Source organism: Gossypium raimondii, chromosome 4 (assembly GCF_025698545.1).
Source record: "Gossypium raimondii isolate GPD5lz chromosome 4, ASM2569854v1, whole genome shotgun sequence".
Classification (NCBI taxonomy): domain Eukaryota; kingdom Viridiplantae; phylum Streptophyta; class Magnoliopsida; order Malvales; family Malvaceae; genus Gossypium; species Gossypium raimondii.
The window spans coordinates 46,298,568-46,370,224 of NC_068568.1; the positions used below are offsets into that span (position 1 = coordinate 46,298,568).

The 71,657-nt window shown below is 32.6% G+C and overlaps 6 protein-coding genes and 1 long non-coding RNA gene across 10 annotated transcripts; 2 read left to right on the top strand and 5 right to left on the bottom strand.

Moving 5' to 3' along the window:
* Positions 1-4,296: 4,296 nt before the first annotated feature.
* On the bottom strand, positions 4,297-5,775 carry LOC105780830 (uncharacterized). The gene is made up of 2 exons (XM_052629728.1): positions 4,704-5,775; positions 4,297-4,551 (listed from the first exon to the last, which is right to left on the bottom strand). Exons 1-2 carry the CDS (start codon positions 5,702-5,704, stop codon positions 4,542-4,544), a joined length of 1,011 nt encoding a protein of 336 aa, XP_052485688.1. The 5' UTR covers positions 5,705-5,775; the 3' UTR covers positions 4,297-4,541.
* A 12,663-nt stretch (positions 5,776-18,438) lies between these two features.
* Positions 18,439-22,599, top strand: LOC105779828 (probable polygalacturonase). The gene is made up of 5 exons (XM_012603771.2): positions 18,439-19,135; positions 19,977-20,097; positions 20,833-21,007; positions 21,386-21,456; positions 21,577-22,599. The coding sequence occupies exons 1-5, from the start codon at positions 18,683-18,685 to the stop codon at positions 22,203-22,205; spliced, it is 1,449 nt and encodes a 482-aa protein (XP_012459225.1). The 5' UTR covers positions 18,439-18,682; the 3' UTR covers positions 22,206-22,599.
* Positions 22,600-22,716: 117 nt separating this feature from the next.
* Positions 22,717-23,758, bottom strand: LOC105779830 (photosystem I reaction center subunit N, chloroplastic-like). 2 transcript variants are annotated; one of them, XM_052629729.1, is made up of 3 exons: positions 23,277-23,758; positions 23,046-23,186; positions 22,717-22,952 (listed from the first exon to the last, which is right to left on the bottom strand). In XM_052629729.1, exons 1-3 carry the CDS (start codon positions 23,574-23,576, stop codon positions 22,863-22,865), a joined length of 531 nt encoding a protein of 176 aa, XP_052485689.1. In that variant the 5' UTR covers positions 23,577-23,758; the 3' UTR covers positions 22,717-22,862. The 2 variants fall into 2 exon arrangements, with proteins under 2 accessions (XP_052485689.1, XP_012459226.1); XM_012603772.2 differs by having other exon boundaries at positions 23,046-23,171; positions 23,277-23,748.
* A 694-nt stretch (positions 23,759-24,452) lies between these two features.
* Positions 24,453-27,650, bottom strand: LOC105779831 (probable gamma-secretase subunit PEN-2). Its single transcript, XM_012603774.2, has 2 exons — positions 27,305-27,650; positions 24,453-24,813 (listed from the first exon to the last, which is right to left on the bottom strand). The coding sequence occupies exons 1-2, from the start codon at positions 27,582-27,584 to the stop codon at positions 24,653-24,655; spliced, it is 441 nt and encodes a 146-aa protein (XP_012459228.1). The 5' UTR covers positions 27,585-27,650; the 3' UTR covers positions 24,453-24,652.
* A 3,615-nt stretch (positions 27,651-31,265) lies between these two features.
* Positions 31,266-39,967, bottom strand: LOC105780192 (GDP-mannose transporter GONST1). 2 transcript variants are annotated; one of them, XM_012604383.2, is made up of 10 exons: positions 39,554-39,967; positions 38,263-38,421; positions 37,315-37,546; positions 37,031-37,170; positions 35,518-35,647; positions 34,880-34,978; positions 33,831-33,985; positions 32,370-32,486; positions 31,907-32,004; positions 31,266-31,793 (listed from the first exon to the last, which is right to left on the bottom strand). In XM_012604383.2, the coding sequence occupies exons 1-10, from the start codon at positions 39,562-39,564 to the stop codon at positions 31,735-31,737; spliced, it is 1,200 nt and encodes a 399-aa protein (XP_012459837.1). In that variant the 5' UTR covers positions 39,565-39,967; the 3' UTR covers positions 31,266-31,734. The 2 variants fall into 2 exon arrangements, with proteins under 2 accessions (XP_012459837.1, XP_012459838.1); XM_012604384.2 differs by having other exon boundaries at positions 38,263-38,407; positions 39,554-39,966.
* A 2,497-nt stretch (positions 39,968-42,464) lies between these two features.
* LOC105779576 (ABC transporter I family member 10) lies at positions 42,465-46,407 on the bottom strand. 2 transcript variants are annotated; one of them, XM_012603389.2, is made up of 6 exons: positions 46,166-46,407; positions 45,859-46,030; positions 45,435-45,521; positions 43,563-43,688; positions 43,347-43,469; positions 42,465-42,866 (listed from the first exon to the last, which is right to left on the bottom strand). In XM_012603389.2, the coding sequence occupies exons 1-6, from the start codon at positions 46,234-46,236 to the stop codon at positions 42,657-42,659; spliced, it is 789 nt and encodes a 262-aa protein (XP_012458843.1). In that variant the 5' UTR covers positions 46,237-46,407; the 3' UTR covers positions 42,465-42,656. The 2 variants fall into 2 exon arrangements, with proteins under 2 accessions (XP_012458843.1, XP_012458844.1); XM_012603390.2 differs by lacking the exon at positions 45,435-45,521.
* Positions 46,408-53,977: 7,570 nt separating this feature from the next.
* Positions 53,978-54,727, top strand: LOC128040598 (uncharacterized). Its single transcript, XR_008195389.1, has 2 exons — positions 53,978-54,155; positions 54,419-54,727. It is a non-coding gene; the product is annotated as an uncharacterized LOC128040598 (long non-coding RNA).
* The last annotated feature ends 16,930 nt before the right edge of the window (positions 54,728-71,657 follow it).

Consider the following 71,657-nt stretch of genomic DNA (forward strand, 5'->3'; position numbering starts at 1 on the left):
CTCGGCTTACGTCGCTTCTTAACTCGAACTGTCCTACTCGTTTGTACATTTTGATGACAAGAAGTTATGTCACTCTCTTGCCCACATTCTAACTTGACTCGAACAGAATCCTCTAGATTCACAACACTTGGCTTCACTTTACCCATAGTCTCTCGGCCTTTTTGCTCAAGAACTTCGAAAAGGCCCCTACATTTTTACCAAGTCAACAAGTTACACACTATCAAAGTGTTCGGAATGTACCTTTGCATTTACTCAGGTCAACTGTCCCACTTATATCACTTCTTTTCCCTTAAAGTCCAATGCACCACCCACCTCTCCCATAGGTGGAAGCCTTGTCGATGACTCTACTAACTCTGGCGCTTCACTCAATTTGAGCCTCATTGGTCCTAGCTTCACTGTTTTCATCAAAAATTTTCCCTCTAAGTCCGATGACAAACTTACCTCTTCCCTGGGTGGAAGCTTCTCTAATGACTCACCAAGCTCAGACGTTGCCTTTCCTTTGACTATGACTTACTTTGGACAATTTCATAACTCATGTGGACCACGACACAAGAAGCATTTTACTCGCTTCTTTTTACTCCTTTTTGCCCTCTTAGCTTCGGCTTTTCCCTTACTCGAATCAAGCTTTTTAGGCTCCTTATCTGCTCCATCGTTCCCTTCGATAACAGACTTCTTTGGACACTTTCGCAACCTATGTAGATCATGACACAAGAAGTACTCCATTGGCTTATTCTCACTTTTGACCTTCTCGACTTCGACACCCTTTGTGCTCGAACCAAGTACCAAGGTCTTACCCACCGGCTTCTCCTTAAGCACGAATTTTTTTAGACATTTCTTCAACATGTGTAGACCGTCGCAGAGAAAGCATTTCAACTTGTCCCTTTTCCTTTTGGGTTTCTTCTTCCTAACTCGTGGTTTCCCATTACCACTACTATCGCCGTTGCCATTGCCATCAACAACATCTTCCTTGTGATCCTTTTCACATACGCCCCTTTTCTCGGATTTAGATGACCCAAGCTTGTCTTTCCTTAGACCAAGCTTGATCAGGGACTCTATTACCGTCATGGCTTTCGATAGTTTTTGGACACCTCTTTATTCCACCTCTTATCTGACCCAAGGCTTCAATCCATTATGAAAAGTAAGTAATGCTTTTTTTCGATCATATCTGAAACTTGGAGCATGAGTTCCTTGAACTCTCAAACATACTCCCCCACTGTGCCCCGTTGCGTTATCCCTTACAACTTTGCCCGAACTTCTTCCTCGGTAAATTTTGGGTAAAACTATCCCTTCAACTCACATTGGAACTCTTGCCACGTCTCAATCTTACATTGTATTTTATCTGTGGTCCTGTCTCACCACCATAAGCGCGCAATATCAGTAAGAAATATTGAAACAGTGTTTACCTTAACTGCATCATCTATGATGCCTTTGCCACGAAAGTAGTTTTCTATCATCCACAAAAAATTATCCACATCGAATGCAAACCTTGTCCCTACAAACTCTTTCGGCTTCAAGATATCCCTGTAACTAAGTGTTGCATTTGCTACTCCTTTCCCCATGGCTGCTCGACACAAGGCCAACTCTCCCTCGAGCTCCTCTATTCTTATGCTCAAAGCCATCGTCGTGGCTATTGTTTCCTCCTTCAAAGCCTTTACCATGGCTTCGAGAGCATCATTCCTCTTCATCAGCTTCTTTCTTTGGAAATCTAGCAACTTTTGCACGCTATCCCTCTGGGAAATGAGACACATGGTCACAAAGTCCTTGGACTGCTCCCTCAAGTCCTCAATGCTTTCCCCAAGTGTATTTTCTAACTCTTTTGCGTTCTCCATAGACTCCTCAAGTTTACTCACGCGTTCCTCAATAGTCGACAGCATATCCCTTAAAGACTTTCTGGCCTACCTTTGTTCAAACTTTTCTTTTGACATTCTAAGGGTGTCTTCGAACCAATAGCTCAGATACCACTTTTTACGGGGTTAGATCTTTCGTCTCGCGATCTGTGTAACCTTAGGCGATCCGTTCGTCCAAACTCACCTAAGTTAGTCTTTACTCAAGTGAGGATTCCTTAAGAACTCCTCTAAGGCACCAAGTTGAAGAGTGGAAGCAGTTTATGCCAAAAGAAGCTACAAAGAACAACAGAAAGAGCTCACACAAAGTGTTTGAGTAAATGCTCTCAATATTCTCTTATTCACGAAGAATAATGAAACAATCAATAGAGTGAGTACAAATGAGGGGGAGACTTTCTATTTATAGTTGAACTCCCTCAAAACCAACGGTCGAGATACGTTTACATCGACGGACGAGATTAACCATATCCCTTGATTTTAGGGATTTACAAGATATGTCATATCAAATCTAATCTAATCTTTACAAGATATTATTCCCTCAATCTTCTAAGATTAGTTACCAAATTAGCCTAAGTCGTCATATCTTTATTATCGGGCCAACCAGGCTTCAATTTGATAGGCTTCTCCAACAGCTTCTTGAATCAGGCCAGTTCTTGCGGGCTAAATGATCCCTATCTAAACAATAGACCTCCATTGGATGCATTTGGTGAGATAGTCATGGGCTTTGAACTGCGCCCATGACACTAGCCATATGTTACAACCAGATGTAGATTGAAATGGGTTGTATGTAGGGTTATAGTTTTCAAACAGAGATGTATGCATTGTTGTCATTAAGCATTATAGCCTAAAGGTGTTGGTTGATTACAAGGTTTGGTTGATTACAAGGTCACCATATCCAATTTGACATTGTATATTGGCAAATGTTGGGATGCTGATGAAGGGTGTAAGTGGAAGGAGTATGCTTTGTGCTTATTTTATAAAGCACTCAGAACTTTGGGAGATTCGAAAGTGTGCAGGGCCACACACTTGTACTACTGTGTGATTGCCTCAAGACCACTGGAAGCTCGATGCTAAGTAATTATGCAAATGCATTAAATCGTTGGTCGAATCTAAGCCAACCATTCATGTTGTTGTCTTGGTTGACGAGTTGCAGGCAAGATATAGGTACAATGTTTCATATTGGAAAGCTTAGGATGGTTAACAACTAGCAATGAGAGAGCTCCACAGTGACTGGGACTATTCATACAATGAGTTATGGTTATGCAAAGGAAAATTTACAGAAATAAAAATATGCAATTAAGTCCATCTATAAATAATGAAATTTTAATTTAATATATGAAAAAATTAAATCCCCCCCAAAAAAAATTTATAAAAACATGATTAGTCCATTTAAAAATTATGAAACTATAAATTAATAAATGATAAAATTATTTTTGACTTAAAAAAGTTTATAATTCAATTTCACCCCACTAAAAAAGTTTTAGATTCGCCCATGCGATTATGGTTAGTTGCTATACATATATAATATATTTTTCCATTTATTAAAATTTAATATATAAACATCTTAGTTTTTTTTAATGTTTACATTATAGTATTATAAGTTATTATAGATTTAATATTAATATAAACTTAGAAAACTAATTGAACCGAGTTTAGACCTTAAGGCTTTGCTTGGTAGAGTGAAAAGAAAATAGGAATGATGAATAATTGAAGGGGTAGAAAATTAGAAGGATGGAAACATAATTTTTCTTTCCATAGGTGTGCTTGGTAGGAAGGATGGAAAAATGAAAAGAAAAACTAATTTTATTTTCATCCATTACTTGGTAGAGTTAAAAATGAAAGTAAAGAACATAAAGCATTTGAAAAATGCATAATTTTGAACTAACATGCACTTCTTTTTCATTTTCTCTCCTCTCATCATTTCAAATTGAAATGGTTGATTTTATGCATTAGGATGGAAAACGATCATCTCTCCTATATTATTTTCTCTCAATTTTCTTCCCAACCAAGCATACCCAATTTTTTTTTTTCATTTTTCCATTCCCTCCTCCATCCTTCCACTTTTTCATCCAACCAAGCATACCCTAAATGTTCAAGTTTGAGTCCAATCCATATTTTAAATGAATTTAATTTTTTATCTCAAGTTCATTTTTTGGACATTATTTTTGCCCGAAGTCTCCCAAATTTTAACAAACTTTTAAACTTGAATAAATAACCCGACTCATGAACAAATCTACTTGATATCATAACCATTCTATCATAACTAATCAAAGTTAGAAATTAATTTGAATAAACTACCGCATTATTAGATTAAGGGCTAGTTTAGCAATGTTTTTCAAAAGTGCTTTTGGACAAAAAAAAAACACTTCTAAGCAAAAGTTAAAATTTTCTACTTCTGCTTTTGGCCAAAAAAAAATTACTTTTCCAAAGCGTTTTTTTGTCCCAAAAACACTTTAAAAATTTTAAAAGTATCGTATTTAATAATATTTTTATCTAAAAAATACTTTTTGTACTAAAAATACTTCTAATAAGTAATACTAAACAAATCCTTTCGTAAACTAAAAATCACATAGTAAAACATGAGTCACATATTATAAGCGAGCCTCCTCAATCATGCATCCGATGCGAGAGCAATCGCACTCATGCCATTTTTGCTTCTTTATAAAACCCAAGTAACCTCCTCAAATTCCACCTCCTTCAAACCCATCTACAATTATCAAAGTCAACATCAATGCAACGCTGAAATTAATTGTATATTTGTTCCTTGCATTTAAGTAAAATTCAAATTTGGAATTGGACCCAATAACTTTTTCCTTGATACAAAAATACTCAAAAGATATATAGAATACAGAAAATTACACATGAAACTGCTCGAGTTGGACATCCTTAGCCTTGAGAGGAACATACTCTCCAAGATAAACCTCGAGATGATCTGCTAAACAAGACTTGTCTATATTCTCGTGGTGATATGATTTGCACACAAAGTAGATAACTGTTTGAGCAACAAGTCCGAACAGAACCACCATAAACAGCATCAAAAAGCAAAGGATTGGAATCCCAATCCTCATTTCAACACTCATCGACCAATAAAACAACACCCCGATCTCGAACACCACTTGAATCCCAATAAAACAAACAACCAGCACAAGAAACATGGCGACCGCAACCCCCGTCTTACCCTTTATCAACGCCTTGCTCTTCTTCATGGCTTTGATCCCATAGTCGTCTTCCAACACTGAAACCACGCTAGCCAATTGCCAAACCAAGGAAATATAAACCAGTACCGCCAAGTAAGGCACGAGAACAACCACGAAAACCGATATCCCTAACATGCCGAATCCTAGCACAGCAACCGGCAACAACAGCAACATACCAGAAACGATGTTGTAAACGAAAACAATGGCGAAACTCCATAGGAAAGTCACGAAAAGTCGCTTCCAAACCTTGGGTACCACACTGATGACCTTCTTGAACGAGATTTCCTTGCCTGTGTAAATGCATGCGATTGTGTAAACAACAGCCGAAGTGGAGAGAAGTGAAAGAATGAGAAAGAAAGTGAAATATGCAGCTTTGAAGAGCCAAAGTGCAACCCATTCCGATGATATTACATCGGAAAGTTTATCATATCCAGGAGTTCCGGCTTGGGTATAATTCAATGTGTCTTCATTATTGAGGATATTAGCAAAAAGGAGCTGAGAGATTTGGATATGAGCTAGGAAAATGAAAGAGAGAGGGAAAATAAAGGATAGGGTAATTTGGGCGAAGATTTTTCTCCATGAATATATGATCTTCAATGATTCTTTCACTATGCCAAAGAAACCCAGAAATTGAAGCTCTTCCTGCTCCCCATCCATCATCATCAACAATACTCAGCTTTCGGTTTGATTTTTTTTGTTTTCATGATTTCTTAAATAAATTGAGTGATGGGGGTGAAAAGCTTGTGGTGGTATTAAATATTTGGTGGTTATATTTATTAATAATAATAGGATAAAATATAAAAATAGTTATTTTTGTTTGTTTCAGATTATATTTTAGTTATTTATGTTTGAAATATTACGTTTTAGTCACTTACGTTATCATTTTGTTATGAAGTGATCACTCTATTGCTAAGCTCCGTTACCTCCCTAATTGTGGTCATACATGATAGTCTAAATAGGTTTCAAATGCCAACTTTAATGTCCTGCGTGGCAGTCAGGGGACTCGGCCTCCCCTAAAATAAAATTTTTTTCATTTAAGCCCTTTGAAATTTTTAAAATTTTAAATTAGAAAATGTAATATTGCACTTTTGCCCCCTAAAAAGATAAAAATTTGATTTAATTCTTTAAAAAGTATAAAGATAGAGGCTATTAAAATGGTGAAATTGTATTTTTTCTATCATAAAAATTACAATTTTAAAAAAGATTTCTCGCTTCGCCCTTGGTGACAATTCAAATTAAATTTATTTAATTAAAAACCTATTTTCATCCTAACAACAGAACATTTAAGTTAGCATTTAAAATTCATTTGGATTGTCATGTAGGACTGTTATTGGGGAGGTAACGGAGGTTAACGGTATCACTTTGTAACAAAATAATAACGTAAGTGATTAAAATGTAATTTGAGACAAATAATAGTAACTAATAATAATAATAATAAACCAATTCAAAATTTTAAATTGGCCCTCCTCTTTGAGCTAAATTACAAAACAAAAAAAAAAGCTTTTCTTAGATAATAAATGAAATTTTGCAAAAATGTACCTACAAAGATATTAAGTGATCCAACCAAGAATTTAATGCAGCAAAGAAAATTGTGTGTGAAATATGACGTAGATGGGACCACGGTGGGTATTAGATGGAAAACAGTAAGAAAGGATGCAGATGACTTCGTGCGGTGTGTTTCAACTTTCTTAGCTCAGTTTCATGGCTGTTCCTTGAAAGTAAAATGATACACTGCTCCTTTTAAATCCCAAGGAAGCCTCCTTTTTTGTATTAAAAAAATACTTCTTGAAAATATTAGGAAAAACAATTGCGAGCATAGAAGAGTTGTGGATATCTAAATGTCTAAAATAAATATTAAGATTTTTTTAATTAACATTAAAAATAATTAATTTAACAAAATTAATACTTTATAATTTCAGTGCTAAAATAAATAAATGATATGCATATTCTTAATTGGTTTTAAGTTTTTTAATATTCATTTTACTTAAAATAAGTATAATTATTTTGCTTGTAATAAAATAACTGTACAAATGTTTTTAGAATGTAATCATTCTTGAACCCCATTTAATGACATAATAGTTAAGAGTATTCATTGTTTTAAGTGTGATTTGAATTTTTATTATTGTAATTTATCAAAAAATACTTCATTTATCTTCTTATTTTAATATTTTAAAAATGGCAAAATCTTAAAAATAATTATTATTTTAAAATAATAAGTAATTACAAAAAAAATTTAAAAAAAAGGGTTGTATGGGCATATTGGTAATTGTCGTTGAGGTTGGGGACTTCTTTATTTATTTTAAGAAAAAAGTGGGGGGCAGAGGAAAGTTCGTGGAGAGAGGCGGAGGATAGTTGAAGCGTCTTCTTTCCTTGGGATTTGCGTTTCGACTTTTGAGGTCAACGCCAACGCCAAACCCAACGCCACCCAACCCAACGCAACGCAACTAAGTCCTCTTTCCACCCTCTTTCTTTTATTGAAATATAAAAGTCAAATTATGTTAACTAAAATAGACTTGGATTTTATATTTTTAAAATATTTAAAATTTTAGTTTTTAATCAAATGATAATAATTTAAATTTTTTGGTTAAATTTTTTATTAGTTATAAATTAGGACTAAAATTATAGATTTGGTCTACATTCTCTAATTAGATCATTATTAGCCTCTACATTTTTCGAATTTTTATTTTTAATTTCAACAATTTTAAATTCATAATTGACTTGTTTTGTAAATAATGTGATAATATATTTGTCACATCAAATTTTAAAAATAATATAACTTAATGAATTTAATAATTATTATTTGGTTAATACTAGAATTTTAAAATATAAAATGTACAAATATTAAAAATAATTAAATTAGTACATTGACTAAATCAACAACTTGCTCATAATATTGAAGATAGAATTTAACCATTAATAAATGTACAAATATCAAAATAATTAAATTAGCACATTGACTAAATCAACAACTTGCTCATAATATTGACGATAGAATTTAACCATTAATAAATGTATATTCCGGTATTTCATTGTCATCCCTCTATCCATAAAATATAAATATAAATTATTTAATTAATAAATATATTTTACAAATAATAATTATTAATAAGAAAAATAAACAGTTCCAAAAAATATACTATCAAACAAGAAGAAAAAAACACGGAGGTTTTAATTTTGAAAAAAAATACTTATACCCATATATATATAATACTTTTGGAAAACTATATTAGTAGTCACCCGATAAGTAGTAAATTTTTTGGTCATTTAACTATAAAAAGTTAAAAAATAGCCACACAACTATTAGTAAATTTCTTTTTGGTCACCCAACTATTCAATTTTAACTTTTTAGCAACCAATTGGCTAACAGTAGCAACTTTTAAATTTGACATAATATCAACTTTAACCCTCAATATTTATACATTGTATCAATTTAGTCTTGATTTAAAATAATCTAACCCTCATTGTGTATTTTTTTTTTGCGGTTTTGTATTTTTTTGTGACCTTTTACCTAAAACGCTATAAAAATATCAACTAAGTTTTATCGAAAATATACAAAAAATGAAAACCCCAAAAATCAAAGATAATAGTTTTCATATTTTCTCACTCCTTTAAAATTAAGCCTCAATGTCAAAAAAATTTCTAAAAAATCAAATTACACAATATGTAAATTTCAATAATACATTAATTAAATGTAATAAAACTATTTTATTATATAGAAAAAAACCATAAACATGTATATTTACGTGCAACACGCATTATATTGAAAACTAGTATAAATAAAACATAAATATATCATATATACATATATATATATATATAATTTATAATTTGCCAAAATCATAAATATATACTATTAATTATATTTTTGGTTGAGTTTTTTATATGGATTAACTCTACATCAGTTTAGTGGAAAAAAGTAAATTAGAATAAAAAATAGGGTCAATTACACTAGTAATTACCCGACTGCTTGTAACTTTCTTTTTGGTCATTTAACTATGAAAAGTTACAAAATAGTTGTTAGTTAATTTCTTTTTTAGTCACTCAACTATGAGAAGTTACAAAATGACATAATTTATAAATGTTGAGGGTTAAAGTTATTATTATGTCAATTTTAAAAGTGGTTACTGTTAGCCAACTGATAACCAAAATAGACAAAATTGAATAGTTGGGTACCATTTCTTTTTTAGTCACCCAACTATGAAAAGTTACAAAATAGTACCCAACTATTCAATTTTATCTTTTTTGAGTTAGTGTTACTAATTAATTGGGCATCAACTCAAGTAAAAAATTTTAAAATTTTATTTTATATATATAATAAGTTATATTATTATGGGAGTAATTTTGCCTTTTATATTTTTATATAAAATTAATAAAAATTCAATTATAATGAGATTTGTACATGTGACATATTAAAAATTTATTTTTATATTAATTTTTTATTAAATATATTTTTTAGCAAAAATAATGAGTGTATAGCAAATTCATTTAATACAAAACTATTGATGCACATAAACTGGACCTGTACAAAGGCGGGCCTAGTAAGCCTGACCTCCTACTTTGGTCCAAAACATAACCATTTCCATGTTAGAAGAGCAGCGAAACTGGGTAAGGAGGAAGTTGAGGGTTGGAGGATGATTGGATTGGCATCCACCCCATGCCACTGAATTTTGTGTATGGGATGGGAACAAAATTACAGAATTAGTGGTGGCCCAAAATATTTAACATCATTATTTCCTTTTGACACTGACCCATTTTAGAGCTTCCAAATTCAGGGAAAACGACACTTTATACCGGTGATGGCAAAATGGCATATATATGTATTGTATATTATGCATACATTATATTTTCCTTTTTGGTTATTGCTTACAAATATGTTAAATCTTGTTTGGTTTTATTATTAGAAAGGACATGGTTTGCTTGTATCATCAAATGGATCAAATTATAAATTTTATTATAAATTTATTTCTCAAAATATGTTTTTATAGATAACTCAATTTGTATGAGTTTCATTCGTTAGATTTTATTGTACCATCAAGTTCTCCGCACCTTGTTAAAATTAGGATAATTATTTTAGAACGATTACAACACCTCAACATCCATAGGTGTTGAGTTCTTTTAAAATATTTATTTTTAAATTGTAACAATATAATTTAATTTTCTAACGATTAGGGATAATATTTAAATGGAACTAATGCTAGGTTTTGTTTAAATTTAAAAAAAAACTGTAATCTACAAAATTTAAACAAAATTTAAATTGATATCACCACCCTAATTCTAAAGCATATAAATAAGCAAACTAACTTATTAGTTTTTTCCACATAAAACCCAAAACAAATCCTATTCTACATTCTATACTATTCTACACGCCTAAGTATTTCTAAATTCTAATTTCTAATCATATTGTAATGGTTGTCTACTTATTGAGATACGAATAAGAACATGTTGCTAAGAATACAACAACATTGGAGTATTCTCTTATGGCTTGAGGTTAGAGTAACACGAGAATAAATCTTTCTGACAGCAAAATCATTTCTCAGTTAACACAAGTCAATTTCTTATCACGCTAGCCAAATTAAGAAAGTTACTTTTGTGTTGGAATTTATATATGCTCTAATTGATTGATGGAAACTCGAGACCCACACTTTTCATATTTTATTCAACAAAGCAACAATAGTTCGAAAAGATATAGCATTACTGACGAGGCGTCTAATGGATGAGAATCCAATAATGGGAAGTTTAAGCACAATCTATAAGAGGTCTTTTGTCCAGCTTTTGGAGCAGGTACCAACCTTAAATCCAATTTTCAAAGGCATCGAGTTAAGTTAAAATGGTTGAAAACCTGCTTTGAGCATCTCCCACAAAATCTAGCACCTAAATATATTGAACATAATGCTAGGTGCATTCTTCAGTTGATCAGAGGTGTGCTAATGCTAGAAAATTTTGACAACTTAGTTCATACCATGTATCTTCCATTGTTATCTAATTTAGAGACAGTTGGTAGATGCAGTTGGGTATCTTCTCTTGTGGCCATCCAATAAAGGACAATATATAAGGCATGCAAAGTGAGGAATGAGGAAGTAAATGATTGCCTTATTATTTTACAATAGTTGGGATGGTATCGACTTTAGTAGATTGCACCTATTCTTTCTGAGAATCTGAGCTTCCCTCTTGCTAGAAAGTGAAATTAAAAGCATATGGTATACAATCCATAACGTTCTAAATGTTTTATATCTATACTGAAATTTTATATTTTAATAGGTAGTTTGAGCATCATTGTCATACAATTTACTAGAAGGATGATCTCTTAACGATACGAGCATATATTAATGTTGAATCAAATGATTTGGTAATTTGTGTTTTGCACTGCCAAGTTTATTTACTTTAATTAACATCACCTCGTAATAGAATTTAAATGAAATGATTTTATCATTTTTGCAATTTGTATGATGTTGAACTAAGCAGATTGCAACCATATTATAATAAAAATAATGTGCGTATAGATATGTTTTTAATGTGTACAACTACTTATATGATTTTCTTGCATCGAGTAGCATAAATCTGATCAAGTATTACGACAGTTTGGGATGGTTCAAGAAATTCTTACAAATCTAAAGAACATGGATAATTATCATTTCATAGATTTGTGTTTGAGGTTGAAACATAATTAGGCCATTAGATTTGCTGAGCATGTCACACATTGGTTAAGCATGGTAATTTTGCAGCATCTGCAATTTATAGGGAATAATATAGGGCCAATGGAAAACAATATTTGTATATATGGGGATAGGCTCTGATACATCAAATTCAATGTCCAATTTCATAATATCGAAGGAAACATGGAAGCACAGGCTCAACTTACTGCAGGAGAACAAGATAGAAGAGGGGGAATCTACGACCATGTCGTAGCATAAGTGTACTTGTCAACAGAATTGTTGAAGCTAGGCAACATGGATAAGGTCAAGGTCGAGGTCGAGGTGTTTTTGTTGAAGTTGGGCTGCCTATCATACCTATAAAACCTAACGAAGTTCTCAACTATGTATATGTAAAGGTCCATTATGAATTTATCCAAATCATGAATGAAGATATGATGCACCAAATGAATTTTTTTGTTATTTTGTTGCAAAGCTTCATCTAAATAGATTGTATGTATAGATATTATGGTTTAGGGTTCGCTAGAGTGGCGAGGACTACTAAAGGTCTGTACAATACAAAAATGTCAATAAGTCTTTCAAGACTAAGGTATGGGAAGAGGGGAGTCTGCCAAGGGTTAGTTTAACTATGAAAGTCTGCAAAGGAAGTTATGATCTAAGAATCCTTGGGTGGAAAGATGAGAAAGCCAATATAAAGGTACATTATGGCAAATAGGCATACAACCAAGTAAGATAGAGGACAACGAACATCCCAAATGAAGGGAAAGTGTAATGAAGGAATGGGAAGAAGTAAGGATAAGATTCACTGATATGGTAAAGTATTTGGAATACAACCGAGTAGCTCAGAGGATCGGGTGAAGTCCGCCACCCTGATAAAGAACACTCACCTTGAGTGAGCAATGAGTAAATTTTATGTTTATTTTATTTTGCATTTGTTACCCTCGTGCGATAGGGTTTATCTACTGATCGCAAGATTTGCGAGGTTGATTGAGAACTCAGAGAAAGGACCAAGCCAGACAGTGTGAAGATCGGAGATTGTAGACAGTGAGAGTTATGCACATAAGAAGGGGTACCATTGAAGGCTTCACCTCAGTATTATAAGAATGAAGCTAGATGACATACTTAGACTTTGGATTTTAGGGACAGTTAGCCCTTAACTAAATCTTAAGAGTTATTTTGTAAACAAATGGTCTGTATAGAGACAGAAACATTAAAATACCAAGTTTTGAACAAACTCGAGGCTTTTGGTATAAGAAGTATAAGTATTATTATTCCAATATAGTATGTTTTATAATAGTTAGCTGATAGAATTTAGGATAAGTTAATCCGGTCCTTTGTAACGCTCCAAATCTAGATCCGGCAGACAAGTCAGGTGTACAGTGTTACAAAACTGATGCATAGTTGGCTCCAAGTCTGACTAAAAAGGTTGGGATGTCATGCATGACCTTTCTAATTTACTTGTCGATGGTTGAATGATATGCATTGTTTCCTTACTACCGGGTACTCTCCTTTCTGATAGAACCACCCCTGCCCATGCTTTAGAAGGTTAGAAATTATCATCCTATATAATTTCCCAATACATGTACTATTGAGCTTACTAGCCTCAGAACTTAACCCACAATGCATCATCCATCAATCAATGATATTCTTGCCCCTTAACATTTATCCTATGAAATTTATCAATGTTTTATGTGTCGGTCAAAATATCTTGTACAAGCTAATCTATTGTTTCACCATATTATAGTGTTGTTACACTATAATATGGAAAAAAATGATGGGTACACACATCCTGGATAATGTATACTACACGAAAGTTATCTTAGGTATGATGAAAAATATTGCTTTATCTAGGTATGACATCCATAGAAACTATAAATATACACAAATACAATTATTTTCATTAACAGAAATAATGAATTGCACTGGATGCAAATACAACATCAACATACCTCTTCATTGGTTGATCAATTATATATTGTCCTATCCAAGTATGGTTCATTCTATAACACGTGTGATCCAAGTGACCCTTAAATCTGTTCAAATATTCAATGTAATGGGGGATTATAAATATTGGTAATTGAATACATCTTAAGACATTATATACAAGTATATTTTACCTTCTATTAAGAGGGGTGTCCCATGACTAGAATGGATGAGTGCTAACCATGGCACTGGTATCCTTGACCATATTTACAGAAGTAGGCAACAACCATTTCGTCAATTCATTTTCAAGATTCTCTGCAAAGTGCCCTATACAGATAGGCTAGAGTCGTTGAACCCAACTGAATGTACAAACTATCTCAAAAGAATCGAGTAGAGGAAGATACATGATAGGACCTTGTTGCCGGACTTGTTTGACAACAACACTCCTCCTACCACCCAAAGCGTCCAAGCTCTAACGTATTGATTCATCTTCTCCACAGTTGCATGTGGTGGAGGGGCCACTTAAACAAGCCTCACCAAGAATGTGTATCTCACTCAATTCACATCTAATTTGTTCTCATTCTTAGATTGCATAATACCCAGTTATCGATCACACTCATATGTTGTCTCAATATTAGTAGCTTCAATTATTGCATGCTTGTCAATTGGAAAGTCAGTTATTAAAGCAATGTTTTCTAGCGTTATAGTCACTTCCCTGCATGAAAAATGTAATGTATGCATTTTTGGCCTCCATCATTCCATGAAGGCAAAAAGCAACTTCAGTATCATAATAATTTTGCCTTCATAGATGTCATATGTAAACCAATACTTTTCAAGTGATCTAAGATACATCCATCGGCTTCCAGAAATTTTAGATTTTGTCAAGCATGAATAACTCGTTCTTCTTGTTGTTAAAATAAACAATATGTAATTTCACAAAATCTAAAAGTTGAAAAAGAAATTACAAAAAAAAAAAACTAATTGAAAATTTTACCATATTAATTTAAGTGCATAGTTTACTAAATGTTCTTTATGAAATCTTAATGCGACTATCTTGTAAATAAAATCATGGATGTAGACTTCTTTGTATTAAATAAGTTGGTTGAATCAATCGTAAATGGTTAAACTTTACAATCTTAAATGTGTCTCCCATGAGAGTCGAATTACTATTTACTATACTTTGTAGTCTTACTCTTATGACATACAAAATATACACTCATGTGGTGATTTAACTATCCTAAGCTTAATATTTATAGGTGACAATGATTCTCTAAAGAAAAAACTTCTTGAAAAATATATTATAATAAATAATGAATAATCGCAATAATCAAGTAACGAACCTGTGAAATTCAAATTTACTTTTTTACGTATTTTTATCTATTTTCCTTTTTAAAAAACCTTTCTCAATGGTTTAATTGAATTTTTATAACAAAATTAGTACGATTGGATTGGTTTCGCAGAAACGGCTCAATAATCCCAAAAAAAAAAGATCATCCTATAAATTAATTATCGAAATGGATCATTTGTTACAGTATTTTTTTTTGTATCACTTATCTGGTTGGTTGACACCACATGAATTTTTTTTAAAATTTTTTTTATTGGTATCGTTTGACACATTGGCGGCACCAGACTACAATATAATTAATTATTATATTTATTATATTATAAAATAGTTGTTTTAATTTAACTTATTTATGAGAAATGAACCCACAACCACATAATTAAAAGTCACACCCTCTACCACCTAAGCTAAAATAACTATTTTGTAACATAATAAATATAATCACTAATTATATTTTAGTTTGGTGTCATCAATGTGTACAACCCATTTTGATAATTAATTTGTAGAATAATTTATTTTAATAATTAAGTTTTTTTTTTTGAATTATTAAGGTAAAAAGACCGAGAGAAGAGGTTTCGAGAAAGGGCAACTGGTACGCTATTGAGAAGGAAAAGTCACCAACTCTTAAAAGAATTAAAAAATAATTAAGAATTTATAGTAACAAAAGTCATTTATGAGAGGCTGATTTTGCATGATTAACTATTATTTGCTAAAAACAAAAAAAATTATATTTTATCTTTCTAAAATTTTAATTTAATCAATAAGTGATGTATAATTGTAAAATATATTACATTTTCATAAAATGAATTTGAGTTCAATTTTAGATATGATTTCATTGGGAGAGATAATCACCAACTTTGAAAAGATTAATTTTCATAAATTTTAAAACGAACATAAACAATACCTTAATAAAAAGAAAATTATAATTTAGATTTAAATTTAAATTTAAATTTTTTATCATACAAAATTTTACTTAAGATAGATTAAAAAGATATATCATTTTCTTAAATTTTCTTTGATTGAGAAACAAACTCTGATAAGTAAACTTTGTTTAATTAGGATATTAATTTATTAATTGTATTCTTCTTGTTATATATCGGTGATCACCAACTCAAATTTTAGATAGGATCCGAGTCACCTATCCGTGACCCAGATAGGTCCCAACAGATGGTTGAATGTGAGACGAATCGCAAGAGGACAATAAAGGGAGTTCATGGACCTAACTCGCGGATCTAGCTCGCACAAATCAAGAGAAGGCCATGGTCTCATTTCACATGCATTCAAGGAGCTCGTAGAAAGGGAGACCACGTGCTCCGCAAGCGACCCAATGTGAAACACGTGTCTAGCAGGCCTGAAACCCACACGGAATGTCAATACTAGGAATAGAAAGGACTACGTGCTTCGCAGGTGACCTAAAGTGAGACACGTGTCCAGCAGGCCTGAAGCCCGCACGGAATGTCAACATTAAGAACAGCGGAGTCAAGACAAAACAATAGAATCATATCGTAAACTATAATAACATATATAAATACCCAAATACTCCATTAATAAATCACGAGACAAAAGCACTCATCACTTCTTAAAAGTCTAATTGCTAATATAATGTGGATAGTTATTGTAAGACTTTTTTGTCATGACCGTAAAAGAAATATTAAAAATAAAAAGGAAGTCAAAAAAGAAAGGGAGCAAAAGGAATAATATGTCAAAAGTACTCTTTTCTTCTTGTTCCACCGAAAGGCATTTTGTAAGAGTTGATAATAATAATAGTTGTGTACCGCGTCATAATATTAATATATTAATAACTTTTATACATAAAATTTTAAAAATATTTTATGTGACATATTGTATTTATTTTATTATTTTTAATAGGTTTAATTCGTGATTTGGTTTTTAAAAATACTCATTTTGTCACTTATCACTTTAATATTTAAATTCTTTTTACGATACTTAAAGCATCAATCATTTCTCAATTTGGCACCTAAAGTATATCTTTATTATATTTTTTAGTCCAATTTTTACGGACGTTAAAAAAATCTCAAAGTGCCATGTGACTTTTTATGTAAAAATAAATATTTTTATTTTATTGAATGTATATATACATTAAAAATATAAAAATGAAAATAAATGTATAGAAAAATCAGAATATATATAATCTAAAAAGTATATAAGTTATAAAAAAAGGTAAACAAATTGTAAAAATTATAGAAAAAGAAAATGTTTAAAAGAATTTTTTATAAAATTCTAAAATATATAATTCTAAAATTCTAAAATGCATTTAAATTTTAAGTTTATTTTTGCAATTACTTGAAATTTAAATACTTTTTATTTTTATAAAAAATTTATTTTCATATATTATTTTGGTTTTTTAAATTTCTAATTATATATTTTAGATTTCTATAAAAATTATAAATAATCTTTATTTGTTTACATAAAGATGCCACGTGGCACTTTATGATTGGCTATAAATTTTTTTTAAACTTTTGTCAAGAAATTGACTAAAAAATATAATAAAGGCATACTTTAAGTACCCAATTGGGAATTGATTGATACTTTACATACCAAATTGGGAAAAAAGATTAGGTGCCAAAATGGGAAATAATATACTTAAGGGGCCAAATCATGAATTAAAAAATAATTCTAGGCTAAAAGGCTTATGATAGAGGCCATGAATTTCAGTAATTTGTGTACCACGTGTATGATCACGATTCCTCGTAAAAGATCATAAATAAATAAATAAAAACCTATCCATGCACCGCAAACACGCTACAAAACACCCTCTTAAAATATTTCTTTTATTTTTTTAAATTATTTAAAAAATAAAAAATGAAAATAGGAAAACAACTTTGAAAAGAATTCCGTGACAGGCGGCGTCACGCCATTTTTTTAAACACGGGCTTACCAATATTGCATTCAAAATCTACGCGTGGCAGTTTTCTATTGGTCATAAGCATCATATGTTTTTCTCTCCACGTGTCTTCCTCAGTTGCATCTCTTGCAACCGTACAAACCGGATCCAAAAAAGTAAATTTTTGGTTAAATTTGCAATTAGTTCCTGTACTATACCAAAATTGTGAATTTAGTTCATGTATTCTTTTTATCAAATTTATTTCTTGTACTTTTCGAATTAATCAATTTTAGTCTTTATATTTTTTAAATTTTAAAAGTTTAGTCTTGATCTAAATAGTAACAATTAAATTAGATGTGATAATATGTATGTTTGCAAAATTTTGAATTAGCAAAATCAATTAATGTTTAATAGCTACCATTTGATCAAGACTGTAATTTTGAAATTCGAAAAGTAAATAGATTAAAAATATTAAATTAAAGAATAGAGACTAAATTCACAATTAACGCATTGTATAGGGACTAATAACAGAACTTAACCAAAACTTTATTTTAGTTTCCAAACGGACCCACACAATATTTTTAATCCTTTTATATTTTAAGCCGTGTTTGCTAAAATACGCTTGATGGCTCTGTACGCTGAGTCCAGCTTCCACCGTTCTCTTTTCATTTCATCATCTTCTTCTTTCTAACGCATGCAGAGAATAACACAGAACGGCCCACTGTTTTATTTATTCCTCACTCATTAAACCATACATTTCTTTTGTTTTTGTTTTATTTTATTTTATTTGTAAATTTTAGCAAAACCCAATTCCATTTTTTGTTTGATAAATTTAATCTTTGATTCTTTCATTTACAGCAATCCAATTTCAATAAAAAAAAATGGAATCTGAGAAGTCAAATTATGGTGCGATAATGGTTTACTTCACGAAGCCTTCTTGGGCTTTCCTTGTTCTTCTCTTTACTGTTATAGCAATCCTTAGTCTTCAAATCTCTCCAAAAGCTATTATTCTTCCTTTCCCACTCTTTCCCGTTCCCGGATCATCCGAACTCGACTTCGAATCCGATTTCGACCCCGGAAGTTGCGTCGCAACTTTCGGTGAGTTTCCAGAGAGGAAACACGTTATGTCGTTGAAGGACTTCGGGGGAGTTGGCGATGGGAAAACGTCTAATACGGCGGCGTTTAGGAAGGCATTAGATTACATGCAACGTTTCAGTGAGAAAGGCGGGGCTCAGCTTAATGTCCCCCAAGGAAAGTGGCTAACCGGAAGTTTTAATCTCACTAGTAATTTCACATTGTTTCTTGAACAGGGTGCTGTTATCTTAGGATCTCAGGTCAGTTATGCTCTGTTTCAAGTTGTTTAATTTATTTGGTTTATACTGGAACCTGAAAATTTAAGTTTTGTGATTACTGGGTACTGAGAATAAGCTTCTTTCATAGTCTTTTGAATTGTGGGGGATTATTATGCCGTAAAATAGAAAAGAAAAACAGTGTGGGTTACTCTGTTTCCCCTGTATGAATGCTTTCTTTCTTCTTCTTCTTTGAGTCTTTCAGTACTTAGCCTTTCTAATGAAAGCTCATTTTCCCCATTGTCAGCCGAAAAATAAGGAAGAAATGAAGCTTTGTAATAGGTGAAAGAAAAAGAGAAGTGCCTTTACCTAAAAGTTAGGTGAAAAGAGAGGGCAGATTTTCAATTACTGCTCGTTTGAAACATAGCTAAGTTTGGCCATGTCATGTTTATCATGCTTTGATCTTTCTCATAGCCCTTTTTCCTTTTTCTTTATTAGTGAAACAAAGTTGGTTGGTGGTGCTGATGTGCAACTTCAACTAAAGGGACCCCATTAATTGTGCCGTCTAAATTTTGTTTCTCATTTCAGTTTATATTGAGCTGTTTTTCTTGTATAGATTTGACTCTAGGAAGAGAATGCCATGAATGTTTTGATCCAATCAAGATATATGTGTTTGTTTTGGTGAATCAAGTTGGTTGAATTAGAAATTTTGTTAATGCTACGCAGCAGCTTGTTTAATAAGTTAGATATTAGGTCATTCTAATTTACTTACTCCATTAATTTGTTTATCAACTTTGTGCCAGATATAAGTGCAATGTAGTGGTGATATGTGGATGATCAGTTATAAAAGTGCCGGGTTTTAATTTCTTGTGTTTGTGAATAATAGGACCCTGAGGAATGGCCTATTGTAGAGCCATTGCCTTCTTATGGTAGAGGGAGAGAGAGATTGGGAGGAAGACACATAAGCCTTATTCATGGAGATGGTCTTACCAATGTTGTTATTACAGGTATTTTTTTTTTCTTCTTAACAATATGAAAAGAGAAAGAAGAGTTGTTGCTTTTACGTAAACAAGTCGAGAACTAAACCAAACTTCTGTCTTTACAGAAAACATAATTTTCTCATTGCCTGTATAATTAAATAGATCTTCTTTCCACTAGTTCTTGAGTGTAAATGGACTCCCCTTGAGTACTATTTAGGTGTTCTTCATTTTTAGTACATTGAAAAGCATAACCTTGATATCATTTTATATGGAGTGTGAAGTAGCATTGCATTTATTTCCTGACATGTTATTATTCCTTTAGTTGAATTAGCTAAAGCTACCCCGAAATGGCATTATAGATTTACATTTTGCAGTTTGATTCATTTGACAGAAATATTTTATATTTTAAGTTTAGCTGACCACTGATAGAAACATCATCTACTTATTCTAAACATTCAGTAAATATTCAATGGGATCTTAAGCAGCTAAAAAATTGTTAGTGGATGGTACTTCAACGGAAGCCATCCTAGGAGTTTGTTTTGTTTTGCTTTCAGTAATACAAAATCAATGCCTTTGTTATGCATGCTTAGGCATTATATTGAAAAGAAAAATGGCACTTTGATCTACTATTTCTACTAGACTAGTGACATCATTTACCTTATTTAAAAAATTTACCATTACCATGCCAACTTCTACCATGAAACTTGTATCTGATTTGGACGGTTTATCAAGCATGTGTGATGAGTTGTTCTAGTTTTGTAGGAAATAACGGGACAATTGATGGCCAAGGTCGAATTTGGTGGGAATTGTGGTGGAACAGAACACTAAACCACACAAGAGGCCACCTCGTAGAACTGATGAACTCTCGTAACATTCTTATCTCTAACTTAACCTTCCGAAATTCACCATTTTGGACGATTCATCCCGTTTACTGTAGGTATGAGATCTCTAAGTTGTAGTAGTTCATCTAGTTTCATTTGTTTATTTATTTATTTTGCTAGCTTTTATATTTTGATCCAATAAGAGGATAAGATGCACATCTTTATGCTTGATATTGTTTGCAAAACTGAAAAAAAAAAGAAAAGAAAAAGAGAGTAGTAAAACCAGTTTTAACAGATAGAAGATTAATATCTAAAGATATCGCAACTATTTACCTCCTCTCATTTCAATATTTACACCCCAAATTCACTTGTAGGACAAAACAAAAAGAACTTGAGATTGTGTTTAGTGCCCCATTGCTGCTTATCACAGTTTTCTCAATTATAATAATTACAGGAAGGAAACTAATATCTAGTTTTTGTTCTTTTTCCTTCAGCAATGTAGTTGTTAAGGGCATGACAATATTGGCTCCCCTTAGTGCCCCAAATACTGATGGAATAGACCCAGGTGTGCCAGTCTCATTCTCCATCTTCTTGTGTACCTTATTCCCTATTGTATCTCATCTGTAGCAACCTAAATCTCATAATGGAAAAATCTTTTCCAACATCCTCATTTAACTTTATGCAGACTCCAGTACCAATGTATGTATCGAGGACTGCTATATTGAGAGTGGAGATGATCTTGTAGCAATAAAAAGTGGATGGGACCAGTACGGCATCAAAATGGCACGACCAAGCTCAAACATAAAAGTGAGGAGAATCTCAGGCACTACACCAACTTGTTCAGGTGTTGGCATTGGTAGTGAGATGTCTGGAGGGATTTTTAATGTAACTATTGAAAATATGCATGTTTGGAATTCGGCAGCTGGGGTCCGTATAAAAACTGACAAGGGTAGAGGGGGATACATTGCAAATATCACCATAAGGAATATAATGATGGAACGAGTCAAAATTCCTATTAGGTTGAGTAGAGGCTCGAATGATCACCCTGATGATAGATGGGATCCTAAAGCCATTCCTAAAATAAGGGGGATTTTCATTAGTAACATTGTTAGTTTGAATTCAACAAAGGCACCAGTACTGGCTGGTATTCGCGGCGCATCATTTGAAGGGTTATGCTTTAAGAATGTTACTTTACTTGGACTTTCCCCGAACGCGGCATGGCACTGTGAGTTTGTTTCAGGTTGTACAAATGCTGTGTTTCCATTGCCATGTCCTCACTTGCAGAACAATGGCTCCTCAACATGTTGCTCATAGGCTCAAGTTCGAGGTGAGTACGTTCCTGACTGCATACGGAAATTTCACTTCCACCCACAACCATGGATGCTCTGAACAAACTGGATTCTAAAGGTGAATCATTTCACAAGTATCATTAGTCTGAGCTTCATTTGCTCATGAAAGTGGGGTTGTGGATGGAGGGGATACTGCAATTTTCTCAGATTAGATATGAAGATTCCATGCATACTGCAATTTTGTCAAAACACATAATATTCATTTGAGTAGTTGTGATTGCTAGGGTTTCCAGATTTGTCTGGTATAACTGTATTGCAATATGGTTTAGGGTTGATTTAAATTTATCACTTGTGTAACAAATGTATGTCATATATGGTGGTATATAATATTTATGGATGCCTGTTAATTTATATTAAAAGCTATGAGTATGATATTTGCTTAGTTAATATACATACACATCTATAGGGACCAAATGGGGATAAACATACATATGTACATATGAAAATAAGCATCATGGTGAACCAATACCGCAAAATTAAGAAAGATCCATCTGGAAAGTGTTTCACTAGTTTATTCAGCACCATACTTCTGTTTAACAACAAATACCACAACATTCTCTGGGTGTTTCACTAAATAGCACAACAATACAGAGAAAATTGAGAAAATTACATTGGGATGTCTTCACCATTTCCAGAAAACATTGGAACCGCACTTGTATTTGTCCTTCCCTTCACACTCCAAGGCCAAGTCATCAGAGATGAATGGTACTTTCTGCATCAACAAAACCAACAATATATATATGCTCAAATATCATCGTTATCAACCCTAAACCTGTAAAAAAACAAAGATAAAGCGAGTTGGAACCTTTTGTTTTGCAAGATCCTGGCATCCTGTAAAGTTCTCAGGGAACTTGCAGGTGCCAAATTGAACAGTGTATGCTCTTGCAAAGTTTGCTCCACTTGTGGCCAACCTCTTCTTGTCATTCAACTCCTGCGTTTTCTCACCCTAATCTATGTTAACACAAAAATAATGAATCCCCTACCATGTTTGACTGATATTTTTTTTTTCAGTTTACAGTTTTCGTAGCAAACATACCTTGTTAGCTTTGCTCTTTTCAAGGTAATCATCAATGACCCCAGCATTTGCAGAAGAAGCAGCCGCTGTGGTGAAAAGGGTAGCTGCCAAATACAGCATAGCAGCTCTTCTTCCTTCATTGCCACTTGATTCTTTGGAACCTGAAACTTTACCCTGTTGTTGGGCACTGATCATTGGCAACTTGTGACCACCAGGCAAAACTGGGGAAGCAACTGAAGGCACTGAGGGGGTCTTGGCATTAAGCCCACTGCCTGAGATAGCATAGTTGCATGCCAAAACGCTGGAGTTCATGGCTGCCATTGCGACAAATGGGACTAATTGTTTACCACAGAAAATGAAGCTTAATTGGCGTTTTAATTTTATTTTTTGACAAAATCATTCAGTATGATAGATTTGTGATCGGGGATATTTGATAAGTTAGTGATGTGGAAAGAAGAGATGATGAATTGGATAAATGATTGTGGGTGGAGTGTGGATAAGGTGAGATTGCCTCACTCCTATTGGCAAACCTTGGTCTTCATGTTGTGTTTTTCGGTGTAATTAAAGTTTGTGTGGCAAGCTTTAATTTTGGGTCCACTTTGGAATCTAAAATTTGTGGCTTGTATATCTCTACCTCGCAGGGGAGTGAGGGCAGATAAGGGTTGAAAACTTGAAATTGGGACTTCTGCCTTTTTCCTTTTGCATATAGTGTTTTGCTGTACTTTAATTGTTTATCACGTAAAAAGTTATTAGCTTATACAGACCCTTTATTTCAAATTGTCTCTCTTGCAAATGTTGCATGAAAATCTTCTACACAAGGATCCAAGTTTCCATGGGAGAACTTGTACGTGAAGTAAGATAAGTGACACTAGAGGGTGGAACAGCCATTTTGTCCATTATTTGACAATTTGTATATAAGAGTTCATTATGAATATGAAAGTTTGATGATGGAATTGGTGCAAAGTGACACAATGGTAATCTAAAACCATGATTCAAATCAGATTAAACCCCATATTTTAACGTACACTACTAATCATAATACAACCCCAAATCTAATTTATCAAATAAGACTAGACCAAGAGTAAGTGTCACGCCAAGCGCTTTAAGAAAGTAATTAGGATGCATTAATCCCACACCAACAAGAAAAAAAGAAGTCTTTCGGCACATAAGCACAAAGGAAAAGAAAAAAGGCTCTCATGTTTAATGCATTCCTTCTACATATTAAGCCCAAAAGCCTCAAACAATTTGACAATTTTGATTACAAAAGCATAATTGGTTCAACAATCAGAATATACACGTTGACTTCAAATGAGATTCTTTTTTTCTTCTTTCAAAATATAGTTTGGGGATTGATAATGCAAAAGCTAGCAGCCATAAAATTTTGAAAGGGAAGAAAACTAGCTCCAACCTGTCAAACCTAACCGGTCCGCAACGTTATACATTACCAGTTGATCCCAGGTAGAACCAAAGAGATGTTCTCCTCCTATGGCAAATGTCAATGCCCATGAAGACAAAATAACTGAAAACACTGAAAACCCAATTGCTGATGACACAACATCTGCAAAAACAAATATTTATTAGAACAAATAAATAATAAATCCCAAACTTCACAAGAAAAAAGTATAGAGCCTGGAAGAACAACATGGGAAATTTAAAGGATTGATTTTGTTCAAACAACAGAATCATGAATATTGATATTTTTCTCAATATCATCCCCATCCCCTGAAAAGAAGAGGTACATCATGCCATCTTACTAAAAGAGCCCCCTTTTCTTTAATGTCTCAAGAGTATAACTTAAAACAATATAGGCAATTTGTTTGGACTTGCATGTGTAACACGTATATGCATATGATTGGTTCTCGGCAATAAGATGTATACAGTCAATTTTTGTATATAATGAAAATAGATCACAAAAACGCACACACGCCATGAGAAAAAGTATATGAACTTTTGATGGAGAACAAAAAGTTCAAGTATAAACTTAGATGCAAAACATTCAAGAGTACAAGGCGCACTCTTAGCTAAAAGCCTTCTATCACCCAATGCACAGAAAATATAACACTCAGTGAGTGAAGGAGCATATTATAGATATATATCCGTCTTCTATAGAGGTTAGATATTGTCCTTTTACTAAGATAAAGAAGAGATCAACTAGACACTTTAGTTAGTTGAGCTGTCCCTGCGATTGACCAAAATAGAAACTGCACCCAAGTACAGAAGTCATGTGCCTGATCAAAAGCAACTCTTCTTGATAGGTCCATGATGCTTATTCTATTTAGTGATGCACCTAGCATCAAGGTATATGCCTTTAACAATTTACTGTGGACGACTAAAGCATTTCCCAACTTACATTCAAGGAAAACCCTTACGTACACAAAAAACTAGTTATTCTTGTACTGATCAAAATAAACAACAAAAAATTTAAGCAATTCATATGCATCAATACCACATGATTCTTAGCTAAACATTTATGTTTCACTGTTTATAAATGTATACTCCATAAAGATGGTCTTTCAACTTACTTTTACCAACAAAACCACCAAAGTGACCACAAGACTGCATACTAAGGGTGGGTTTGGATGGGCGGTGCGTTTACTTGTGGTTAGTGTAAAAATAGCAGTGGTGGTGAGATTAGATACTGTAGCGATACTGTTGCGTGAAACAAAAAGTAAGCTAAACGCACCGCACCGTACCCAATCCCCCATCCAAACCCACCCTAAGTCAACCCAACAATCCAACAATATATATCAGAAGTTTAGAAAAAGGATAAAAAAGATTTTGTTAAAGAACCTTTAACCTTCCCAAAGGCTAAATTGTTTGGTAAGACAACTTTACATTGTAGAATCTGTGTTTTAACTGCGCTACAAAGGGCTCAGGCACATGGCTAGACAATGTCAAGGTGCAGTACTAAACAGCAAATGCACCTTCTAAACCTCAAGGTGAGGTGCCTCTGATACCTTCAAGACTTGTGGTACCACAATTCTTAGTGGCATTCCAAATAAACCTATCTCTTTGTATCACATATTAACTGGATGATGTAACTCATTCCCATAACATGCCACAAATTGGAACATACCAAGTTCCTTGAAACTATGGTCAATGCAGTATAAAACTAGTTTACTTCTCCACAGCATATAAGCCAAGAGAAAGGATAGAGAAATCAGTTGTCAGGAAACACTAAACAATTTACCTTTCCATCTCAGTAATGTCAATATGGAGCAGAATAAGTTAAATGGAATGGCTTTTAACCTTGCCTATTAATCATTTTAATTGGTAAACCAAATTCTGGGCAACATTCCAGGCTGTAATGTTGGACTTCAAATAAGGCTATTGGGTTCCAATGAAACAATGTACAAGCTCCTATTTACTTGGTTCCAAATAGATTCTATAAAGAGCCAATAGCTACTAACTTGAAATTATGTAGGCCAAACCAACTTAGATTAAATGCAAATGATTATTACAATATCAACGGATCAAATTCAAGTCCAAAGAGTTTGTCTTAGACAATTATAACTTCTTTTTTTGCCTTTCACTAACCAAACTGTGAACTTTAAATAAATAGACTAAAGTATTATTAGTCTAAATATTCATTGCAATACTTCTAGCGTTTGCATGTTGATTTCTCAAATTTTACTTAATAATAATGTATTTAACTTGTGATCAGCAAATAACTAAATATAACTTACATTCAATCATATAATTGTTCAATAGACAAGTAAAACCACGTACTTTAGTTATTCAAAATACTAAATTTTCAATTTTAATTATTTAAAATTTTAAGTATACCTTACAATTTTTTCATCCATATGAATTCTCAAGTCAAAAGCTAAAAAAAAAAAAAGAAGGTAAAAGGCAACAACAGCCAATAAATCCTATGATTTCCATAGATTGATCTACTACATAGCAACTTAAATTGAAATTCTTAATCAATTCGCTAAAGACAAAAACATCAAAGCAGCAACAAGAATTTGGAAAAGAAATCGAAAAATTCTCGATTAAATAAACAAATAAAGGAAATATTAAATAATGTGAGAAGAAAGTGTAATTACAGGGGCGAAGGCGAGGGAAGGAGCGAGAGTGACGGAGAACAGGCCAGAAGTAGAAGCAATTGATGGCCCAAAGAAAAGGCAGAAGCGCGTAGCCGAACTTGTAGAACCTCCGAGCGTAGGCTAACGATTCTTCCTCCGACAGGCCCAACGGACCGTCGATTGTGGGCCACACCGGCGTCGATGACAGTATAGAATTGCTATTGTTTGTGTAATTGCTGTTAGGGTTAGGGTGAGGGTTCAGGGCTGCGTTCGCTGATGCCTGCGACTGTGAGGCTTCCATTTCGGATCTACTGCTCCGAAACGATGTCGTTGGAGCTGAAACCTTGTGCTTTGCTCTTGGGAGAAGACCCTTCCGTTTAATTAAGTGACTTAATTATTAGTAAATTTCTTTTCTGATCCCTCTAATTATGGAAAATTATAAAATAATCATCCATCTATTAGTATTTTTTTTGGTCATTTAACTGTGAAAAATTATTAAATGGTCATCCAATCATTCAATTTTTCTTTTTTATCACCAATTTGCAAAGTTGACAGCTTTTAAAATTATCATAATAGCAATTTTAACCCTCAATATTTATACATTATATTTTTATTATAAAATCTAACCTTCAACATTCAAAATTTGTGTAATTTAATCTTTTTGCAATTCTTCTTTTCTTTGTAATCTTTTCACTTAAAATCCCAAAAATAAAATTATTCTAACCTTCAACATTCAAAATTTGTGTAATTGGATTTTTTGCAATTTTTCTTTTCTTTGTGATCCTTTCACTTAAAACCCCTAAAAATAAATCTATAAACTAAATTTGATTAACACTCAAAATCTAAAATAATAATTCAAAATTCATCTTTTCTCGTTCTTTTGAAATTAACCTTCAATGTCACAAAGAAAAGTAAAATTGCAAAAAGAAAATTATCAAATTACACAATATGTGAAGGTTGAGTGTTACTTTTTTAGAATCAAGATTAAATTGACATAATTATAAATGTTGAGAGTTAATATTGCTATTATGCCAATTTTAAAAGTTGTCGGTGACCGAAAATACAATATTAAATAGTTGGGTTACCATTTGTAACTTTTCATTGTTGGGTGATCAAAAAAATTTTACCATAATTGAGTAACCATTTTATAACTTTTCATAATCGGTGTGAAAAAACACTAATATTTCGATGACTATTAATATAGTTTACTCAAAACAAAATCTACCTAACCAAACTTATTAATAAATATTAAATTTAAAAATATAAATATTACAAATTTAATTATTAATATTGTTAAAATTTTCTATTATTATATTAAGGCCCATCCTACTACTAATAAATATCGAAATATAAATATCACTATATGTTTAAAATAGATTTTAAGCTTTTATATTTTGTTAAATTTCGATATTAAATAAATTAATTTTTTAAAATTGAAGAAATTTAATTCTTATTAATTTCGATATTAAGCAATTAAACAAAATTAATTACGGTGTGAATGTTTCAATTTTACATAACTTTAATTGGTATAATAATTAATTTAACATTCAATATTTATTTATTTGGTAAATTTAGTCTTAATTTTAAAAAATTTAACTCTTAATATTCATACATTTGTCAATTTGATTCTAATTATTAAAAAATTTATCTGCAAATTAAAAAATATACATGGAATTTTATGTATTTTTAATTTTAATTCCTTTGAATGTTTTTTCTCTCATCTCGTCTTCGTTTCTTCCTCAGCCAAAGAAAGTAAACCCATTTCTCCCTCAACTGCAGAAAGCAAATTTAGAACTCATGTATTCCTCAAGTCCAAAATAAAAACCAAAATGATATTTTAAAAGATCAAAACCTTCTTTGTTTTCAAAATCCCAACTCGAAACAGCCGATTTTTTATTTTTGTGAGTGGATATATATGGCTCCTTGCTTGTTTGTGAATCATTATGGTTATATTTGTATTGTGATGTTTTCAGAGTTAGAAATTATGTGTTTGTATGTTCATGTAAATCATGTATCCCTTGTGGGTTTTCTGGATTCTTGGCATGAACAGTGAAGTTCAAAGAGTTATCTTTTGGGGGTTTTATGTTTGCAATGACTTTTGATTCATCTCTAAGTTCCATCCATTGCAATAATAAATTACATTTGACTAATGAACAAGCCTATGAAGCTTTAGATTTTGGAGTACTGGGTTCAACTCTGTGAAGCATGGTCTGATGCAAAAATGGTGATGGATGGCAGCATGAGTGAGGGTTGTTGATTGGGTTTTATTTTATTTTTAAGAATTAGGATGAAATTGACAAGTGTGTAAGTGTTAAAAAAAGATAAATTTATTGAATTTTTTTTAAAATTATGACCAAATTAACATAATTGATCAATAATATAGGTTAAATTTATTATTATGTCAATCAAAGAAATGCAAAAATAAAGTTAAATTGTCTGATTACCTTAGAAATTGATAGGATTAAATTGCTTCCAGTTTTTATAGGGATCAATTTGCTTAATTTTGAATTTGAGAGGAACCGGTGAGATTTTTACCTTAAGAATTTTATTTTTTTACTTCAGTAAATATTCTTTTTATAACATAATCTATTGTTATATGACTATCAAGTAATTTTTTTTAAATTTCAAAATGTCATATAAGTGGAGTTAACATTTACGATATAAAACACAAAAAACCTTAATTTTTTTTCTCCAAGTCGTTTATTTCTTATCTTTTTGTTTTTGTCTAGCAGTAGTAATAGAGTTCGGGCTAACTACTGTCCTGGCCTTTTTCTCCTGCCCATCAACTCTTTTTTTCTTTCTCCTTTTCATTCACTTTGTGGATATATTTGTTGTCTTTACAAGTAGTGAGAGACAGATGATGATGCCTATCATTACTGAAACATCACCGACCATCGACAATTTTTTTTAGAAAGTGAGTAGCTCTTTGTTGACTTCTTAATCTGTTTCTGTTTTGAGAGTATTTCAGAATGATAAATGATTTCATGAATCAGTTTAAACTCATATTGTTTTAAGTTTTATATTTTTTTATTTGTTTTTCTATTGTTTAATAAGTTTCACTTTTAGAAGTTTTTGTCTACTCTTGTAGTACACTTTTTAATTTTGCTTATGTATAATTTTGCTTATGTATGTAGTCTTACTTTTGTGAGTGATTTTAGTGTTAGTTTTGTCACCGTCCTCTCTAGTTTGGGGAATGTTCGGTTCTTTTGCCAATTTATACCCCGCTTTGGACCATCCGATTTTGATTTTCTTATTGTATCAAATGCTTGAAATCACTCCTGATATGTTGTACTAGAGTTGTGACAGAGCTAATTGTCAACATGCCATAATGTTCTATTGATATTAAACCTAAAATTTTAAATAATTAAATCCCTAATGATAAAAAGGACTAAATTTTAAATATACACAAGCTACAATTACTTAAAACATATTTTAACTTTTAATATATGAACCATAACAAAATGTTTTTTTTTGTCGAAAATAGAGTGTCCACCACAATGATTAATCCATTCTTCGTAAGTGTTTTCTAGAAATAAATAAATAATTAACCATGAAATATGCTCTATTCCTATGAGCAATGATTGAACCCTTAATCTTATTATTGAAGAACAAAGTGAATAACCATTACACCACATCTTATAATTCAAGAATAACAAAATGTTACTTACCTCAAAACAATAAAAATTAAAAATAATTATTAGATTTAGTTTTGGGGGCAAATACTCTCCAGTAAAGTCATTAGGATATTAAAATGTTGACACCCCTCCCTCAGTTCAATTCCCCCAACTCCAAGAACACCTTATTTATTTACTGTAAGTTCAAAATCAGATAATAAATAACTTTTTTTTTCATATATATTTTAGCTCAACATCTCATAATTTCAATTTTTAGTTTGAGGGTTGACTAGTTTTTGTTTGTCTATACTATTACTATATATTAAAAATGAATCACTCTGTATATGCAAAATAATTGAGATATCATGTGAGTGAACCCTTTTTTTTTTCTTTCATTTAAATTGAAGTTTGACTAAAGGATGCATTGATTACATTCAAGAATTAGTAAAAATACAAAGGATAAGAAAAACAATAAGGTCCCCGATAAAGATACAACAAACTTTGGTTTAGCATCAAAAACAGATGCTAAAAACTCAAAGTTAAACACCCCCCCCCCCCCAAATTAAAAAAACTACACTTACATTGGGAACCAATTTTCCACCACTCCCACAATGCTCAAAACTCAAAAGTTGACAGGGTGCATGTTACACACTATGCAAACCTTCACTCAAGAGGGATGCATCCACTGTATAAATATACTGGCTATTATAACTCTTTTTGTTTTTTGGTTTCCAAGGTATCCACGGAAGAAAGCCCAATGACTAATCATTCACGTTCTGTAGGCCTATTAAGGGGTAAACGCTGGCCACTAGTTTTAAAATTGACTATAACTGTCTTTTAAGATTGAGTTTTCTCCCGCATTTTGGCCCTCGCGAAAAAAACTCCGGCCAAAAGACCTGCAAAATGCAATGGCAATGGCATCTTATGAAAGGAACTTGGAAAGGAAGAGATCAGGGAAATGTTAAAGCGGGTCTGATGATGATAACATTTTTGGATTCTTGAGCCTTACCAAAGAAAATGCTGGCAGAGTTCTCCAAACTAGTAGGGACTTTGAAAAGAACAATCCCGGCAACAGAGAGAGGGATTTTATTCAATGATCCCACAAGGCTGCAGATAACAAATATAGATACATTTTAACCACTAATGAAACAAGTCTAATGTAATTTCAGTGGATCTGGCATTCATTCCATAAACCAATCCACATTTTAAAGAACGCAGGCTTAGTATTCAGCTGGCAGTAGTGGGTCAAATTGTAAACTACGGAAAACATGTGTAGTATAAGTCAATGACCTGTACTCTAGTTGTCTAGCATAACCTAACTTCCAAAGAAATTGCACTTTGCTAAACTAGAAATTATGCACTGTAACACTGTCAAAAACTAGAAATGTTTCTTAGGTACTTCAGTCTATTCGTACAAAGCTAAATGCTTATGTAACTATGTGCAGTGGCCTTTAAGCCCTTTTTCATCTTACCTGTATGTGGTAGCACCTGTTTGATGAAGAAACCACATTGAAGTGAAACTGATCGCCAGACCCAAAAATCCACTTAATGTCATTACCAACCAAAAGTCAGGCCTTCTTAGAAGCGGTCTGTCAAGTAAATTAAAGATAGTGAGCTTCCAAAGAACTCTAAGAAAAGTTACAAGAATTCATAGTTAAGTGAAAGTCAAAACTGGTTGTTGAGGGTTATTTCACTAGATGGCATGGGTTTTCATTCCAGTTCAACCAATAAAATCTAAGTCTGAAAATTAAGCTGCACTTGTTTGTTGAGCTCAAAAATTAAAACTGAGCTATTTAAATCCTAGCATGAAAAGATTGGTCCTTGGAAAACAATCTTGCATGGTGAATGTTACTAAGAAGGTTTGAAATAAGAAAAGACTGCATCAATACCAACATCATCTACAAGCAAATAAGTTCTAGGAAGAGTTGGGTGAATTTGTTTGTTTTGGGAATATTAAAATTGGAGACAGGTTTTTAAGAACTTGGATTTATGAATGACGAAGAGATCCACAAAATTATATTTTGATGAATCAAACAACTTTGGCTGATGCAATCTTTGGTTTTATAAAGAACAAAGTTAGAATAAAGAGGGCTGAGAATAAGTAAAGAAAATAAACAAAAATAAAGCAAATAACATGAGATAGCACCTTGATGGTCCAAAAAACTAATAGAAAAGCTTTGAAACGTCCAAGCAAAAAACTAACAGTAAACTTTTAGAATAGAAGAAGTTTAAAGTTCTAATGAAAAATTGAAGTGAATGACTATGGCCGGTGAACGCAAACCATAGAAGGAAAAGAAAAGGTACAGTATTATATGAAATGTGGGCCACAATTGAACAATTGATGAAATAATACTGTTTAGGAAAGAAGCCAATTCAAGTTTAGGATCTACACTTGACACAACCCATTAGCAACAAGCAATTGCCCTTTAAACGACAGACACCCCATGGTGCCGTTAACTAGTCATCTCTCAACTCTTCAAGCAGTATCTAAAGCAAGAATCAAAGGCAGCATCTATAATTTATGTAGGACATGTTAAGACTTAATTTTGTTATATTTCTCAAATCAACAGCGACAAAGCAAATGTATCCTGTTACACACAGCATGAAGTGGGGGACTCAAGGACTTACTAAATTGTTAACACCCCGCCTGCCCCCACCCTCTGGGGTGGATCTCCCTTTAACTATTGATTGTATGATATTGAATTAAACAACTATCACTCGATTAAAAATTAGAAATGGAAGCATTTATGCTAAAAGCTATTTATATTTTGAACCAATCACAAAGATTGAAAACTAATAGAATCCAACAAATATCATGTGAATTAAAACATTAGACCATGAAAGAGTGGACATCTTTATTTGTTTGTTTACAGTGCAAATATAGTGCTTTGAAGTTCTGACATGAATAAAGATAGGGGAATAAAAGCACTCACGTTGTGTAGAGATAATCAACCTCGTTGAAAACAAAAATAAGAAGAATCCCCAACGGCAAGGAAAGTGTGTTATTCAGCAAGACCATTGAAAATTCATTTAGGTTTCCAGATTTAGTGACCTGCTTTGCAGTATCCATGACCCTACGCAAAGTCAACTGCACCAGTAAAAAATAAATGAACAATCAATCATTGTGATTTTAGATTTAAAAGAAAATGAATGAACTAGAGATGAATAAACAAGCTGCAATCCATAATTGTATAAATGGGAGGAAAGATATCATGAGTCCAATACTAAATATAGCAAGTACCAACAAACTGAACTCTCAGCAATATCATAGTCCACTTTTGAGAGTTCAGGACTGAAAATAGAAATTCAAGACACAACTGATTACATGTTTAGGATGCACAAGCAATTGACACTTCAGCAAAAACCCTAATGAATAAAAAAAGGGCATTAGACCCCCATAAATATGACACGTGGATGTCTTAAACATCTCAAGTCTCAACTATTACATTACCGTTACTGTGTCTGCACATTCAGCCAAAAGAAGCTTCACCAAGAAATGTTCATTTACTCTCTCTAACACAAACTACAGATCTTACCTACACTCTTAAGGTTTTTGGCACTTATCATATTGAAGATTACTAATGCACATGACATTTTGCACTATATAGGCAAAGACAATACCAGTACTGGTATGTTAACATGATAGTTGCTTTATTACCAAATGATGTCTCTTTTTAATCTCATAGTACATTATTCTGAAATAGATAGCAAAGAAATTCAAGATCTATATAAAAAAATTCAAAAGCGAGACAAAAAGGTTGATCCATTATTAACATATTGCATGTCTGCATGTAGATATTTAATCCTGTTATACTTTAGCTTACCTGTCTTTGTACAACAAGTAGGCTTTTATTTTTCCAGACAACAAATGAAGATTGAAACACTAGCAATAGATTTATGAACAGAAATTGGCTAAAGAATTTATTAAATTAAGTACAAAACATCCTTTTTCATAATTCACGCAATATCATTATATACTCACAGAATATGATGCAGTTAAGAAGCAGTTTACAATCTGCCATGAATATCCAATGGCATGAAATGACAGGTCTGTTATCCCTCCAGAAACTGCTGAAACAATCTGCACAATCCAGAAGCAAACTCTTGTTATGCTGATTACTCTTCAAAACTGAGTATGTAATAAGACAATTTCCTTTAGATAAGACCAACTTCAAAGTAACCTGATTTCTTATGGAAACAACTTGATAAGTGCTCTAGAATTACACAAAGGTAAAATCAAGTTAAGCTGATTACTTTCCAGATTGATTATGTTTATTAAAATATATCTCTGTTAGATAAGACCATCATAATAAATAACCAGGTTTGCTATAGATACTTCAATTCATGAGAAAATCTTTTGAAGTTTCCATAAAAGGAAAAAGGCAAAAAGCACCATGACATAGTATGCCTAGAAAGTAGTGGTATGAGTTAAAACTATTTCTTTATTTAACAGAAGTGTTTACGGAAAATGATTGCAGATGGAAAATGAAAGCAGTTAAAAGGAAATGATATAAACTATGATATCCAATATCAAGCTAAAATAAGAAGAGCAACATGTTGATTAAATTTTTCTCATTCCTGTATTCTCTTTTCTCAAATTAACTAATCTAATAAGCATACCATTAAGAACAAAGCAGCCCACACTCTGCTATCATGATGCTTCTTGAACAAATACATTTCACCGACTGCGGTAATTACATTAGTAACATTCTTCAAGACTGTGACCATGGCTACATTAATATATTTCAAACTGCATAAAGCAACAAAAATTGCAGTCAGGCTACAATAAATATGAATCCACTACTTTGAGCTTTCACCACCATTATTCATGACAGCATGTCTTTCAAGGAAATAACATTTAAGAAAAATGCAACTAACAGTGGCTAAGCACTAACAACTGAATGTTCCAACTACCTCCACCTAAGATAATCTCTGGAAAAGTAACAAGTACAAGCAAAAGCTATAGACCATGGTCAGGAGTTGTTTAAGAAACTATATAATCAAACATATATCCGAATACTAGGTATATTAAGTGTATGTTAAGTAAAATAAGGAATAACAATCAAGAAGTGATCAAATTGATGGTCAAGGGATACCAATCACGGAGTACTTTAAGTACCTAGGGGCCATAATTCAAAAAAGTCATGATGATTGATGGAGATGCCGAGATGCATTGCTAACCATGTAATGAAGGTTCGGTGACCTAATTGGAAAAGTGCAACAACAGTGTTGCATGATTGCGATATCCTTTGAGTTTGAAGGGGGGTTCTTTAGGACAGCAGGCCTACTTTGTTATAAGGTATGAAATGTTTGGGCTAAGAAGAAGCAACATATCAAAAGATGACTGTAGTTGAAATGCACATGCTAAGATGAATGTGTGGTAAGAGCAGGAAAGACAGAATCAGAAATGGCAAAAGACTATCTCAAGAAACATGGTTCATTTTCATATGTAAAGGTTTTATTGCAGACCATCAGCAAGCATCACAGAGTGAGACTCTTTTGATATTATAGATTCAGTACATCCTTTGGACCATAAGGCTAGCAATAATGAAATTCATCAAGTACTTAAAATCCCTTTCTCCCACCCTTTTCTCTCTTTGTCTTTCCCCAACCCACAGCCTTCACCACCAAACCATCTGCAAAGTCCACATAGTTTAGGCTTTCTAAATAACCAATTTAGACTATATTGAGTATCGTCCGGTTGATTTCAGTTGGAACTTATAAGGTAAATTAATCTGGGTACAAGTCTTTTCATCTTTCTTTTTGGTTAATTAACAAGAGGTAAAAGTTCTTTCAAAATTCAAACAGAAACCTCAACACAAAAGTGGCAATACCTAAACAAGGTACTATTCAACTATTAAGATGGATGATTATCCTGGTAGTCCTGTCTTTTGAGATAAAAAAATATACAATAGAAATAAAGCCTGAAAACTGCTCCGAAGACAAAAGCATGAAACAGCCTTGATAAGGTTATGCAAAAGGGGACTAATTTCTTCAAATGGTAACAGGTTACTGATTCACATGCATAGAATTACAAGGAAGAAATTTTAAATATTCTTTCAGCTGATGGATATATAAAAAAAAATCAAACAAGGATTCACCTAGATGATGACACAAGAAATTAACTTCATACCTGAACATGCTTGTAAGAAGCATTCCAACAAATATGACATTTACAGGTAACCAGACTTTAATCAACCTCCATGTTAGCGGCTCTCTCGATATTAGGCCCATAGAACTCAGTATAGACACAATAACAACGGATATAAAGTTCTGCAGGCAGACAGAGTCAAGAGCTTGTAATGAGATTGGAAACACTTTTTAACTGGTTTATTGAATCACACATAAAAGTCTGCTGCTACGATACAAAAACATAAATCCTATCATAACAATTGAATATCAGTGTCAGTATAATACCTGGTACAGCATCAAGGATATCCCAGCATTGAAATCATAGCCAGAGAGAACAAACTTGTTTACCAGTATCATACTGCAGGAGGATAAGCAATATGCAAGGCCAGATAATAATGCCTGATTTTGTATTTTAACGGCCTTGTTACTACGTACTGTTTTATTCCTGTCCTTTTCCAACTTACCGTCCTCCAAATCCAAATCATCATTTTCAAGAAACTTTACTCCAGATAATGACCTACATTAACAGAACAAGTTGGTCAATAACCACTGTTAACTATTGCACTTCATTTTATTTGCCAACAAAATATGCAAGCTAAAAACATGTTGAACCTACTGAAGCTCACATGCCACTTAAAAGAATAGAAAAGGGACGGAGAAGGGGACTGGAACACTTGGGGAACGATAAGACCTATATCACTTTTAGAATTTCGGTAACTATACCCCCACTTCACTTGTTTTTTTTTTTTTTTGAAGGATACTCCCACTTTACTTTCAAGACACATAACAGTCAAGTTTCATTCCTTCAAAACTTAACATCATCTGGAAGCAGAATCCAGTTCGAAACTTAAGTGGCAATTAGAGTGAAGGTTATCATTCCAGGCACCTTCCTTCCACTCTCCATCCTCTCTTCTCCCTACCTAAACACTACCATTCAAAACGAATGGGGAAAAGTTCAAGTAACAAAGCTGTAAAGTTCATTTTAAAAAAAAAGCTTTGTTGTTTTTATGCATTAGAAGCATTTTTAGAGAAGCTGTATACAGGGTGTAATCAAATAAATGGCTGAGAAGGAGCAAGAATTTCTAATAAAACCATATATCATCCCACATTCAGAAACTTAAATTAGGAGAACCATAAAGTAGAAATTTATAATATGAGAAGCTTTCCTAGAAATGCAAAAGCAAAATAAATCACGCAAGTGCATGAAAATTCAGTTAAATAACTAAATAATACCTGTTAACATCTCTTCTTACTGGACTAGAGGCTTGATGGCCCTGATCTAGCACCCCATTTGGCTCATGAAACTTAAGGGAAACCATACTGCTGTTTTCGGTGTGATTCCTTTCAAAATGACCATCAGGAGAATCTAGAGATGCACCTATTGACAAAGTTCTTCCAAATAAAAAAAATATCCAAGACTCAGTCTTGAGATCCAAAAAGAAAACTGTACATTACATGATCACGGATAGACGGTAACAGTGGCATAAACAATGCTTAAGTAGTCATATATCTATCTTTCATATTATACGAGCTCCAGCACCAATAGTTTGTTGCTGCTAGAAATAATGCCAACAACTTGAAGGCATAACGAATCAGAGAAAAATAAAGGACCTAGAAACCCAGAGAAGGAGCCATGAGTGTTTAAAGGATAAAAAGTACTCCAGCTTCCTATCATAAAAGATTCTGATGGAAAGCAAAGTAGCATATAAACAACAGTATTCGTTTAAGTAACAAGCACTACTAAACCTTCAGTTCAGTTTCCTAGTTGCTTTTGGAATTGAAAATCATCTTCTAGGTTACATTCAGTTTCACTTTTGACTAAAAAACTCTAAATTATTGAAAATACTTGCAACACTTTCTTTACAACATTATGAGTTTCAACACCAGCTGATTGGAGAAATTTGCCCTAAATAACATGCCCTAAACCCAATTAAGCTTAATCTTTGTTCTCCTTTTACACAATTACGAAAATTACCCACCGTAACAAAAGAATATATACATAATCATAAAAGCAACAGAATTTAAAAATAAAAAATAAAATTGTAGAACAAACTAAACTTATACCTACAAGCAACAAGATGTTTAGAATGAAATAATTACCACACTAAGTTTCCCGATACTTGACCTTCTGTGATTCAGTTCTGAGTTGATATTACTCATAAACAAAAACCTATTCTTTATACTAAAGACAACTAGATCAGCCGGTTTAAATTAGTTATCAAGCAAAAAGGGTAACTTACCAAGTTAAGACTTATATATATTAATTAATACCAGCATTAAGTGTAACATATACTTGAAGTACTGATCGGCACCTTATTTTTATTTAAAAAAATACAGAAAATTTTATTATCCATATCTAAAACTTATACTTCAACAACAGCTGGATAAGACCCAAAGCTAGATAATTTACCCACTTGATCTTCACAAGCAAAGAATCAAACTTTATATGAAACAGAAAAAAAAAACCTAATTTTCAGATTAAAAAGGAAAACCCAAAAGGGGGAAAGAGAAAAATGGTAAATACCTTGAACCCATCAAACTCAGAAATTGATAGCTCCGGAATTTGAATGCATAAACAGCATTCAAATTCTATACTGTAACGATCAAAGAAAGAAACCCAACAGTGAGAATCCAAAGAAGAATAGATTTAAGAAACTTGGAGGGAAATAAAGAAAAGACCCTTTTGAGATTTGAGCGAGAAAAGCAAAGAACAAAAAGAAGAATATAAAAAAAGGGAAGTTGAGAGGGCTAAGAGTTCAATGAGTTTGTTTGATAACGTATACAAAAAATAATAATAATAATACAAACAACTGGCCCTTCAATAAAAACCTCCCAGATTTCCTTTTTTATTTGACTTATTGGGATTTTTCTTCTTTTATTTATGCTTTTGAAATTTCTTTGTTTTCACGTTGGCCGCTGGGTGGGTGGTTGAATGATAGAGCTTGTGTTTTTCTTGACACTGGTTCTTTTTCCGTATTGACTGGCCTTTATTGCCTACCTTTTTGCTTAGCTCAAATTAAAGCCATTTGCTTGATTAATTGCCTTTTTTGGATTAATTAAATGCTTAATTCATTGTTTGCAGAAAAAGTATATTTTAGATATATTCAGACCAAATTTTGTTCAAATTAAAAAATAAAATAAAATTAATATCCACCCAACAGGCTGCTTAAAAAAACAAATAAGTTATTGATCTAGCGGAAAGAATTTCACCTGAATTGTTGATTAAATCTCTAATTTCATTAGTATTGATATTGTTGTCAGTGCAAGAGAACGTGAATTCGAATATACTAACGCACATTATCTTCCTATTTAAGAGTTTGTGAGGATTTATAAATAGTTTTAAATATTATATAAAAAAAAGCAGCATTGTTAGCATTACTATTATCGTAATAATTAAGAGAATGTGAGTCTAAACACGTTAATGGTAACAACATTGTTCAATTCATTACTATTTAATTTAATAAAGATTTAATTAAACTTGATTATGTACGGAACTTGGACTTCACGTTGAATGGTTTTCTTGAAGTGGGGAATTGGGTAAGTGAGGTAAAGAAAGTTGAAGAAGAGTGGGAAGTGGCCTAAACTTTGGATATTCATTTTGCTTAGTGAAATTATGAACACCCCCACCATCCAATATTGACTCACCCACAAACAACAAATATCTATATCTACGAATATTACAAGCTTTTTTTAAGGGAATCAAATTATCCTCCACGTCATTGCAATATTCTTCTTCTTCCCACTACCTTTACCTCGCTTCTCCCCTAATTTTGGCACGCCAATATGCTTAAAAGTTTTTAGGAATTTTTTTATTTTAAAAATAAGTTAAAGATTTTATCACATATTTTTAATTTTTTTTAACATAACTTTTCATTCTTTATGTATAAAATAATTTAAATTATGGCCGACTGAGTCTTAGTTCAATTAGTATGGGTATTGCTATAAATGCATGAAAATATAAGTTCAATTACACTGAAACGCATTATCTTCTTATTTAAAGATTATGGGTGGTTATTTTAATGATTATAAATGATATGTTAATGGTATTTGTATACATTTCCTTCACAGTTCACACATTCCATGCTTAAAAGGTTAATGTTTGAAAAAATAGACATTTAGTTCCTGCGATATAATTTATATGTTATTTTAATATATTTAATATAAATATAAACTAAATAATAGCAAAGTCCAATACTGAAATTGGTACCGTTAAGTTTATTGACGTATTGTTGACTCAGCTTGCTTTGACATTTTCCTCTCTTTTTATTGCCCATTTCCAAATATATATTTTTTCAATTGTACTGAAAATGACTGCCTTTTTTTTTTTCTTTTTTCTTTTTGTTAAGTTTTTGACAATGTAGCAGTCTCGTATGTTGGGCGGACCATTTGATGGATTTAGTTTTGGACAATGATTTTCTTTAGTTTGAATTTTTAATAATTAATATAAAATATTTGCAATTTTCTTTTAAAGATGAAACGAATCACCGAATTGAATTAAGGAAATTGAAAAAGAATCTACTTATGGATATCACTACATGTAATTTGGACTTTTGGCACGAAATAAAGACTTAATTTAAACATGGGTTCAGCTGTAGAAGAGCATGAAATTCACATTTCTCCTACATGGAATGGCACTCATGTTCCTATTCATTTCTCAATCAAAATGAAGATTTTACCTTTCTAGGTCACTTATGCGCGGGGGGGGGTCAAAATTTTCAATTTGGTTTGGTTGGGATAAAAAAAATAAAAAAAAAATTATTTTTTAAAAAATTAAAATAAAATGAAGATAAAAAATAGTACATTAAAAAATTCAGGATCGTGTAATTAATAATTTGAACAGCCAAAAAATGAAGATAAATATATATAATCAGGATTATGGAGGAGAATCCAGTTGCCAAATGTTGGCAAGAAAAGTGATTAAGCTCACCAAACCCAATATAACGTTTTCAGCTAAAATAGAATAAGAATTCATAGGTTATATATTTATAATCATTTGGGGTTTGAGGGAAAGGCAAGTGGAAAATGACTAATATAGATGGGTTGCATTTGTGTTGAATAAAAAGGTTGTCACAACAAGTGCACTATATATATACAGTGAGTGTGAAAGCTATGAATGCGTGCAATGAATGAGTTTGAAAAGATAAGCTTGTATAATATATTCTTTAAATTTCATTCTTATCCTTTTAAAATCAATACTCTAAAGTTGGAATCAAATTCAGGATATCTGCAGGTTTACAGATGATTCCCTGCTTTTTCTGAAAATGCACAAAGAATAATATGAAATTCCTAACCTGAGAAAACTATGCAATATTTTATGTAATATAAAAACATGGAACTTATGCATTACCATTGTAGTGGTAGTCTCATAGATGACTCTACATAAAGCTAGCATCACTGTCCAAAAATTTAAAATTGAGACAAGACTACAATAATAGTGAGATGGGAACAGTGAAATTAGATGAAAGTTAAACAAAGCATGTTCAAACAGGCTCCAAAATCATATTCATAAACATACATTTAATTTACCAAAACACAGTAAGATGGCATGGTAATCGTTGCTCAAACATTGTAAATTTATTATACAAAAGATAATCAGCATAGAGAGAACGAAAAATAGAGGCAATGGCTCAAGAATTTATACGGTTGATATATGAAGATTGCTTGGCTTTGATGAACTTATTTATGCTAGCTGCATCACCATGCATAATCACTCTTCCATCTTCCATGTATACTGCACCATCGGCATACTCGAGTTCTTCCAAACGATGGGTCACCCACAATGCTGTAACTTCTCCTGATATATCCAAAAGATTCTGAACCGCTTTTATCACCCCCATCTAATCAGATCATACCAAGAGCTTTGATTCAGACAAAAAGCTCGAACTATCAAGGAATAAGTAACTGTTTGCTCATTTATATAATCAGTTACGAAGAAACATCCAACTGAAGAAATATCCAGGATCACATATAATACACACCACTCTTAAAACTTAAACTGCAACTGTATGGACCAGATGAAGACAATGGGTTCGTTGTTGTTTCCGTTTTATTCCCTCGTAGAATTATGAAAGTAGACCACTAAGTTACCTAAAAGTAAAAGAATTATGCTGTTTAATCTATACAGTGCTGAATGGTGCGTTCATAGGTAAGGCAACAATGCTATGTCAACCATTCCCATGCCAACAGTTGTTACTGTTACGAGGCTCGTCTTACCATATGTTTTTCTTTCTTGTGCATTTTAACATGTTGTACACTTATGCAAAACTTGCATCAGTAAATATTGAAACACACTCTACCTTGTGTCTACTATTACTCACCTGATCACTTTCATCCAAAAAAGTCGTAAGCTCATCCAGAAGCAGAACTTTACATGCTTCAGCTAAAGCACCAGCAATGGCAACCCTTTGCTTTTGACCACCGCTAAGTGTTTGAACTGGCCTCTGGAAGAAATTAAAGATGATAAACCTTGAGTAAGCATGCAAAATTTAACATCCTGTATTATTATCCAGAAGCTGTTGAACACAAAATCTTACCTGTAGGTATTCAGACATGCCAACAGCTTCCAAAGCTTTTGACACCCTGGATCTAACTTCAGAGTTAGTTAAGTTTAATCTCCCAAGGCCAAATGCAACATCTGCTTCAACTGTAGGCATCACAACCTGCATGGTGAGAGATGCCTCTGGTGTTTGTAAACTCAGGTTAGTTCCTTTTAGAAATCTACTACCACTATAAAAGATTGTTCATATCAGTATTGTTGCTCAGCAAAATCATTAAGAGACAAATTTTTGTCCAACATATTGACATGTATGAAAAGCCAAAAGGCCCAAAAGGGGTCATTAAACAAAATGCAGTCATTAAGATAACGCATACACATTATAAAGGCTGCGGCATAGAAGCGTAACTTCAAGGAAAAGGCAGTAGCTGCTAATAAGATGACATACTTATTAAAAGTGATTTCTTCAAAAAAGGGAAAATGAAATACAATCTCGATTTTACGTTTTGTTTTACAGATAAAAGACCCAGGACATAGCCATTGGCATATATACAGCAGAGAACAAGTAGCAGCTCTAGAAGTAATAGTGCTGAAGCTGGTGTTGATGGCAGCAAAGAAAATCAATGCAGGCCCGAGAATGGCTCCTTTAGGGTTGAAGGAAAAAAGGAGGAAAAAAAAAGTCATAATTCTTGTAAAAACAGCAGAAGGCTTTCAAAACAATCATATCTAGTCGAATTATATACAAGAAACCAAATCAGACACATTCCTTTCAGTTAGTAGAGTGCATTGTGGGCCACTGCAACAATTAGAGAGAGGAAAAAGAAAATAAAAAGCTAATATGAAGAAGAAACAAGTAATAAACCATTTCAAAAACTAAATCTATCACCATGTTCTAAAAATTCTTTTATAAACGTAAATAAACTTTAAGAAAGGCACTCTAGGGGATCCACAATTTTCTTAATTCTCAAGTTCTACTTTAATATGGACATTCAATACCTTTAAGGTACATGTCAGATCCACAAAAAAAGTAGAATTGGGAGGAGGGGGGATGATCATTCATCATTTCTTAAGCTTTGGTTTTCTGCAAAAGAACTGAAACAGATGGTGCAGAGGTACCATGTTTTCAAGGTTACTTGATATCCTTATCTTATGCCTAGAATAAGAGAACAAAGGCACCTTCAAATGGCACAATAATTATTTCATGCTCTTCCTATGTGGCATGGAAATGTTAAAACAAACTGGCAATGAAGATCGCATTAGCATTAGAGACTACGCAGAAATTCAGTTCAACTACAAGACTACGAGATATGACCAGAGAGCTGAAGTGGAAAAGAAGGTTGACTATGTAAACCTGATGTGCGAGTCAGGAAATATCAAAGGAGAAACTTTTTAAAAAAAAACAAATGCATGAGCAACTGAAGCTATGAATGTAATAAATCAGACAATAGTCAGTGCAAAAACTTCAGGAAGGCAGTCCTCTTGAACAAACAGCTTCTGTTCACAAGTAAATGTGTCCTCAGCCACAGAAGCTTCATACAAGTGAAATCAAGTAATCCTTAGAAGTCTAAAACCACTTCAAGCTTCAACTATAATTCCTAAATAGTTCGCATATGTCATAAGCTTAGCACAACTATTTCTTCTTCTTTTGATCACCCAATATGAACGGCAATAGTTATGGTTAACCATCTAACAGCACCAATATGATTTTTCCAAACTCATGGTCAAATCTAGTTGGAATACATAACTATATAGTTCTAGAAACCATAACATCTCCATCATAAGCACCCCCAAACAAAAACCATTAGCTGGGAAACATAACTCATTGGTCTGATGGTAACAAAAGGAAGCCAAGAACAGAATCCAAAACATATATAGTTTTACAAAAGAGCATTTCCCAAGGAAAAGAACCAACCTGATGGTCTGGATTTTGGAATACATAACTCTTTGGCCTCCTAACGTATAAAGCCCCATTTGTAGGGGTCAAAAGACCTGCCAAGATCTGCATGACTCACAATATAGCCAACTCTTTTAATCCAGGCCATATTTTCAAAATTAAAAGAGAACCAACAGTTTATCAAACTCATAATGGCAGCCTAATTTTTCTTATATGATCAATGCTACTTGCCCATTATAAAAGCCATTTTTTCCTCAGATATTTGCACTCCCTAAACATGGCACATATGGTAATCAGAAAAAACCCAATGCTGAAAGTTGGCAATTTCATAAGGAAATTGAGGTTGAACCATTATCCGTGCCAGTTGAGGCAAGTAGCATTCTCTTTTAGATTATCGGTGCTTATACTGATATCGGGTAAAAAATAAATTTTGAGGACGTACCTTTAAAAGGGTAGATTTACCACAACCATTAGGTCCAAGAAGCATCCATAACTGTCCGGAAGGAATCCGAATTGAACAATCCTTCAGAATTGGCACTATTCTGCCTTGCCTCGTATTAACCGAGAAGTTAATATTACGACCCTCGATGGCAACACTTTCAGTTGCATTATCCCTGCAACCAAACAACACAAACTGAAACACCCACGAGAAGAAAAAGGCCAAAAAAGGGGAAAAAGCATGAACTGTTCGAGAAAATGCGTAGCTGAAAAGAAATTGATGGATATGGGAGTCAATGGGGGGGTTGAACCTCGTAGAAGAAGTTGAGCGAAGTGGAGATAGATGGAGCAGAGAGGTACGAGCAAGAGTAGACAGATTCATGCTACTCTTTGCTATGGTTATGTTGAACGGGTTTTTATGAATTATCTATTCTCTATGCCGTGGGGGGAATGTTACAGTTGGCGGCAGCTGCACCAAGCATTCACTCTCAGCACTTTGAGACCTTGAAATTTTCGATAGCCATACCATACGGAAAAGGGTCGTATGGAACTGGCGGGTCATGTCATGTGGTATCTCATCTTAATTATTTAATGAAATTTCATTAAAATTTTAAATTAAAAAAATATGATGTGCTAATGACAAATAAAAAAAATTGATAAAATATAATTAAATAATTGGAGTAAAGTATAGAACAATGTGTATCCTATTTCATATAATTTCTTTCCCGGTATATTCACTATTATGACATAACTAGAGTATGAAGCAAAATGACATTTGCAGACGAGGAAGATTTATGCTTATATGAAGCCTCGCTTTTGGAAATTCGAGAATGCTTAAAAGAGGATATTGTTAGGGGTGTCTTTTCCCTCGATTCTATTATGTAATTTTTTGTTTTATCTTTACATTATTTATTAAAAAATACAATTTTATTATATTTAAATTAAAAGCATAACTTTTATATTACTAAAAAATAATTTTACTTATTCAGCAAAAATTTTAAAGTTAAATTTTAGAAAAAAATATTATTATATTTTATAATTAATTATTATCACTTTTTTAGAAGGAAAACTTATTATTATGATTGATTCATATTGATATAAATTATTGGAAATATAAATGACAGCAACAAGGTTTGAAATTGAGAAGTTTGATGGTGTCACAAATTTCAATCTGTTGCAAGTTCGGATGATGACAATTTTAGTTCAAATCAACTTGAAAAAGGTTATTACCGGGAAAAAACTTAAGTATCTAAATCAAACAAAATGGGAAGAGCTTGATGAAAAGTCTTTGTCTGCAATACAATTGTGTCTCGCGAATACGGTATTATAGGAGGCATTGATGGAGAATATTTCATCTGCCTTGTGGAAAAGGTTAGAAACTCTTTATGCGATTAAGTTTCTAGCTAACCGTTTATTGTTGAAACAATATCTATTTGCGTTTCACATAAATGAATGTGAGCTTCTTAGAGATCACATTAGTTAATTCATTACTCTTTTAAAGGATTTAAAGAACGATGAGGTTCATATTGATGATGGAGATCAAGTTATGCAATTTTTGTACTCTTTACCCCCTTAATATAAGTCTTTCAGGGAGACCCTGATTTATGACAAAGACAAACTCTTGTTCAAAGATGTAAAGGGTCATTTATTGAGTAAAGACAAATTCAACAATGAGTTTGGTTCGGATAGCAAGGCAGATAGGCAAATGGTATTACCAAAGAAGCGAGACAAAAAGTGTGTCGCTATTGTAAGGAATTAGGTCACGTCAAATCAGATTGTTATAAATTGCGAAATGAAAGGGCTGCTAAGAGTAATGAGGAAGATGTAGCTGATGCTAATTTGGCTGATGAAAGCAGTAATGATTTCTTACTGGTGTCAACGAGCGATAACTCCAAGCTTACGTCTGAGTGGATCCTAGATTCGCGATGTTCCTTCCATATGTGTCCCATCTGAGTGGATCCTAGGTGGAGCTGTGCGCATGGGAAACGATTCATCTAATAAGGTAATTGATATTGGTACTGTTAAAATTAAGATACACAATGGGATGATTAGGACTCTTTCAAATATCAAGTATGTACCTGATTTACAAAAGAATCTCATCTCCTTGAGTATTTTAAACTCGAAAGGATACAAAATCAATATTGAGTCGAACGGCATTAAGGTATCTCGTGGAGCTCTCATTTTGTTAAAAAGTAAAAGGATTAATAGTATTTATATTTTAGAATGTTATACCGTGACCGATGAAATCGGACGTCCATCATCTGTTATGGAATCTAAGTTAATTCGTTTGGAGCGAAGACAACTTGGTCATAAGAGGGAAAAATGTATGACCATTTTGTTAAAAAGAGATTCTCTTTTGGATGTAGGTTTTGAAAAGTTAAGTCACTGTGTTCATGAAAATTAGACCTGGGTTAGTCTTGATTTGACAGTGTACAAGTCAATGGCTAGAAGTCTTCTAGTTTCTAAATACATATTCGATTCAATTAATTCCCTGCATAATTCAGGATAGGCCCATGACGGGCTTTGGAAAAGATGACGTTGTGGAATTTGAGGGATTTTTATCATTATAGTAAAATTATCTTTACCCATGGTTTTTTATCCTATTTGAGGGATTTTTTCACGTTAAATTTGTGTGTTCAATTTTTCAATTTCTTTCACTATTTTTACTTTGTTCGTTATTTAATCGGGTCGATCCCCAACAAATAACAATAACATAATCTGAGCGAGCTTTGCTAAAGCTCATCTAGTAACAAGCAAGGCATCAAAGCTTATGGGAAGAAGAACTGTCTATGGTTTTGAACCATTATTGCTTAGTCCATAAGTGTTTGATTTCTCATCGTAAGATTTTTTTTTGCACTAAATGATGTAGAAATTAATTGAAAACTTGACATTTAGTATTTGAAATAGAATTTCAAACAAATAAGCTTTACATATGTTAAGTAATATTATCTCGTATGTTATTAATAGGAGTATTCGAGTATTTAGACATATTATTACAACTCATGATACGACACTACTGTTTTATCTTGACTCCACTATTCTTAGTACTGACATTTTCTATCCCTAGTACTGACATCCTAAGCGGTCTCTGGGCCTGCTGGACACGTGTCTAGGTTACCTGTGGAACATGCAGTCCATTTTGTTCTTGGGACTTACATTTTGAACGGGCTCTGGGCATGCTAAACATGTGTCTAGGTTACTTGCAAAGTACGCGGTCCTTTCTACAAGTTCATTGGGTATACATGAATTGAGATCGTGGCCTTCTCTTGGTTTGTACAAGTTAGATCTGTAAGCTCACCTTGCGAGCTGGGTCTATGAACACGCATTATTGTCCTCTCGTGATTTGCCTCACACTCAATCGTATGGTGGGACCTATCCGAGTTATAGGTAGGTGACTCGGATCCTATTTAGAACTTAAGTTGGCAATCACTGATGTAAAACAATAGTCCCCCTACTGGGTCTAAGGAGGGTTATAAAGTGGCATTTCTTAGATCCAGCACGTTGAGTTTAAAAGTAGCTTATTAGGTACACTGCGAGTTGTGATGCACAACAATTGTCTTGCCATGTACGTGAGCAGATTTTAAGTACATGTATTTAACTGTTGAAAATTGAATCGTTTCTATTTGCTCGCATCTGGATCGTTGATCTTCCTCGGTCATATGAACCGTTAAAATACGAAAAAACCTTCATTTAAAAGGAAAATCCCCAGAACCCTAAATCTTTCACACTTAGCATTTTCAAAAACTGAAACAAAGGTAATTTCAAAAAACACTCTTTTTAAAAAAAAATTGTTTTCTTCTTTTTCCCTAATTATGACAAAAATGAGAGGGATTGACAATCAAATAATCCAAGCTCGTCCACCGTGAGAACGATCACCTCGGATTTTGGTAACAACCAAACTCTACCCTTACATCACTAAAAGGTTGTGTGTTCAATCCACGCTCACCACACCAGATGTTAGGTAATATTATCTCGTGTGTTATTGATAGGAGCATTCATGTATTTATACAATATATATACCTACACTTGGGTTCATTAAGTGTGAAAGATTTTGTTAAGATGTGGGATACCATTGCTAAATGCCAATCATCCAACCTATAAAATGGCTACCCATGCTCTCATGCTTATTATAAAAAAATAGAATGTTGGTAATGATAATATATCACAAAGAAAAGAGAAATAAAAATAAAGAACACGCAGATTTTTATGTGGAAACCCTTTCGGAAAAAAACCACAGGTAGAGGAGAAGAAAATTTACTATGTCGAATTCGAATGATTACAAGAGGAATAGACTATGTCAATTTACCATATTCTAATAGGAGTTTTGTAAGATTGAAACACCTTATTCTAATCAATATCAAATAAATAGAGTTTAATAAGGTTTAAAAAACTTTATTCTAAAATAAAATAAAAGAAGTGTAGTTCTATATGGATTTTACTTTTATTTTATTCTACCACTGTATTTTATTTAAATAAAGATTCGTGTCATTTAATTCTAACAATCTCCACATTGACACGAATTATCAATGAACAATTTCTTCATCGCGAACTCTCAATGAACAAGTTCTCCACCTCTTCTATAAAAGCCTTTAAAGGTTTAACTTCAACAATGAACACCAACCAAGTCTGAGCAATGCTCAAACTTGGTTATAGGAAGTGACTTAGTCATCATATCTGTAGGATTTTCATGAGTGCTAATTTTGCTCACAACAATATCACCACGAACAATAATATCACGAATAAAATGATACCGAACATTAATGTGTTTTGTTCTCTTATAAAAAATTTGATCTTTTGTAAGGAATATAACACTCTGACTGTCACAAAATACTGTACTGATTTGAAGGTATTCATTGAGTTTACTAAAGAGTCCCTTCAACCAAATAGCTTCTTTGCAAGCATCAGTAATCACCATGTACTCAGCTTCAGTGGTAGACAAAGTGACTGTAGTTTGTAAAGTAGCTTTCCAATTGATTGCACAACCTCTGATTATAAAGACATAACCTGTGAGAGATCTTCTTCTATCAGGGCCTCCAGCAAAATCAACATCAACATACCCAATGACTCCATCTCTAGTTCTTCCAAACTATAAGCAAACATCAGTAGTACTTCGTAAGTATCTTAAAATCCACTGAACTACTTTCTAATGTTCTTTACCGAGATTCACCATGTATTTGCTAACTGCACTGACTGCATATGATAAATCTAGACGTGAACAAACCATAGCATACATGAGAGATCCCACTGCACTAGAGTATGGAACATGTGACATGTACTCAATTTCATCATCTAATTGTGGATACAAAGCCGATGAAAGTCTAAAATAGGCTACTAAAGGAGTACTAACAAGCTTAGCACTCTGCATATTGAACCTGCAAAGAACTTTCTCAATGTACCGCTTTTGACTTAGGTAAAATTTACTTACTTTTTTATCTATGAGAATCTCCATACCAAGTATTTTTTTTTTGCTGGTCCCAAATCTTTCATCTCAAATTCTTCACTTAGTTGGGCTTTGACATTTCTTATCTTTCATTTATCTTTTGCTTCTATCAACATGTCATCAACATAAAAGAGTAGATACACAAAAGAATCATCACTGTTTTTCTTAAAATGAGCTGATGGTAGAAGGCTCTGCACTGCAATGTAAGAAGTTGGTGACTACAGAAACTTTCGAGGAAAGATTAGAGAAAAAGCTAGGGGCAGTTCAAACTGTTATGCAAAGTGAGGAGATGAGATGGGATACTTACCATGAGTACAGATATGAAAACAAACAGGCTTATGAGATTACAATGCAATATGAGAATCTAACAAGGAAGGAAACTAACAATTGTTTTTACTCTATCGGATATTCAAAGGGCTACAGTGACAACTTCCGAAAGTTGTACCAGTCAATGAATGCACCTATGCCTAAGCCTCTTCCCTCTTTAGTGGAGCTAAGGAATGCCATCAAACGGTCCAGGGGAAATTAATTTGTTCTGTTATGTCCCATGGAATACACAACACTACTGGCTTTCAGACCAAAGTTAATGCTTGCCTGGTGAAAATATTTGTTACTTGCAGAATGATACCTGGAACTATCACTGCCCAAAGTAACATAGCAATTATCCGTGCATCACAGGTTGGAGCCAACTGTGTTTTAGATGAATCCGGGTAAGGTACCATAGGGTCACCATTATTGTTGTATAGATATTCTTTATCATCAGAATAAAAGGGTGTATTATTTGTGATTATACACTTAAAATCTTATACTACAAGAAATACAAACGAGGGGTAGGGGAAACCATTAATTATTTTGTTTAATTTCATCCCTTCATCACAAGAAAGCTATTTCTATTTCAATTGATATACTATTTGACTATCATGGACTATCAATTGGGATGAAGAATGGAAATAAATAAACAATGAGCAGGTTTATATTAGGACGTCTTTTGAGGTGGGGAATCAACATTATTTCCGTACGGAATAAACAAGAACCATAGTAGCATCAATACATCAGGATAACTTGGTGAGAATTCTCGAACTGTGTCATATTCTTTAGCAATTGGCATATCAACCAAAGAGAGAGCTCTCCATCAAGCATCAGCCATCCTGTAAGTTCCTTCTTCAACTTGTCTCTTTTGTTAAAAAATATATTTGAAACATGTATGTCGAAACAATTTTTTAGAAAACAAAAATTTAGTAGTCGACTTTAAAAAACAAAAATTGGAGTCGTCACCGATCTTTTATTAAGGTGTGATCGGCTCACCCTAAAAACAATTTTGGTCTATGAAATTTGAGAAAACAGGTTCGGGAGTCAGTTACGCACGAGGAAGAGTTAGCACTCTCGTAACGCCCAAAAATCGGTACCAAATTGATTATTTTAATGTCTTAATGTCGAGGATTAAAAAGATTGTAAAAAGCTCAAATGGTGAAATCTAAAAAGGATAATCAAATGTTTAAGTCAAACGAAGAAATCGAGACCTAATACGTTAGGGTACAATTTCTCAAAATCCTCAAACTTTGAACATCGCTTTTATTTTTGGGAAAATCTTCATCTCAAGAAAACAATATGTCATACCCAATGCGTTAGGATATAACATGTTGAATTCCCGAAAATAATTTTTTTATGCGTTTTGAAAAAGAATATTTTCGATTATTTAGGATTAATAAAGAAAATCAGAACCCAATACGTTAGGGCTTAATTTCCTCGAAAATCCCAAATATCGATTATTGCATTATTTTAAAGCTTTTGAATCGAAGAAAATAATTTTAATGTTTCAATGAAACCAAAATATATACTTTTAAAAGGTATGTATAATATATACTTTAATTTAAATTATGCATGTATAATATATTTATATATATATATAAAATGATATGTAAGTGAATTTTGAAAATGTGTACGCATATATTAGAACATGTATATAAAAGTTATGAAAATAAAATATAAATTATGTATAAGTATCTAAAAATATAAATCAATAAATAAAAACATAAGAAAAATATACTAATATAATATGAAAATATGTATATATAAGAAAAAATGTATATATATTTGGATTATAAAATATGAAAAACTATATAAATATTATAAAATATAAATGTATATACATATATATAGAAACTATGAAAACAAAATAATAATATAATAATAAAATATGCATAGGTATTTAAAAACATTTAAAAAAATTTATTCATATATATTATAAAATACCTATGCGTGTATATATGTAAGTATAATAATAATATAATAATTATAATTATAATTATAATAACTATATTAACAAATAATACAATAATAGTGAAAAATAACAAAAGGACTAATTTAAACTTTAATAAAAAATCGGGGTAAATTTGAAACAAATAAAATAAAAATGGCCCAAATAGAACATACAATTAACAGTAGAGGACCAAAAGGGAAATTAATCCCTCCCTCTAAAACATTGTGCAGCAACATGGATTAAATTGGAACAGTGATAAAACGCGTTGCAAAATTTAAGAGAAATAAATAAAAAATAATTAAAAATACTGTAAAACCAGGGAGACCAATTGCGTAAATAGACCATTGGAATAAAAAAGGCAAATCCATAGCCATTAAACGGCACCACTTTTCTTTAATATTAAAATAAAAAATTTCCTTTTAAAAAAACATGTCTATTTCATTTTCTTTAAAGAACAGAGGGGAGGAAGGAGAGAAATTCTCTGCTAGGGTTTTCTTTAACCCAAACCCCTAGCCGCCGCAACCACTTCAACGGGTTTGAAACCTCCCCCCGGCTCCGATTTGGGCAGAGCAAACGGGGTTCCGTCGTCTCCTCCACGCAGGTAAGTATACTTCTCTTTTTCCTTTTCTTCGCTTATGTACTTTTAAGAAACAAGTAGGAAAATAAAAAAAAAAGTAAAAAGTAAAGGAAAAACGGAGCAAATTAATCACCTTAAAAAAATATTTATTTTCCTTTTGTTTTCGTATTTCAGTAATTTTCTTACAATATATTTGCTAACCCCTATAACATAAATTGATTGGCTTTTTATAGCCATTTCTTACAATTTTCTGTATGTATCGTCCTATTAATGCTATTCGTGGTTAGAGTTCGTGGACTGTGCGAGGGCGACGTGCGCGACATACGGGGCTGTTGTGCGTTCGTGCGCGAAGACAGTTGCTGCGGCGCCAAGGCTGGGAAGGAGGCTGCTGCTGCAGCACTGAGGCGAAAGGGCTTTGATGGGTTTATTGGGCTAGGTTAGATTTAGTTTTAGGCTAATGTAATTGGGTTATAATATGGGCTTGTTATTTGTTTTTTAACCAGGCCAAAATTGGCCTATTACAATGTAATAATTGGAGCAAAGCTTGCTGAAGGTGGGAAGTTTATGATTTGCCAATGCTTCAGTCGATTTCAATAGCTGTGGTATCATGACTAGTCATCCAGTGACCAGAAATCCGCTTGGCTAATACAGTATTTGTAACTCATGGTGAGTCCGAACCAAATGATACTGGAAATGGAAAATGAATGGTATATTGGGATCATTTTAATGGGTGGGATTCCACCGTTGAGACTGTGAAGGACAGTTTCACAGTCTCTCATAGTTGAGCTTCTTTGACTGAAAGCAAGAACTGGAAATGGGAAGCAATAGCAATAAATGCTTCTAATTAAAACAAAAAATGGGAAGCAATTTGCCAAGTTTTGTTACTTGCGACTATCAATAGCAATAACATGATCTGGGCTGAACTTTGCTCAGCTCATTAGGAACAAGCAAGGCATCAAAGCTTATGGGAAGAAGAATTGTCTATGGTTTTAAACAGATTTTATGTATCTATATATTGTTCAAAGAATTAAACAGATTTTAATTGTCAAAATTGGCAAAAACTCGTAACCAATTAGCCATCAAAAAATTGATGTTTGAGAAATTTAACTACGTATAACACTAAACAATAAGTTGAAGAAAGAAAATTTATATTATTTATAGACCCTCAGGAAACTGTGACACATTACGACTAATCAAAAATCAATATAATGACAAAAGAACAAGTAAAATTGATGTTTTAATCAGATTTTTACTAATTGCTAGTGAATGCCAATCCTTTTCTTAGAAACATTGTTGCTGTCTTCATGATCTTATGATTGTTAAGGATTAATGTCAAAATGGTGTTATTTTTTCATTACTCCTAGGATCAAAATACAATGGGACTGCTTGCATGTGTTCACTTCTGCCTGCTTCAGTTCATTATTAACAAAGCAATATCTGAAATCTAATGTAAAATATTTCCTTAATTTAAGTTATAAAACATCACAATTAACAAGCAAAAAATGCAGAGGAATCCCCCCCCCCCCCCACTTGAAATGGTAGTGACTAAAGAAAATATTGTCCGCATACGGTAGACAAATCTCGGTGGTTCTCTTAAGTTGGTACCGCATTCATGAGAAATGAATAATAAAAACATTTTAAATTCCAATTAGGCCTACAATGACAAGACTATTAAAACGAAAATCACTAAGCAAACAAGGACTACCTGACGGATTGCTGAATGCTTGCTGGGTAGATTTCGAGAGAATCTACGAAAAGTGCAGTCTAGAAAAACAGAATCAAAACAACATTGTGGCTCTTTTCCTTCCCTGCCAATATACTTCTCAGGTAAATTTTGGAGGCACTCTGGGGTGAGTCTACAGTCTCCGGTATGCAAGATGTTACCAAAACTGCCTTCAAACAAGAACATAACTGCTCCTGAAATTCATACTATATGTCAATAGAGAAAATTACCAAACCATCCCCACACCACACACTTCTTCATAAAAGCAGAAAGCATCATCTACAAAAGTAAATTTCTAAAAGTCAAAGACAACCAAAGCAAGTGTCATGTTTTCAACTATGTTACCTGACTCTCCACTTTCCCTCAAGTACCTATGTCTGACACATAATTTGGAAATCGTTATAGGTACGATCCTCTAAATATATGCAAAAACTTATAAAAAACAGAGAATACCTATGTTGAACATATATCAGCATCGAACACTCACCCATGAGTCCAGGTAACATAAAATCTATCAAGTCAGAAGCTCAGATGCTAGAATCCATTCTTATATAAAAATTTGTCAGTAAATGGTGAAGAGATTCTTCTTCTAATTCAATGAGAATTGTCTGCTATACTAGAAATCCAATACTCTTTATCACAAAAGACCAACTAGAGTACATCATGACAAGTAGTGATCTCTAGATATTATCCAGATCAGTACCACATGGGAACAGTAACGGAATTAATGCAAACATCAAGATCCTCTTCAAAAGCATACATTAATTTAGGATGCAAACCATTACAAATTCCCTTTTATTATTATTTTTGTTATTAGCTTTTAACTTGCAAAATAATTTGTTATAAGACAAAAGCAACAGGATAATTGATTTAAAAGGAAAATGGCCCCAAGATCAAACTGATCAACATCGTTTCTTTTTTTTTTTCAAATAAATGTCAAGACAAATAAAATTTTAATACTCAAAACTATAGAATTCACTCTAACATCCAAACACACTTGTTGCCTTGTTGCTTTTGAAAATTAAGATGAATAAATAACAATCAGACATATCAATATAATTGTTCCTTTAGTACTTTGTTTGCATAAGCAAGGACAAAATCGTATAATTGTTGCCATAAATGAACCCTGTAAAAGAAAATTCTCAACTTAAAGCCATATCACAACATTCAAATTTCAAACAACCCAATGCTGAGAAATAATCAACAAAGAATTACCAAATAATAAATCAATAAAAAGAACGACAAAATAGACCAAGAAATCAATCAACTGAATAAATTACCAGGACAATGATTAGAATCAAAAGCTGTAATCTGAAATTCCCCATTCGGGTCGTATTGATTGATTTATGGTCATCATGATTTAACCATCTTAAAATATATTTAATTAAACAGCAACAACGATTGACTCCCGCAGACTAACACGAGCTTATGGACCATGGATTGACAAGGCGAGATTTGACAAGGTGAGATTTGTGCCCCACCAAAAAGTGTTAAAAGTGGCAGTTTACTATTTGGTGGAGAACTTAGGAAGAAAATGGTGGTAAACTACAGTGCCTTTCTTAAAAGTACCCTAGAGTGCTTTTCCCTTTACCGTCTCCATAAGCAAAAACTCCATTTATGACAAAGGAATTTTTCTATAAATCTACCTTGTCAGTCCATTCTTGCTTTACATACTTCTTCTTAGCCTAATAATCTCTGAAAAACAATGGAATTTTCTGCCAACTCTTCATCATCAACATTTTCCGTGGGTTTCTCAGGGGACATTAGCATGAAGGGTGACACAAAAATCATGGCACTGATCCAGCTTACCGGCATCTCTGCTATTTTTCTGTTCAAGCTCGTGTTTGTTCGCATCAAACGACGAAGACGTGCCACTACCGCTTCAAAGCATCTTGCTAGCATCTCTGGGGGAGCCGAGGTTGATGTAGAACTTCCCTAGGTATCATGGTAAAAAGTTCATTTCTCTTCCCTTTCTAGCTTTTGTATGAAGCATATAATCTTGGAATTTTTGTTTTTATAAAACAAACGAATTTCTCAAACATGTTTAGCATTGTTTTTTTTTTTTTTTTGATGAGATATGGGACAATGGAGCAGCCTGCGGGAGGCAATAATTGTTGCTGTTTAATCAAATATATTTTAAGATGGTTAAATCATGATGACCACAATATTTATAATGGTTAAGTCATGATGACCACAATATTTATAATATACTGTATTTATTTGCAGATTTCTCGCCGTCGGGCCGGTGGTACGGTAGCTCCGGTCGGGAGAGTTTGATGGCGTTTAGAATAAAGTTGTGAGATTATGCTGGCTGCTTCATATTGATTTTTATAGTAACTGGGTTTTATGTAAGACTTTTGTATGGTGCAAAAATGGATTGAACTTTTTATTTATTTATTTGGCTTTAAATATGATTTGGGTGTTTTTGGTTTCAATTGTGTTGTACTCCTTAATTTTCTTTATTATTATTAAGTTATTGATTATTGTCTTAATAAAGAAGGTAATTAAGTAAAAACTATGTCACATAGCCAGTGGAGGGTATGTGAATCTAATATTTTCAATCTATTTCAAACTTGGATGCTTAGTGTTGAGAGATTAGTAAGATCTGAAAGAAGGGAAAACTTGATTCCAGCTTTGATATAAGATTTTATTATTTTTTAATTTATTTATTTATAATGTTTATGACTTTTATGATGGGTGGTGCTTCGTTGGTAACTAACCTCACCCAGTGCTTGACTGAAAATTTACTTTAAATTGCTAAAGATTTTGGTTATTGAGGGATTTGAGAAAGAATAATGAAGAGCTGTTTGAAGAGATGAAAGAAAGGCAAAGAAGCGCATTTATAATTAGGAGAGGTGGTTGATAAGGTATGTATGTATGTATGTATGTATGTATGATGAGTGTATGTTATGTATGATGGTTGACAAATCATTCTGTTTTACTTTGTCAATGTATTGAAAAGAACAAGGAAAAAGGAGTTGACAAGGTGGTATTGATAAGAAGTGTTGACGTTTGACGGACAAATGGATGGATTTTGTGTTCTTTTTCTGGGCGACCAAGGAATAAGAAATGCTGTCGTACACTTAAATCCCATAACACAATTGTTTTTGGTCGACACATTGAGACCAAGGAAAAGAAACTTAAATCCCATAACAAAGTAAAACGGAATTCACAAAATTTTAGTTGGACCAGTCTGGCTCATGGATCTAGTGCTGTTTAATAAATTCACGACACTAGACTAGACTGAAGTTATGTAAGGGTAAAACGTTCAGGAACCTAATGAAGTAATTATCATTTGTAGGTAAAATCGGGGTATAAATTAAACTTTTGGTCCATTTGTGTGTTTAGTATGTTCTCTTTTGAAATTAAATTGAAATAGCCCTTAAAAGATATATCTTCTCATTTTCTTATTTAAAAAAACAAAAAATTAAAAAATTAAAAAAATATATAATTATTATTTAAATTACCCAAATATATCCCTTAAAAAATTCCTCAAGTTTATCTAAATCTAAACACAATTCATTCCCTAGCATATTTGAATTTAGATAAACTTGAGGACATTTTTGAGGGACATATTGAGTAATTTAAATAAGAATTTTATATAATTTTCAAGTTTATTGTTTTAAAAATAATAATAAATTAGAAGAGTTTATTTTATTATTCTTATATCTTTTAAAGGATATTTAAATTTAATTTTAAAAAAGACCTAATATGCAAATATAACCAAGTTTAATTTTGCTCCTTTCCCCAGCCAATCTAAACCATACTTGTTACTGTTTAATAAAATAAATTTTAAGATGGTTAATCATGACCGCTATAGCTAGTTATTATAATTTAATCAAATAAAATTTATTTTATTATAAAAAATATTCTTTTTCTAATAATGTATTTATCCGCAGAACACTCGGGCGGGTGGTAGGTAGCTACGGTCGGAGGAGTTTGATGGTGTTTTGAATAAAGTTGGGTGCTTATGCTGCTATGAAGATTTTTCTATTTTGGTGAATCGTAACTGGATTTTATGTGCTTCCTTCTATAATGCAAAAATGGATTGAATTTATTTTATTTATTTGGTTTTAAATATGATTTGGTTTATTTGCGTTGTGATCCTTAATTTTGTTTACTGTTTTTCTTATTAAAATATTGATTATTGTCTTAATAAGCATGAGTGCATAGCCGACCATTTTACAGGTTGGATGATTGGCACCTTGCACCGATAGTCCACATCTTAACAAAATTCTTCACAGTCAATGAGCCCAAGTAAAATTAAGCTTAATTTGACTTTGATACCTTGCTCTTTTTTTTTTTTTTTGAGGAAAGGAGAAGGGTACAAAACTATATGAAGCTGCCAAGAAGTTGCTTGCATATGAATTCCCACACACATAATATTTCTCTTCTACAAATAATCATTATTTTCTAAACAACTTGTTGCTCTTAATTAAGTTGGCTTTTCCTCTTCCTTTTTCTTGGGTTGGGAATGAAAGAGGAGAGAATATTTCTCGGGTCATCGTTTGATTAAACATCATTAACGGTTAACAAACTTGTTTCTTGTCTGGTCAAATGATGTTTAATTGGGTGTATGATAAGAAGTAAAAGACAAAATAAAAATGTTCAATATATCTAATTTAAATCTTTGTTTTTGAAAGTACAAACCATTTAATCTAAAACTTATAAACCAAGAACACAAAAACATTGTAAATTCTAAGTTGAGTCCAATATTAAACTTCTACCAGCAAAAAAGTTTGTTGGCACTGATACTGGACCCCGCAGCTAAGCATCTAACGTGCCATTCATTTGCTCCCCTAATTTTCTTGCCTTTGCACGACTGACCACCACCACCTTTATTGCCTCCATTTTATGTCATGCTGCCCCCGAGATTATACGATCTAAAAATGTTAATAACCGTAAAATCGTTATTTCCCTTCCATTTAAACTTTGAAGGTTCACATGACTCATTTAAAAGCAAGATGATCATTTGACCGCTATTCACAAGACACAAGTTTGCTAACCATTAATAATGTTGGATGTATATCATCTGAACATCATTTGACCACTATTGACAAGAAACAGCAACAACAATTAATGATATATATACTTCTGTTAATACGAATATTAGATTGGACCAACAAATAACACATGCACCACATTTAAAACATGTCCAACTCAAATATTAATTAATATATTAAGCCTAAAAACTACTCACTCAACAATGATATAACAAAAAATTTAATATTGTAGTAAATATGGATTTAATGGTGAAAATTCACATTAATATTTTAGTCATAATAAAGTATTTAAACTAATTAATAATATTTTATAAACACAAAGTTTTTTAATTTATTTTCTAAACAATTAATCGGTTACATATAAAATGTGAGTCCCAAAATTTACAAATAATCCATTATTTTCTAAACATGATTTTTTAATATTTTAATTAATAAGCATAAAATTTCTAAATCCAAATTTGTTAATGTATTTTTACTTAAAACTATTTTCTTATATAAATATCAAACGTTTTTACATAGATAAAATCTTAGAATTATTTTTAAAATATGTTTTTTTAAAGCTTGTAATAAAAAGTTTAGAAGTGTTAGGAAAAATTAAAAATGTTTTGAAGAAGAAAACGATACTACGCATCCACCTTTTCAACGTAAATTTTATTTAAAATCCACCATCCACGCCTTGGTCGATCACATAAAAAGAACTAGATAATCATTATTTTCTATGCTCAGGGCGGGTCCCATTTACAAAGAAAAAACAAAATGAGAACAGCAAAAAGGAAATGGAGTACTTACAATTTATAAACCTAAAAGCCATGATCTGCCTATTTTTTTGGGGGGGCAAATGGGTGTACACAGAAGGAATTAAATTCCTTTTGAATCTCAACTACATCCTTGTCGTCTTGTGTGCTTCACAATCTCTCATAGTTGAGCATGGTAGCGTGTTCCTGTTCTTACTTTCAGTGAGAGAAGCTCAACTATATATTAAACCTAAAAAAAAACTCACTTAACAATGATCTAACAGAAAATGAGAATTCAAGTAAGGGAGAATGGGTCAAAACCATAGACTTTGATATATACCTTGCTCTTTTTTTTTTTTTTTTGGGGGGGGGGGGTTTGGGGGGATGAAAGGAGGAGGATTTAAGTACAAAACTGTATCAAGCAACACGATGTTGCTGCCAAGAAGTTGCTTGCATGTGAATTCCGACACACATCATATTTATCCTTATTTTCTAAACAACTTGTTGCTTAAAAGAAGTTGGCTTTTTTTTTCTTCTTCTGCTTTTGGTTGGGAATGGAAGAGGAGAGTTCACATTGCTTTTTCTTTTTTTTTTTTGGGGGGGGGGGGTGATGAGACTATGGGAGAGGAGAGTTTAAGAACAAAACTAGATCATCATTATTTTCTAAACTTGTTGTCTCCTAATTGGGGTGCACAGACTGGGACTCTTGAATATTACAAGTTCTTATTGATCATTAGGCAATGATGAATTATTTGTAGAACATAAATATTTCCTCAACTTGTGCACAAAATATTTGGTATGGTGTAAAATATGGGTAAAAAGTGAAAATGAGATTGAGAGATTAAGAAGGTACCCTTACCCTATATATACATGCCTTTAACTTGGAAAATAATTAATTAAATAAAAATTTAACTTAATTTTGCTGAGTCTAGTTTTGCCTTGATAGACAAGAGAGTAACAGATTGCCCTAGCAACTCCATTGTTTTTGTGAACTTAATTTTACATAATAAAAACAAAATCTACTCTTTCTCTCTCCATCTTAGGGTTAGCAAATCTCTCCATTCCTTGGTGGTATGCTCAGGGCGGGTTCCATTTACAACGAAAAAACAAACTGCGAAAAGCAAAAGGAAATGGAGTACTCGTACCTAAGAGCTTTATGGGAAAAGCAAAAGGAAATGTGAGTACTCATAAACCTAAAAGCCAAGATCTGCCCTTTTCACAAATTTGCCTATAAAACTTCCTTCATAGTTTACCAGTAAATATCAAAGCCTTCGTTGCAGAGTTCTGCTCCTTAGTATTCAGTGAGTTTCACATATTTCTTCTTAACCTGATGATAAACACCGAAAAGCAATGGCATTTTTTAAGAATTCTTCATCACCAAGATTTTTGTTGGGTTTGTCCAGCAACATTAACATGGAGGGTGACACCAAAATCATGGCATTGATCCAGATTGCCGGCTTCTCTCTTCTTTTTCTGTTCAAGCTATTGCTTGATTACATCAAACGAAGACACCGTGCCACTGTGGCTCCAAATCATCTTGCTACCTCTGCAGCCACAATCGCTCCAAATCATCTTCCATCATTTCATTTACAATTGTTATTCTAAATTTTATTTTGATTTATTTATAAATTAATATAATTTTTGACTCCCAATACTAAATTTTCTTTCTTCAACTTATTGTTTAGTGTTATACGTAGTTAAATTTCTCAAACATCAATTTTCTGAAGGCTAATTGGTTATAAGTTTTTGCCAATTTTGACAATTGAAATCTGTTTCATCCTTTGAACAATAAATATATAGATACATAAATTCTGTTTAAAACCATAGACAATTCTTCTTCCCATAAGCTTTGATGCCTTGCTTGTTCCTAATGAGCTGAGCAAAGTTCAGCCCAGATCATGTTATTGCTATTGATAGTCGCAAGTAACAAAAGTTAGCAAATTGCTTCCCATTTTTTGTTTTAATTAGAAGCATTTATAGCAACCATGGTAGCGTGTTCCTGTTCTTGCTTTCAGTCAGAGAAGCTCAACTATGAGAGATTGTGAAACTGTCCTCAAAGGTGGAATCCCACCCATTAAAATGATCCCAATATACCATTCATTTTCCATTTCCATGGTATCATTTGGTTCTGACTCACCACATGAGCTACAAATATTGTATTAGCCAAGCGGATTTTTGGTCACTGGATGACTGGTCATGATACCGCAGCTATTGACACCGACTGAAGCATTGGCAAATCATAAACTTCCCACCTTCAGCAAGCTTTGCACCAATTTAGACATATTAGTACTAACCAACAATGCTAAGCTTACATGTTTCAAATATATTTTTTAACAAGGGAGACAAGTTGAAGGAACTCGCGGGATGGCTGATGCTTGATGGAGAGCTCTCTCTTTGGTTGATATGCCCATTGCTAAACAATATGACACAGTTCGAGAATTCTCACCAAGTTATCATGATACATTGATGCTACTATGGTTCTTGTTTATTCCGCACGGAAATAATGCTGATTCACCATCTCAAAATACGTCCGAATATAAACCTGCTCATTGTTTATTTATTTCCATTCTTCATCCCAATTGATAGTCCATGATAGTCAAATAGTATATCAATTGAAATAGAAATAGCTTTCTTGTGATGAAGAGATGAAATTAAACAAAAAAATTAATGGTTTCCCCCACCCCTTGTTTGTATTTCTTGTAGTATAAGATTTTAAGTGTATAATCACAAATAATACACCCTTTTATTCTGAAGAGAAAGAATATATGTACAACAATAATGGTGACCCCATGGTACCTTGCCCGGATTCATCTAAAACACAGTTGGCTCCTACCTGCGATGCACGAATAACTGGTATGTTACTTTGGGCAGTGATGGTTCCCGGTCTCATTTTGCAAGTAACAAATATTTTCAACAGGCAAGCATTAACTTTGGTCTCAAAGCCAGTAGTGTTGCGTCTTTCATGGGACATAACAGAACAAATTAATTTCCCCTGGACCGTTTGATGGCATTCCTTAGCTCCACTAAAGAGGGAAGAGGCTTAGGCACAGGTGTATTCATTGACCGGTACAACTTTCGGAAGTTGTCACTGTAGCCCTTTGAATATCTGATAGAGTAAGAACACTTGTTAGTTTCCTTCCTTGTCAGATTCTCACATTGCATTGTAATCTCATCAGCCTATTTGTTTTCATATCTGTACTCGTGGTAAGTATCCCATCTCCTCTCCTCACTTTGCATAACAGTTTGAACTGCCTCTAGCTTGTTCTCTAATCTTTCCTCGACAGTTTCCGTAGTCACCAACTTCTTACGTTGCAGTGCAGAGCCTTCTGCCATCAGCTCATTTTGCAATCTATTCTCAGAATCTTCATTGGTGTTATGGATTATAACTAGTTGCTTCATTTCATTGACAACACAAACAGGGTTGTGTTGACACCATTTTTTGGATAAAAACAGAGTCAATTTGGGTTTTGAAAAATGAAAACGAAAATGAGAGTCGCCACCAATCTTTTTTGATAAGGTGTGATCGGGCCACCTTAAAAAATGGTTGTTTTAATAAAAAATTTGATTTTATCAAAACGATAATTTTGGTCCACGAAAATCAGAAAACGGGTTCGGGAGTCGGTTACGTACGAGGAAGGATTAGCACCCTCGTAACGCCCAAAAATTGGTACCTAGTTGATTAATTAATGTCTTGATTTCGAAAATTGAGAACTTAAAAGAATTTTAGAATACGATCCTTATTTTGAAAGAAAATTTATAAAAATCGAGCCGCTCATTAAGACTTTTTCATTTCAGAAAGAGAAAATGTTACACCCAATGCGTTAGGGTACGGTATCTTACCCCTTCAGAAATGAGCAAGTCTAAACTCGCATAAAAAAGTTTATAAGAGTGTTTGATTGTTTATGTCATATGAAAAAAATTGCAACCCAATACATTAGGGTACAATTTCTTCAAATGTTAAACATTGAATATTGCATTTTATTTTGAAAAAAAATCCTCGTCTCGAGAAATCAACGTATCATGTCCAATGCATTAAGACACGACGTATTGGATTCTCGGTAATGAGTTTTTTATTTATGTTTTTTTTATAAAGGAATAATCTCGATTATTTTTTATTCAACAAAGAAAATCAGAACCCAATACTTTAGAGCTCGATTCTCTCGAAAATCTCAAATATCAAGTGTTATTTTTATCTTGAAATTTTCCGTTTTTTGGATAAATTCGAGTAAATGAATGTAAAATAATAATAATGATGACAATGCTAATAAAATAATACAAGTAAAATAATAAAAGATAAATAAATAAGATGGCAAATATATAATAAAAAGAAATCAACAAATAAAAGTAAATAAACAAATAAAAATTAAAGCACTTAAGTAAATAATAATAATGAGCATATAAATAAATAAATAAATTAACACTAAATGAAACAATAATAATGAATAAAATCATATATATAAAAAATATGTATGTATGCTAGAATTATAAAGTATAGAAATATACATGTGTGTATAAAAGAGTATGTATGTTTATAAAACTATATGAAAATGTAAAGCATATAGGTACATGTATATATTTATAAAAGATGTATATAGATATATAGATTCAAATTATAAAATATGAAAACATAAAGATAAATATATACATATATATATGATAAAATTTATAATTTTAAACGTATAAATAAGCAATAACAGCAATAATAATTAATAATAGTATAACATCAAGTTTATTAGTTAATAGGAAAATAAACAAACTGCAAAAGGACTAAATTAAAACTTAAGACAAGATTCGGGGTCTAAATCTGTAAATAAATGAAAAAGGAAGGACCATATTGAATGCGCGAATAACAAGGAGGGACTGGAAGGGAAATTTTCCCTTCTCCTCCAAAACGCACAACTTCAAAGGACCAGATTTAAACAAAGCTGAAATTATAGGGCCAAATTTAAAACACAATAAAAATAAAAAGGACTGAAATAAAACAAACAAAAAATACAGGAGGACTGCGGGCATAAATAGCCCAACAAATGAGAACACGCAGATCCTCCTGGTAATGGGTCGAGTCACGCGCGGGTCTAAGGCAAAACGGTGCCGTTTTGGCCATTGATGCTTAAGCCCAAAACGATGCTGTTTAATGGGCCTATATAAACTAAAAATCCGGCCAAAAAAATCATTTTAACCCTTTCTAAAAAAAACTCCAAAAACCTTTCAACCACTCTCTCCCCTCTCTCTCTTTCCGACCCAATATTTTGCCCAAGCCTAAATAACCCAGACCTAACCTAAAACAGACTCAGACCCAACTAGCCTAGCCCAATACACCACAGCCCAAATCAGAAAACAAAAAGCCCAATAAGCCCAAATCTAACCCTAGCCCAGAAACCCAAATCAGAAACAAAAATTAAAATTTTCAAACCCTAGGTGCGCCGCACCTAGGGTCTTCTCTGCCCTGCTGGTCGCCGCCCTAGTGCCACCGCCACTGTCCCATCACCTGCCTTCCACCGCCCACTTGCACCTGCAAAATCAAAGAAGAAAAGACAAGAAACAATAGCAAAGATTGGCTATAAAAGCCAACGAAAAATGTATTTTGAAGGGGGCCTTTTTTTTCTTCCAATTTTTGTAACAAAAACTGATATCAATAGAAAGAAATAAAAATTTTAAGGTGTTTTTTTCCTTTTCATTTTCGCATCTCTTCCTTTTTCTTATCTGTTTATTTTATTTTTATACATATATACATATATATATTTATAATGGTTTATATTTACGAAAAATACAAAAAAAAATAAATAATTTACCTTTTTTATTTTTCCGCCACTGTGTATGTCTGATGGTGGCGTGATGATGCTGATCTGACGGTCCCCGCCGAAAGAGAGAGGGGAGAGAGTGGTTGAAAGGTTTTTGGAGTTTTTTTTAGAAAGGGTTAAAATGATTTTTTTTGGCCTGATTTTTAGCTTATATAGGCCCATTAAACGGCGTCGTTTTGGCAAAATTTCAGGAAGGCAGTCCTCTTGAACAAATAGCTTCCGTAAGAACAGAAGAAACGTATAAAAATATATCATCCTAGTCCTTCAATTTTACAAAACACATAGACCCCTTTAACAATGTTTACAAGTAAATGCATCCTCAGCCACAGAAGCTTCATCCAAGTGAAATCAAGTAATCCTTAGAAGTATAAAACCACTTCAAGCTTCAACTATAATTCCTAAATAGTTCACATACGCTATAAGCTTAGCAGGACCATTTCTTCTTCTTTTGATCACCAACTATAATTCCTAAATAGTCGTTGACTGACCAAACTGAATTCCCTGATTGAAAATTCGAAAGATTAAGTGTCAAAAATCAAAAATCCCAACACGGGAATGGACTTAGAACATATAAACTCGTCATCTGAGGAAATATAGCACACAGAATTTTGTTATCAGAACTTTAAAAAGACAAGCACCTTATGAACAAACTCTTAAACACTTTAACCCTCCATGATTCCACACAGTTCTCACTTGTCAGACAATTCAAAAACTCATATCAAGCTTAAACTATAAACAATGCTAATAATTGGCATTGGATTAAAACAAAACAACTGAAACCCAGAAAAGAAATCTATGTTTCAATTAATATTTTTAATTCGATTCAGTGATACAATAAAACTCGGAAAAAAAATTCAAAAAATAATCACCTTCACAAAGAGAGTGAGAAAGAACACCTGGTCAAAGACTTTGCAGAATGAACTGAAAGGGTAAATAAATGAAGCAAGAACACAAAGCTTGGGTTGCTCTTGGAGACCAAGTAAAGAAAGAGAAAGACAAAGCCAAAGCCAAAGAAGGGAACTTTCGTATTAGATTAACATTCATAAGATCACCTCTCAAGTCTTAACTTTACTCAACTTTTTTAAAGATGAACATATATATGTATGAAGTGTCGGTTTCTGTCGGGTTAATTTCACCGTATGTCCCTATTCACATTCTTAATTTTATCCATAAACTTCAAAGTATATATTTTTTTAAAATTCTCAAACTATCAAGGTCCTCTCTCTCCATCTGGTGTAACCATTGTCCTTTTTTGTTTTTTCTATTTTCTTATTTTTCATAGATAAATAATTAAAAATATAAATTTATGTTATAATTAAAACAAAATTTAAAATTTAATTAGTTATAAAATATTTTATTTTATTTTTGTAATTTTCTTTTTATTCTATATAAATAAATGAAAAATAAATAAATAATGATTTATATTACAATGTAAATTAATATTTTAATAAAAATAAATTATTGAACTAATTTATATTTTCTATTTTAGTAACCTTTTTTCCTTATTTATTTTCTTGGCAAAAATTCTTCCTTAACTAAAAAATATATTGGCTCATAAAGATAAACATATATTATTTAATTGTCTTAAATATATTTGTAACTTAATTTTTTTATCATTTCATACGTAAATATGAATAAAATAAGTAATATTTTATATTAGTTAATACAAATTTATTTGCACTAACTTAATTTATAAAAGTAAAACAAATGAAACGAAAAATAAAATAAAATAAATTCTCAATTAAGTAATGTAAATAAATATCTATAATTCATAAATAAATTTTTTATTCATAAAATGGAGAAAAGGAAAAGAATAGAGAAAAAAATAAAAATAATTAATATTTACCAATTAAAAATATATAGAATTCGAATTAAGCTTTTTGAAAAAAAAAAACAAAAATAAAAAGACTAAATCAAAAGTTGAATCGTGTTATACACTCATGATCACCAACCCAAAAATCATATAAGGTTCGGGTTGTCTACCCACGACCCGACTAGGACCCACCAGATGGATGCGTGCAAGCCTCACAGGAGTTCGCATGTGGGAACTGCGAAGTCCAACAGACAACCTAGAATAGTACACGTGTTCAACATGCATAGAGTCTAATAAGAACATCAATTCCATGAATAGTAGTTATGTATATAAATATCCAATTGTCCCTTTTAATGAGACACAACGGAAAATTACTCAATAAATCGAATGTTGAAAAATAATCCAAGATTTTGCTCTCTCTTTTTTAATAAAATATTTATTTTCATATGAATTATTTGGTTATTTGCTACTAAGGAATGGCACCCAATAAGTGTTTTACTAATTTAAATAATTTTCATATAAAAAATTGGCACATTTTGGACCATTTTACCAATAAAGGCCTATTTCTAACTTTATTTACGAAAATGAGTCACTTTTTTTATTATTTACCGGAATGGGCTGAAAACACTAAAACGCATCCATATAGGAGCGTTTTAAGGGGAAATTCCAGCAAAACGCGTCCCTGAGGGAGCGATTTTGCCATGTTAGCACAAAACTCGCTGACATGGACACGCTTTGCTGACATGGCAAAATCGGTCCCTCAGTGACAAGTTTTAGCCCGTATTTTTCTAGGGTTAGGGCTATTTGCATGTTTAGTCCCTAGGGTTTGTCGATTTAAGGTTTTAGGGTTGTAGTGCTACTGTTTTTGTTAAAATAATTTAAGGTTTTATTTATTTAGGGTTTAAGAGTTTTAAAAAATAAATTGGGGTTTAAAGTTTTAAAAATTAATTAAATTAGGTTTTAGGGGTTTTAAATTAATTAATTAAATTAGGGTTTAGAGTTTTAAGAAAATTAATTAAATTAGGGTTTAGTTTTTAAAAATAATTTTGTGTTTAGCTTTTGGGGTTTTTGTAAAAGGTTTAGGTAAGGGTTTAGAAAAATTTATATTGACAAGAAGGATTTTGTTTTTTCTACAATAGTTTCGAAAAATTAATTTTGAGAAGACAATTAATATTCAAAAAATTTTATTAAATAGGACAAAAAATAAAAATAAAAATAAATTATTATTAAAATATTCAAAACAAATTTTATTTTATTAAATGAAACAATATAAAAATAGTTTGTACAAATATATTAAAAAAATCAATGTATGTGCCGGTCGGAATTAGTGCCACATGGGGGTGGTCGATAGCTACGCGCTGGATTCCTTCTTGGTTCAGCTTTCAACGGGAGTTGTGGTTGTTCTGGTTGTGGGTGTTGGGAGGTTGAGCCACCTTGATAGAATAAAGGATGCGGAGGTGTTTGCATCACCCACGGTGGAGGTGTTTGAATCCTATAAGGCGATGGAGATTCGAAGTGAGATGAGCTCTCCAACGGTGCCTCGTGCGATCCCTCTATATCATCGATTGAGTCAGAGTCATCGAGAAAGGAGGTGCACTAGGCCATACATTCCATGTAACAGTCCAGTTTAGACCCTAGTCGGACAGTGGTTTTGGGACCATGAATCCGAGTCAGAAAAATATTTAAAATTTTCTTTTTGGTGTTTACAGTAAGTGAATTAATATGTGAAAATTTCGTGTGAAAATTTTATTGTTTGTGTGCTCAATTTGATAAAAAAGGACTTAATCGCATAAAGTGAAAAATTTGAGGTCTTTTTTGTTGACGGCATCAAATTGATGCAAAATGGAAATGTGGAGCACTTACATGTCAATTATACCATTAATAATAGTGGTGGACAATATTGGACAATGTTAGGTGGATCTTAATGATAATGCATTAAGGTTAAAATGGTAAAAAGTATATTAACTTATAATTAAATTAAATAAAACATAATATAGCCATGCAAATGGCTTTATTTTGCCGAAGCTTGAGAAAGAAAAGAGGAATTTGGAGCTTTGCATTTTCAGCAATTAGAAGATTAAAATTTGGTATGTTCTTTGTTTAGTTTTCGATAATTTTTACGTTTTTGAAATCGTTGTTTCAAATACTAGCTAGCCTATACTTTAATTTTTTTATTTTGATGAATATTTTGAGTTAAACCATTGATGAATTTATGAGCTTTGTGATGTTAGATGATAGATTACGAAAGAGATGTTTTGGAATAATATGTTTTGTATTGGAAATTTTGATGATTTTGAGTAATTAGGGCTAAATTGTAAAAATAATAAATTGATGGACTAAAATATGAAATGAATGAAATATATGGACTTGTATAATCATGGGTAAAATTCGGCCCAAGCATGGGACCTTGAAAATTTTCATATTTTGTGTTTTATGCAATAGGGGTTAAATT

What these genes read in the sequence shown, in the direction of transcription:
- LOC105779828 (XM_012603771.2), top strand. Translation starts at nt 18,683, where the DNA reads ATGGAATCTGAGAAGTCAAATTATGGTGCGATAATGGTTTACTTCACG. An exon ending in CTGTTATCTTAGGATCTCAG is followed by an intron (nt 19,136 to 19,976) that starts GTCAGTTATGCT and finishes TGTGAATAATAG; the next exon opens with GACCCTGAGGAATGGCCTAT. An exon ending in TACTGATGGAATAGACCCAG is followed by an intron (nt 21,457 to 21,576) that starts GTGTGCCAGTCT and finishes AACTTTATGCAG; the next exon opens with ACTCCAGTACCAATGTATGT.
- LOC105779830 (XM_052629729.1), bottom strand. Translation starts at nt 23,576, where the DNA reads ATGGCAGCCATGAACTCCAGCGTTTTGGCATGCAACTATGCTATCTCA. An exon ending in AAAAGAGCAAAGCTAACAAG is followed by an intron (nt 23,187 to 23,276) that starts GTATGTTTGCTA and finishes AACATAGATTAG; the next exon opens with GGTGAGAAAACGCAGGAGTT. An exon ending in AGGATCTTGCAAAACAAAAG is followed by an intron (nt 22,953 to 23,045) that starts GTTCCAACTCGC and finishes TTGTTGATGCAG; the next exon opens with AAAGTACCATTCATCTCTGA.
- LOC105780830 (XM_052629728.1), bottom strand. Translation starts at nt 5,704, where the DNA reads ATGATGATGGATGGGGAGCAGGAAGAGCTTCAATTTCTGGGTTTCTTT.
- LOC105779576 (XM_012603389.2), bottom strand. Translation starts at nt 46,236, where the DNA reads ATGAATCTGTCTACTCTTGCTCGTACCTCTCTGCTCCATCTATCTCCA. An exon ending in CGCTCAACTTCTTCTACGAG is followed by an intron (nt 46,031 to 46,165) that starts GTTCAACCCCCC and finishes GTTTGGTTGCAG; the next exon opens with GGATAATGCAACTGAAAGTG. An exon ending in GCATGTCTGAATACCTACAG is followed by an intron (nt 43,470 to 43,562) that starts GTAAGATTTTGT and finishes AATTTCTTCCAG; the next exon opens with AGGCCAGTTCAAACACTTAG.
- LOC105780192 (XM_012604383.2), bottom strand. An exon ending in GTAAGAAGAGATGTTAACAG is followed by an intron (nt 37,547 to 38,262) that starts GTATTATTTAGT and finishes CTGTTAATGTAG; the next exon opens with GTCATTATCTGGAGTAAAGT. An exon ending in GGGCTGCTTTGTTCTTAATG is followed by an intron (nt 34,979 to 35,517) that starts GTATGCTTATTA and finishes TGGATTGTGCAG; the next exon opens with ATTGTTTCAGCAGTTTCTGG.
- LOC105779831 (XM_012603774.2), bottom strand. Translation starts at nt 27,584, where the DNA reads ATGGAAGCCTCACAGTCGCAGGCATCAGCGAACGCAGCCCTGAACCCT. An exon ending in CTTCCCTCGCCTTCGCCCCT is followed by an intron (nt 24,814 to 27,304) that starts GTAATTACACTT and finishes TTGTTTTTGCAG; the next exon opens with ATGTTGTGTCATCAGCAATT.